Raw genomic sequence first — 72,089 nt, forward strand, 5'->3', positions numbered from 1 at the left:
GTCTATAGGATGAAAGTGAGCTCATACAGTCAGTCGCTTCAACACCTCAGCCAATAACTATGTCTAGGAGAGTTACAGTGTTTAACACTTAAAAATATAGGTACCTTGTGTATTATCTAACGAAGGGGAGCATAAAGTTGTTTAGGGCAGTAACTCTGTTGATGCCCCCCTCCAGCATGGTGTCACAACTAAACATAACGCCAGGCCAGATGACGCATTGATCTTTCTACCGACACAGATTTCAGCTATTGTAGTAATATTAACGTTTTTAGAATGACCCAAAATGCCAGCCTTCAGCTTATACAATACAAAATCCTCCATAGAACGCACCAATCCAGACAAACTATTTTCTAAAAAAAAAATTTTTTTTTTTTGTGACAAACTAAGACATGTCCAAACAACATGGGAGATTTTCTTAATGACTATCTACACGATCTCTGGCTCTGCAAAGTCCTGTCAACATGCCTAGAGCGCAAACTTCCAATCTGCCCCGTAAACCACCTGTTGATATTGAAACAAATGCATCCCACACAACAGACGCAGTAATCAAGAGATGTCGGATGGAAAGTTATCTTTAAGTGAAGTTATGCATGACTTTAAAGGTAATCCATCATGTTTTTTTTTCCTGAGTTGTCTGTCTGAGACACATAGACACACATCAATAAGCCACACATGACAAGGTTGACAATTAAAAGCATGTTTGTGTCTGCACCTGCCTGAGGGGGAATGAAAACACACTTATGATTACGGTACTCACACACACACAGACAAGTCTGACCGATGTCTGACATGCAACCTAATCACTTACTCATGCACACATGAATCACGGCGCTGACAACAGATTATAGGCCACATCTCAGCCACACACGCTGACTGCATGACTCCACTGACCCTTGACATCAAGTGAGGAAGGTTGTTGTCATATGATGTCGATCCATTTTTTTATTTTTATTTTTTTTGAGTTTGAGGTAATTTCCTGCTCCAGTCAGTGAAGAACCAATTGAATTAAACTGTCTGCCTTTAAATTACCCACTATAGAGTGGAAAGTATAGCGAAGTATTTCATTGCCAGGGAATAACAACAGGGACCAAAATTGAGTTTAAAAAACAAAAAGTAGTGCAAAACAATTTAAACTGAACTATTTCACATTCGGTCGATCACAAACTTTAATACAATACTGCAGGTTTATATGATATACGCCATCATTAGTGTGTTAAGAAAATACTTCCAGTCTGTTCAACATTTTTACAAATAAATATCTAAAAAGATGTGATTATATTCAGCCCTCCAAGGTAATGCGTTGACGTATCATCTTTAACAGTAACTACAGCGGTAGTGTTTTGGGGGGCAAACATCAGCACTGCCACACTGATGTCAGAAATCATGCGATTCCAGCAAAGGCTATACTTGTGAGCCAAAATCTCCTTTTGTTTGCAGTTCAAGTCAAAATAAGAGTATTTAGATCCGAGGGAGAGAGAAGCAAAGGAATAAGCCTGAAAGTGAAGAATCCGCTCCAAGCTGCATCAGTAAATAGGACAAACACAATCAGCATCACAGGAGCCACATCTGGGTCTGGTAGCTCCGGCCCTCGACTCTGATTGAGGGATCCACAAGGCTTGCTTGTTGCCCCACTGTTGTTTTGTTGTACGCCACATCAGAGGAAACATGGATTGTATGTTTAAACCAGTGTGTACATACAGGGGGCATGATCACCTGTCAAAATAAAGCTGATAAATACACATTCCAATGAAAATGTGTCACTGAGACGCATGGATGTGGGTCAAAAAGGGCCCGCCTACCATACGCTGCAGTTTAGTGTAATGTTTTGTTTGTTTTTCATGTGGTTTCCTAAATAATTTCAATCTAAACTGCTAAATAGTTGTTCAAATAAAAAATGGAAGGAGCATCACGTTTTGCCTTGTCAGTACCCAATCGAGCATCATCATTGGCCACAAATATATCTTGCAGCATCATACAAAGCACTAATAACTTATGCTACTATTTCCTGTTAAATCCAGACAGGCTAACAAGCAAAAAAATATGTAATACTCAGTAAAGAGAAAGAGGACGGCACATATGCTAAACATTTTACAGTTAAAAAAATCCAAGTGAACATATGATAGGATTTCTGGCTTGGATTTATGACTCATAGTGATGTCATAGCTTATATTCAGAACAGAGTTACAGCTCTAGAGAGTTGAGCATATGCTGGAAGAAGGAAGTCTCCCAAAGGCCCCAGAAAATGACGTTTTACATCTTGGAGGCAAACGTAACCATATCTATGTTTAACAGAGTATCATAAACATTTGTCAGATGAGTGAGTGGGAAAATTATGCTACTTTGTTAAACACACACAGGCAGGCATATTTGCATGAGGTAAGCTTGTGCTTCAAATTAAGTTTACAAATTATCTTCCTTTCCATCTTATTTCACTAAGAAAAATCATCAAGACAAAAACATGGAAATGATTGTTCCTGTCCTTCAATTTTCTGAATTGTTGGCAGTAGTAGGACTTGGGAGCTGCCTAATGAATGAAGGAAATTAACAATAACAAAACGCAAAAATGACACCAAACAAGGAGCACAGAAAGAGAAACGGGGTAAGAGACAGCAATGGAATCCAGAGGAGAATATACTGAGGGACCAGTGGAGAGTGACATTGAATGCAGATGAGCTAATCAGGATATATGTGGAACAACTGGTGCAGAAGGAGACTGAGGAAGAGAAACTAGAGACTAAAGCCACCCTGACATACAAAGAAACTATCTCAACAAGCATGGCAAATCTTACAGTTATGCTATCAAGTCCTGATTTAATAATAACAAGTCCTGATTTGCAGCTTAAAAAAACTACTCTTATTATTACTGTGTAGTTGGTAAGTACATTAGTAATTCAATTCAATTTTATTTATATAGCGCCAATTCATGAAACATGTCATCTCAAGGCACTCTACAAAGTCAAGTTCAATCATATTATACAGATTGGGTCAGATTATACAGACTGATTAAAAATTTCCTATATAAGGGAACCAGTTGATTGCTTCAAAGTCTTGACAAGCAGCATTCACTCCTGGAGAAGTGAAGCCACTGGGACAGTCGTCTGCATTGTCCATGGCTTTGCAGCAATCCCTCATACTGAGCAAGCATGAAGTGACAGCGGAAAGAAAACATTAAGCTTGTTGAATAGAAAGTAAGCAAGATTTACAGACCCATTCAATAAATTAGAATATTACTAAAAATTTAATATAGATAAAGTCTGTTTGTAATGGAGTAATGACACACAGAATTTTCCATCTGTAATTTCTGTTATTTACAATGATTATTCACATACAGCTAATGAAAACATGACATTTAAGATTAAAATATTAGCTCAGACCAATAACAACAATTTTGATACGAAAATGTGGGCTACGTTAAAAATATGTTCAATACCCGTATTGAACATGTTGAACAGTACTTTCAATCTGATAAACGAGTCACATCAGAAGGTACATTCTAATTCAATAACTAAGAATGTATATGCCACTTTTCACAAATAAAAATCACACACAGAGCTTAATCATTCACGTATTTTTCATATCAACTCTTTTTTTCTTTTTCTTTTTTATATTTATACACGTTTTACAACTAATTTGTCCAGTATGCAAAATACCAATGTTGTACAAATTGTGAAGACTGAACAGATATAATTTTTCATGATTAAAAATAATAATTAGGTTGCTGAAAGCCAATATCAAGTGACACACTGACATTTTATGTCTTAAAATAAAAAAATATATATATATATATATATTTTTTTTTTTTTTTTTTTTAAAGAATTTGTATGGATATTTTATAAAAAAAAATAGTTTATTAAAGCATTTTTCTTTATACAAATACAACCCTTCCTACACAGCAAAACAATCCATGTAAACAGCAAATGAAATGGAAAAAAAGATATTTACATAGAATTTACATAGTATTTTCACATAGTAGAATTTACATAGTAGAATAAATGCTACACAGTGATGATACATCCAATATATATTTTGTCCACTGGCATCGCTGCATTTTATCTGGTTTGTCATGGGTCCCATTGCAGTCAGAATGATGAGTAGCTGTAGGCCTTTGAGAAGATACCTTTATCTTTTCTGAGCATTCATGTCAACACGCACAGTTTTTCGGAAAATCTGGTCCCAGAATGTGTCAGTGAGACATGGCTCAATTTTTTGTCTGTACAGCTGCCTGGTGAAAAGAACTGAGTTTGACAGAGTGGCTGATATATTTGAAAATATCGTAGTAATCTCCCCCTGGGCCAAACATGACTCGGTTTGTTTGCTTTTTCCACATCAAAAAGCCCTTCATTCATCTGTGCTTACACACAAACTTAGGCAAACATTCTCATTCTTGGGCAGACTTCTGTCTTTCCCTTCGTTTTTGTACTTAGCTTCTTTTTTACTGAACCCAATAAGGACAGAGTCAACAAGGACGAAACAAGCCTGGAGGTCTTCAGACCACACACAGAGCGGTGCACGGATCTGTCTGCCGGCTCAGTTTCTTTGTCTACTTTCTTTTCCACCTTCCCACCTCATATCTCATTCTGCTTGTTTTAAATTGTCACTTGGCCAGAATCTGTTTTGTTTTTTCCTCATATTTTTCTAGTCCTGTCCCCAAATGTCACTCCCTCTCACAGTCCAGCGAGCTTGAAACAGAGTTGAAATTGTTTGGCCGCCATTGCTTATCTCTATCTCCACTCTATGGAAACACAGTCTGCTCCTCTGTTTGAAAACACGGACGTGAACTACAAAAAAGGGGAACGACTTAGTATGATATTTGTGTGTATAAGACCACCCAACAAGCAGACAAAGAAACTGGGACTCAAAGCTTTATTTTTCAACGCCTGCACTGTTCCCAGGACCTGAGAGCTGAATGATTAATCCCTCACTGTCACTAGTATGTGTATTTATGACAAAACTTGGGCCGGTTTTGGGTCCAACATCCAGGTGAAAGATCTGATATGCAAACAAAACTTGTCTCCATGCACAAAAAGACATTTTAAGTAGTGTCGGTTTGGGAGAGCTGTTTCACTGTTTCTGATTGACAGACCAAAGTACATGAGGCTCCTTGAAAAGGTCAAAGTCTGTACAAGGGCATAGGCCTTTGAATAAGATGTCACATGTTGGTACCTTTTTGAAATTCTATATCTTGTTGAAGGAAAATAGATAAACAGACTACAGAGTATTTATTATTTTTGATTTGATCTTCTGTATATTTTGTGTGAGATCATCAATATATGACTTGAAGACATGAGGAAACGTTTAAAAAAAATCTTCATGTATCCCATCCATCTGAAAAACTAAGACTGATTCGAGCCACCCTAAGGTGGAGGGACTTTATTCTTCTACCAATATCTCAAGACCAAAACCAAGAGTTGTAACAGAAATTGCTTTGTTCTTTCTTCAACACAACATGCAGGACCCAGTATTTATATTGCTATAGATTACTACCCCTTATGAAAGATATATCCAGAAATTTTAACTTCTCTACGTGAGTCAGAGACTGACTGGAGGGGCCAATTCACCCTTTTCCAGTTTGAAACCATGGCCTCAGACTTCGACTCACTTCACACTCACCTATCAACTTGTCCAGTGAACAGTGAATTTTAGCACACATTGGAAGAACTGTGGTACAGCTCCTCAATCGATGCTTTTAACACACATAAAGGCGTTGGATTGAGGTCAGCAGAGATTTGACAGATTATTGCGCTCCAACCTTTGATATGTGTATCAGAGGTTCTGATGTTTCTAAATAGAAAGGTTTGGAAATGATCACTGATTGTTGTGCCTTGGAGCTCTCTCCTTTGGTAACTCATCAGTAGAAGAAAAGTCCATTCCTTTTCCAGGAGTTATATTTCCAGAGCCATAGCTACATGTGGAGGTGAGTCCATCTAGTATTAGCTCCAGCTCCTGGCCTGCCGAGGAGGTCAGTTCCACATCCCAAAATGCAGCACACCTTGAAATGCATCATCTACTGTGGGCCAATATGCTATGGAAACCACGGAGTGTCAAAAATGTGACAATGTCAACATTTCCTCCGTGTATTTGGCAGCTACTCCTAATAGCTAATAGTTATGGTCATCGTGCAAAATGTTTTTTGGCAGTGTTGCAAAGTCTTCTTATTTTTTTCTAAAGTCGCTTGTACATTCCGTTAGTTGTGTTTTTTCTTTTGGGTTTGTTTCTGAATCTGCAGTCGCTTATTTGGGCTCTTAAAAGCGACTATAAACACAAGTAAAGAGACCCCCTCGCACTGCCACCCTACAGACCGCGTGAACTGGCCGTCTGATATCCCTTTGCCCCTCTGTATACACACGTACTCCCTGAGAGGGAGACAAACAAACTAAGCATCTCTGCCGGGAGGACAGAGAAGCTGCTCCACCTTTTAATAATAGCTACGCCAATGTAGACTCTCGATTTCTCCTGGTTATTACTTTTTTACTTGGTTACTTTCTCTTCCCTCTTGCTGGGCAAAGAGGATGGCCCTAAATTTCAGTAGAAAATGACATTTAGAATGATCTACGGTCGTCTTTGCTTGTTTTCTACTCCTCCGCCGACAGCACATCTTCATATAGGAGACGTGTGGGGAAATTGTGTGAGGCTGACAAGTTTGTCCCCTTTTGGCTGCTGAAATTGAAAATGGCAACACAATATGGTGCCTCCCAGTGGATGTACTGAAATCTATGTATTTATAAACTACTAATTATGAGAATGCTTTATTTGTTGATGTGATGTTATTAGACTTTGCCAGAATATGTATTTATAAAAGTAATACTTGATTTTCGCAAATTAAAAGCCAAATTAGTTACACACTGTCCCTTTAAAACATTGATAGGGACTGGACTGAAAATTAAAAGAGAAAAGCATTAAAAAGTAAAAGCTTTGTTCAGCAGTTTATAAAGATAAGAAAGTCTTAGTCCTTGGAAAGAAAATGTAAGATATTAAGAATTGCTCAAGACCTTTTGTATGACACAATATAAAGTGTCTGGTTACTGCATAAAAAAGCATGTCAGTATGATAAGATGTTGTCTTTTTATATAAGTGGAAAGAGTTTATCAAGGCTTCTTGGAGGACGTCTAAAGGCATGAATGGCCTTGACTGGGTTCTTCTGACATGCCAGTTGATGATATGGATAACGAAGCCTCTGTGTCGCGTTGGGTGGCACAAAGTGGAAGTTGAGGATTTACATGGTCTCCAGACCACACACAGACCAAACAGAAAGGGAGGGATGTGAGACAGAAAGAACAACAAAATAAATATATGAAAGTAACTCAAAAATGAAAATAGACCCATTTTGTCAAGTACTAAATAGATTTTAAAGTCAGGTAAGTCACTTTAAAATCTATTTAGTACTTGACAAAATTGGTCTATTTTCATTTTTGAGTTACTTTCATATATTTATTTTGTAATGTAATTCTAAGTCAGGTAAGTCACTTGGAATTACATGGAGAAGCTGCATTCAGTTCATATGCTCCACTTATCTGGAACGAACTTCCAGAAAACTGTAAAAGTGCTGAAAGCCTGAGTTCTTTTAAATCAAGATTAAAAACACATTTCTTTAGGATTGCCTTTGACTGCTCTAGTTAAACCATTAACTGAAACATCATTAGTTTAAGTTTTTAAAATGATTAACATTTGCTTTTAGTTTCCATTTTCCCATGTTTTATTTAGGTTACATTTTTATAAATTTTATTCCAATTTGCTTTTATTCTGTTTTTATTTTCCTATGTTTTAATCATGTAAAGCACTTTGCATTGTCTTTGTATTGAAATGTGCTATACAAATAAATTTGTCCCGACTGGCCTGACCTTTTGATGCTGTAATATTTGGATCCCTATTCTGGTATCTCATCCCATATATATATTGCTTGACAAAAATCCTGTTTATCACCACCACTTTTATAACTTTATAAGCAATTGAATGAATTATTTTCTGACCACAGAACTAATAAAAAAGTAATTAAAAAACAATTTGTGGTCATTGCGTTGTCCCATAAGTAGTAAAAGAGAAAATCAAAAAATATTTCTCCGGAACCTCTAACAGTGCAATAAACTGAAACTGTTTGCCTGATGTTATCAGTTCAAGAAGATTATTGAAGGGGTCTCTCTCTCTCTCTCTCTCTCTCTCTCTCTCTCTCTCTCTCTCTCTCTCTCTCTCTCTCTCTCTCTCTCCAGAGCCAGTAGCGGTCTCTGGCACCGGGGGAACCAGGCAACCAACTGGGGCAGGTGCACAGTCGGCTGCTGCTCTGCAAAAGCAATGTCTATTATCTATCATATCACTGTGTGAGGGATTAGCGTCACTTACAAGATGCTTCAGCCATGCAAACTGCACAGAGGCTGACCGGCTGTGGGCTTATGAGATGACGAAAGGCCATGGGGAGGAGCAGTTTACCTCTGGGAGCCAGGCAACGGGGCTGCGGGGATCCTCTCTACAGGGCAATGGTCTAACTAGAGTTAGAGTTAGTGGCTTAAGTCAGTCACACCAAGGGGTGGCCAGGGTGGCCAGGCCAGGCCAGGCCAGGGGGGGTTGCTTGGAGGGGTTTTCTGGACAGAGGCTGGGGAGTCTCCAACGACATTTTTAGATTCCCTGACTATCTTGTCTGCCATGTTACAAGTAAACACCACATTGAGAACCAGCACAACAAAGTACTAACAACTGGAGCTCTGCTGAATATTGGGAAGATTCTAGTAGGGAGTGATGTTTGCTTCAGTTCAGAAAGTGCAGTCTCTGCTCTACTGGTTTCCTAAGCCCAGTCTCTCCTGCATGGTTGCTGATGCGAAGCAGTGTGTTGTCATGCCAGGATGGCCAGAAATTGATGTCAAGCACAAGGTTGGTGTTCTCTGCACCATTCTTCTAATTCTCAGAACTTTGAACTGTGGTACAAGAACCACAACGATACAGTAGTCCTCCAGTGTCTACATGCGCTTTATCCACAAAGGCTGGTCCAAAAAGACCCATATCAGGACATGAACCCATGGAACCTTCTGATGAAAGGCAACAGGTCGAATCACTGTACCACAAGGAGAATATCAACATACAGTAATGTTCAATAAACTAGAATATTATTGAAAAGTTCATTTATTTCAGTAACCTCAAATCACTAAGTGAAACCCATTATGTGACTTAATTAGACAAATACTGATGCTGTCAAGCATTTATTTGTCTAATTAATGATGTGATTATTTGGCAGTGGTAAGTGTTTTTGCACTTACCACTGATGAAAACAAAACATGTGAAGTCAGAATATTGCATCAGACCATTAGAAAATGTTTTTTAAGACATGACTGTAAGCACAAAAAATTAATGCCTGATTAAAAGTTGGTATTTTCAAAAGATACCTTTACACTGACAAACAAGTCTCATTATATGCTTATTGTAATTTATTGAATATGACTGTATTGCCAGTATGTGGATCTAATAAGCAGCACCTGTTGTATCGGTTCTTGATGTATTTCTCTGCATTCTCTACCTTCAAAGAATGTTTTGTTTTGCTACCGCTGTGATTTTGGAGATTTAAAAGGCTGGTTTAAAAGGCCGAAGATTCAGTTTGTGGAGGAGGACAAGATCTTTTCCTAGTTGTTGGATATGCTACAAAACATGCAAGAAAAGCAGATCAGTCATAAGTAGAAAAAAAGGTTTGCTAAATTGTGTCAAGGAATCCTCTGTTTCTTTTCTGAACTATATCATGTAATTAAAAATTGCATATTAGGAACCATACCATCTCATAAGTCACTAAGTGTAATGAGCCCACAGAATCTGGAGACACGGTAATTCAGCTGACATAGAAATAAAAGTTTTAAAAGGTTTATTGAATGAATTGGTGTTGCTGGAACAGGAACTGACAAGAGCGCACACTGGGGAAAAAGCAGGGTTAGTGGCTGAGAACAACTCAGTGAAAATTTTACAACACTGGGTAAAAGCCACTAATCTTCTCCAATGCAAATCACGAAGGGAGCTTGAGGGACAGAGGCAGAAGGGGAATCCAATGTCTGGGCTTAGGTCATACACAGTAGAACAGTTGACTTAGCTGAGGTTTCCAGTAGGGCTGAGGTGAGAGGCAAATCCAGAATCCAAGCGATTGAATCGGTAATATAAGGCACACTCCAGGCAGAGGTTTCCAGACCGGGGCAGAGAAAAGTGACGAATCCTGGATCCAGGCTTTGGGTTGTTCATGAGAGACAGAATTATCCAGGCAGGGGCAGAGGCAGGCAGGCTAGCTCCAGAGACGGTTCTGGAAGTCGAGGCCTAGATGCAGAAGCCAACAGGAGAATCTGACAAGGGAAAAACAGGCAGGAGAAATCACAGGAACAAGACAGATCAATCACAGGAGGTCAATACGAGGAACTCTGGATGGTTTACTCACACTAATGGCTTTCAAGAATCTGGCAGTTACACACTGGGTGAGGTTGGAACATATAGTTCTCATCCCAGGTACGGCGACTCCATTTAATTGGAGCCACCACTGGTGTAAATGCTCAGACCTTGATTACCTGTGCAGAGCGGGTGCAGGAACAGATAGCAGGGAATTACATCATGAGACAGAAGTGTCACAGGCAGGAACAGACAGAATCATTACACTAAATTAGGATTATAAAATACTCCTTTTGGATAATTCTTCTCAATAAATTGTAGATGATGTTTACAGTAACTGCAAATTATTTTCTTGAGAAGGTAAAAAAAAATCCTCTGCTATGTGCTGTGAAATGGACGTTTGGTTGAATTTCAAAATCCTCCGCTTGGAAGGTTCTACGCAAATGCTGTAGTTGCACTGACAGGTTTTGACTGACAATATCAAGCAATATAGAAAAAAACTTCTATGAATTCTGACACAAATTTGCTAATAAATACAGCTTTATGAATCCCTTGAGGTATTTTTAGTGCTTTTCATGGTTATCCGCTGTATAGTTTTCCAGCAATAACCTATGTATGAAGAGAGGCCACAAAGCGCCACAAAGCAGAAAGAGATGTGTGGTAAATGGTCCGTAAGCATGGCTTGGCCTGGTCCTGAGAGCCCCTCTGGAACCAAAATGGTGAATGAGTTCATGCTACATGCATGGGCGCATGGCCTAGCTCTCAGCAGGACGGCTGCCCATTGAATAAAATCCCATATAATACTTAGACAAATATGCAAAGACATAAGGGTGTGACACACACAGTCATGAGAAAAAAATTAGGACACCACATTAGATACTGAGTTCTTGAAGAAGAAATCATCACGCATAAATGCCTAAATCTTTTTCTATTTTTTACATTTATCGTAGGAATTGGAAGTTATTTTCAGGTAATAATCAAAAATTAACAGTGTTTACAAATCAAACAAAATACATCAATATAAATGTGCTTCCTAACTGAGGTAAAAGTTAGGAAACCTTACCATGAAGTTTTTCCCTATTTGACTGAAATCATGGTTCTTGTCGCCATTTACCAGTCTTCAACTTCGGTCTGTGGCTCGCCTAATCCACATCCCTCTGCAGCTGTGGGATCTTTAGGTTTCTTGCATGTTCACCCCATCAAGTTTCCATACAGGATCTCAATGAACTAGAGATCTGGACTTTGACTTGGCCCAGGACTTTAATGAAAGTAGTCTGACAGGAAGGGTGCTGAGAGAAAGGCAAAGATCAAAGGATCGGAGTTGAACCCGGGACGGCCGCATGGAGGACTAAAGTTGCACAGGCTATCCTTGTGCCTCTAGAGTGTTCTGTAAGACCCTTGTACAGACAATAACTATGGACAACTGAGGAAGGTTTAAATGACTTATTAACAAAACAGGGAAATAAATGTTTCCTCTGGGTTTGGGAAAAGCATCCACCATAGCATGGCTGTTGAGATGGTGAAGATCAAGGAGGGATGTGAGTACATCTACAGGAAATGAGGTTGGAAGATTGTGATAAGTGGTGGGAGTTAGTAATAATCCTTTGCTTCCAGATGAAGGTGGTGATCGATGCAGACCATTGAAGAGTAGACAGGCGGGTAATTCTGGTGGGGGAGTATGAAGGCGTTTGTACAACTGGTCCATGTCATAATCTCGGCACTAGTGCTGATCTGATTATCATCTGACACACCTGTTCAGCTCCGCCCCATCTCTGATCAACTCTCATCAAATCCACCTGCAGCTCTCACTATATAACCAGCCCTCAGACCAGTCACTAGTGCCAGATTATTACAAGTCAACCGGTGAGTCTAATCCAGCATCCTGAATCCTGCCTGCCTGCCTGCCTGCCTGCCTGTTACCTGACCAGTTTCGGCCTCCTGCTTCTCAGAGTCTGCCTTTTCCCTGTCTGACCTGATTATCTGAGCTACGTTGATTCCTGACCTGTTTCCGTGCCCTGATTCTGCTCAAGGATTCTGATTTGGACTGTCTGTGGATTTCTGATCACCTGTGGACCTGCTCTTGGACTTCGGACTCTGGTTATTCCACCTGACCATCCTGCCTGACTATGCCATAATGGTTCTGACTCTTTGCCTACCTTTCGACCACCAAGCTCCTGCCAGTCCCATGAGTAAAACCCTGAGAGCTTCCCTGACCGAACTCCTAAAATAAACTGTTTTTTTTTATCTTTATCTGATTTGTTGTCTGGCTGAATTCTGGGTCCTCTGTTTCTGTTCATTACAGTCCAGGAGAGCAGAAGGAGGAATGGTGAGGATATTAATTTAGTTCAGTTTATTCATATACCACCAATTCACAACACGTCATTTCAAGGTACTTTACAAATTAACAAAGAATTTCAGCATACGTCCTTCCCAGAGCTCGGAAGAATAGAAAGTAGTGCACTAAGGTCCTGGAGAGCACCAGGGACTGTAGACGAGGATATCTGCCAAAGGAGGACACCCTGAAAGATAGTCAGAAAGCCACACCCTCTGATTTCACCTTCCATTATTTTCATTACATACTGTAGTAATTTTCACTCATTGTGTATTGTATACATGTATGCATTGTATGATTATCGACTTCTCTTTGGGATGTCGTATGTGATTTAGCATTTGCAGTGGGCTGAATGGAGAGAGCATTCTTTGTACAACCGAACCCTGAGCTCTTGAGATCTGAATGCAAAGAAGCAGTCTAGTGATCTGATTTTCACATAAACAAATGCAGAGTTTTCAGAAATCAAGAAAAGGATCTCCTAATCATAACAACTTTAACCTCTAAGCCTTATAGTTGTTATGAAGTTCTTCTCTTTAAATCATGTATTTGGTTTATGCCAATCGTGTATTCTGTTCTGATGTCCAGTTAATCCACTTTTAGACTCTTCTGTCCAAAGAACATTATAGCAGAAGTCCTGGTCTTTCTCTGGAGAAAACTGCAGTTTGGCTGTTTTTTGCAGTTTTTTTTTCTTAGCGAATAAAGGAAGTGTCTTTATTGCCCCCCCTCCCCTTATCCCTGCCCCTGTAACGTATAAGGGTTATAAATAGTTTTGCAAAGCACCAGATTTACTAGCAAACCAAATTCTGCCAATTACAACAGCAAGGCTCTTGCCTCCGTGTCTCCTTCTGCTGGATTGAGCTACAAGAGATACTATGTTGTACTCACTGAGCCCAGTTAGGAATTGGTGAGTGGAGGGGTGTGTAATTGCATGCTTAAATGCCTGAGAATTGAACATCCAGTTCTGCTGAGCTGGTGCTTTCTGTGTGGCCTCATTGTTGAGACGTGCAATCATGCAGTTCTTTGAGTCCCAGTGAGCGTTCACGTTGGGTTAGAGGTGGTTCTGAAGAGCAGAATTGGCAGTTCTTTGTCTTGTAGCCAGATATTTTATTGTAAGATAAAACACTTTGTGCGTGTCCTCCAAGCCTGGCAGAGGAACTGTGGTTAATGCCAGAGTAGAGTAAATCCACAGTGATCACAGGGTCTTCCTTCTTTTTGTCCTGACCCGTGGTTTAACATTCTTGTTGACAGCCAAATAATCAGCTGTTATAAAAGGGCCTATGGAGCCTCCGATGGCAAGACAGAAACTACAAAAAGAAAACAAGGATTGTACTGCATGCATTAAATAGTTGTACACAAACATGCACAGATGCCACAGTCAGTTATGCTTTCTGGTTGATGTGCTTGATTCGACCAAAGAGGACAAACAAAAGACCACTCTATGTGGCTGGAGTGTAATGAGAGGCAGTTTGATGGTAAATACAGAGCCTGCCGAGTTTTCCATTTCAGTGCAGGACAACAGAGACCAGCCATCAAATTCGGGTCATCTGAGACTTTTACGTACAAGTGGAGTTATGCGACGTTTGAAAAGTTTAGTCATTGGCATTTTGGAGAGATATGTTTGAGAGCAAGAGCAGCTCAAAAGGACTCCATATAATATTAGAAAAACTGTTCCCTGTGATTCTCCAAGTACTTTCTTTCTTTCAAATTTTAATGGGCTGGACTGAGTCATTCATGGCTGCATCGGATGGCTCATCAGGAGCATTAAAAAAAAAAAACAAACAAAAAAAAAAAACACAGCATCTCAACAAAAAATGCGCTGAATGAAAACTTTTTCAACAACTTTTTACTGTCCAATATTTATTAATATTTCAAAGACTAAACATGAGAAGGGTTAAAATAAAAATTAATCACCTGTTGAAAGTTTCCTCCGCATATAAAAGCTAAAATCCTCCATAGTATTTACTTACCTTTAATGAGGAAATGCATACTGTTTATGCTAATGTACAATCTAAAAATATGACAAAGCCATCCTAAGTAATTTTCCAGTGGCGCTTTCCCAACAGGACCTTTTGAAAATAGCAAGTGTCATAAATACTAGTTCTCCATGAAAAGCACATGTGTGATGTTGTCAAGGAGTGAGACTTTGGTGCAGACAACAAGAGATAGATTGAAAGTTTAATTGGTAAATGTATACCAATGTGAGATGATTATTCCATGTTAAAGGCTGCGGTGCAGGGTGGCACCAATAGGAGAGGTTAGAAGTGGCTAGTAACTGAGATAATTTAGATTGACTTTGTAATGAACTAAAACATTACTGGCAGGGAAAAATATGGTGTTCCAGGAGGAGGTAAGTTTAGGCACAGTAGTTGAGGTCTGCATAAGCCTGGTCAGTTGTAGTGTTTTTTTTGGGATTGTTTCTTTGTCTTGTCTAGGTTGGAGTGTGTACAAGCAGGTGAGTGAGCGATGGAAAATCTATGTTCCTGTTTTCAGGAACCTAGATTGTTCCAAGCTGTTGTTCCAAACATAAGCAGGGAGCAAAGAAGCAGACCACTGGAGTAGCCCAGGAACAGAAAATCAACAAGTGAATGTAGCTTACTGGAGGAGAGACAACAAAGATTTATGTCAGAAGCTCAAGATGAGTGTAACAATCTGGCATCTACCTCAGGAAACTTACTTCTTCTTAAACTCCACCTGTCTGGTCTTGGTGAGCTCCAGCTGGAGGACACACCTGTCTGTCACAACCTGCTCCAAAGAGAGGCGGTAAGCGAAACATACATACACCAACCTGCATACAGCTGCACACAGCTTTGCGGATATGACTGAAGGTAAGACTAAAGTTTGCCAGGAAGAATGTAGGCAGGCCAGGACCTCCTCAGAACAGATGATTTGGCTGTCATGAACCTAATCCAGCATTCCAGGACTCAAAAGCCAAACACACTGCGGAGCACAGAGTTATAAATGTTGTTCGGGGATCCTTTGCTGAAGCCTCACCAGACGAGCTCACCATCACAGAATCCACCATTAACTCTGCTGTGTTTCTGTTAGGTCCACAGATCTGTGTGGTGGTGCTGATGTTTTTCGTCTCTCGCTTCCTCCAGGGTGAGACCGGCAGGCTGCAGCACAGGTGCTCTTCATCTGCACTGATGAGTTGGAGCAGGAGACAGAGAGATAATCTGGCCAGCCAGATTGATAATGTGTAGCATTTGTTTTGCACATTATCAATCCGGGACTGCTTCCGTCGAATCCATTTGGAGAAAGGTGGGACGTTCAGCAGAACTTTCCTAGCTGATTGGGCGAAGAGACACCTAGTGCCCGCCTACCAAAGGTTAGTTTTAGCCAATCACAGAATCAAATGGAAACTGTAAGCAGCGGACGTCATGAGAAAGCACAAGAAGGTAAACTAGTCAAGGCAGTTCTTCCTGTTCTTCTTTCAAAGATGAAATTGTGGATTCCGACAAAACAGATGTGATAGCAGTCGCTACGCTTGGGTCCTCCTGTGCTGCCATGTTTATGTTGGTTCGGCTATTGCTTTCGTCACACCGGTATGTCCGACCATAAACAACAACATTGCAACGTGATTTTTTTAAGTTTGGATACAAATGGTTGAAGCTAGAGCGGTACAAGATGAATTCTTGTGCGTTTGTGAATGCACAAATACAGCGATAATTCATCTGGCAAGCAAAGTTAACAGAGAGGTGTCAGAGCGTTTGCTCGCTCTGAGCAATACTTTACCAGATCTTGTTCTGACAATCGTGCCTCTCACCCTTGCTTCTTTTCTTGACTCCATGTTCTCTGTTCCTTGGACCAGTTGAATTGGTTGACAGTTCCTTTAGCTCACTCCAGCTGCAGTCCAGTGTCTGCAGGAGGAACCAAGTAAGTTTTCCCGCCAGTGTTCCTCAGACTTATCATGCCATCTCAGAACCCCAGAAAGAACGCCTTAAAGGCATACTATGCAACATTTTTCAGTTAATTAATGTGTTCCATACCGTTTTGGATGATTATATGAGTCATTTCAGGTCGAACAAAGGTTTTCTCGGCCGCACTGGGGGTCTGTGGGGGAAATACCGCACTTGCAATGTGGTACCGCGCACGTGACGTCACCGTCTCAAGAGCAACGCCCCTTTTGCCGCTTAGGTAGGGCACACAGGAGAGAACGCACGGAGTACCCAGCTATTACAAGCGCAACAGAAACAGCGATATGACCGACTTTGCAGCCGTTAAACTTTCCCAAGACGATGTCCCAGGCACACGGTTTACTGGTCGCACTGTGGAAGAACACACCAACCTTCAGCTCAAACGATGGCTTGAGGTTCGAGGGTTTAAAAAGACCGGAAAACTGGCCGAGTTGATGAACGGTAAGCTTTGTTTTTTTCCTGCGCGGCGATCATGGCAGCGTCGGCCGTTTTTTTTTTTTGTTTGTTTGCAATCACCGTCCAGGAATCGGTATATGTTTAATGTTTGTCTTATTTGAAATGTTTTTGAGTAAGCTATCCTGGTAGCAGGGTATCATGTTAGCGCCTGCTACCATGATAGCCTATATGCTATCATGGTAGCAGGCGCTTCTTTATTAACATGTCGGCCACCAAAATACTCTTACCTTGACTTGATGTCGCTGGAATTGGGTCAGGATGTTCTTCGGTTGGGCCCTTTCCTCCGACAAAATGCTTGCTACATATGTAGGCCGACCGCACCGGTGTACCAAGCGCACACATTTCTCCTTGGCACTCTTGAATTTCGGGAAAGTAATGAAGAAAACATCCTTCATATACGGCCGATCAGCGCAACTCGAGTCGCTGTTGCACCTTCCATAGCAACAATGTTTAAAAACCATGGTCTTAGATTTGCTGCGACAGACTGGCGACCTGTCCAGGGTGTACCCCGCCTCTCGCCCAGTGAACGCTGGAGATAGGCACCAGCAACCCCCGCGACCCCATGAGGGAGAAGCGGTTTGGAAAATGGATGGATGGATGGGTCTTAGATTTGGAAAAAGCAGTCGTTTTAACGAGTAAAACCTAGGCTAACGCATGTCTCTTTTAAAGCAAAACAGCGGCGGGTTTCCGGAGTTTGCCCCACTGCGTACCACGTGATGTGACGTTATCGTGACGTTATGTTTCTAAAAATAGCTCGCTCGCGGTACCCCATTGCAAGAGCTCACGGCTCGCACCCACAGTAGTCTCGCTTTACGGCGAGAACTCCATGTGTTTTTGCCCTGCCATTCAGTATATGCACGCGCGAAAGCAACAACAAAGAACCGCGTGTTAACGTCAAATAAACATGCAAGCATATCGCGTTTTATTATTATTATTATTTTTTTTTTATTTATTTTTTTATGTTGGCGAGACGCCACCGTGGCGGCCGCGGCGAGGCGGCCGCGGCTTGGCGAGGCGGTGGTGGTATCGTCTCGCCAACATAAAAAAAAAAAAATGATAATAATAATAATAATAATATAATAATAATAAAACCAAGATAGCGCTGCGGGAAGCTTGATGTTCATACCTTCACTGTGTTAGTCATTGTTTGTACTGCCGTTTTTTCCACTTTTCGTTGCGTTCACCTGTCTGCTAAGCTCAAAACAACCGCGCCTGGGTTGACGGAGAAACCAGAACAGCTGAGCATCTTTATGACAGTGCACTTTTACTTTCGCCCTCTGGGGGGAGCCTCACTGGAAAATCAACCCCGGTTGCATAGTATACCTTTAATTCAGTTCAATTCAATTTTTATTTAAATAGCACCAATTCACAACATGTCATCTCAAGGCACTTTACAAAGTCAGATTCAATCAAATCATGTTTGGTCAAAAATTTATTTGGCTGAGATTAAAGTTAAACTTCAAAATTGGATTGTTTTTTAACTTTATTGTCTTAATGGAGAGCAGGAGAATAAATTCAGAAAATAATTATCTGCTCAAAACATACCTGTGCCATTAATACAACCGCTGGAGTTCCTCAACGATGAAATAAACAAAAAAATGGAGCAACAATTCGGCCACCGTTTTAATGACTTTACGGCTCTCTTCCTTAGGTTGCAAAGCGACAGAGGTTACGCTGAGGTAAAGATGGGAAAAGCTGATCATAGCCTTGGTTTCGTATGACTGCCATTTAACTGAAGGTACAGTGCAGTTTTTCACAACTTCCCCATATGTCATTAGGTTTATTTAAATAAAAAATTCTGCAGCCTTTTAAAACAGTGGAAACAGAAACCATATAAATTACCTGGGATTCCTTTTACCCAAGAAAAAAACAACAACAGGTATTTAAATCCCAGGACTTTCGGCAGAAAAGGGGCTCATGTAAAAAAAAAAACAATGCAGCCTAACAGGACCCTGAAAAATAATGATGGCCTAAAATATACCAGTAAATCCACCAAGGAGTTGCTGTAAGCTATGAAATGTAAAGTCTTGGGTCAGGTTAAAGCCCAGATCGTGATTTTGTTGATATGTTATGGGATAACTTGACCAAACTGGAAACCCCTTAAAGATCTCACAGCCAAATTTGAGGAGGGGTGAAACTTTCCTCATACCAATGTCAGAGACTGGAAGATGAATACAAGAGGAATATCAGAAATATTTCAGCATATGGGGCAGTACTACATTCCTTAACATATGCATATTTCACATGGGTTCCTAATATTTTCACCTATTTGTTTTATATTTTAATGATGTCAAATTAATTATTCTCTAAAGTAACATGTGTTTTCCCCTGTTTTACATAATTAATTTGGATTAATTTAACTTTTTTGTGAAAGTCTGGTTTCTTCCACAAAATCTGCATAACAAATGGTAACCTGTTTCATATGTGTGTCTTAAAATGTCTTAAAAGAGATCTGCAGTGCTTCTTTTTGTCAAATGATAAGTTTAACAGCTAACGCTTCCTTCTATGACAGAAAACTTAATCCATTAGGGCCCACTTGGCGGCGTCAGTCAATAAAGTAGAGGAGTTGTTTGTTAAAATGTACAGTATGTTTATAAGAACTTCTTATCTTACAGTCAAAGATTTATTACTCCCGTTTATTTAACGTCAGAGGTTGTGGATTTCTTTGTGAGAACATCTGCAGCAGCTGCCCTGTTAATTTTCCAGTGTTGAGAAAGCACAAACAAAAAGCAGTATTTTTGTATGGTAGTGTACCATGACATGAAGCGGACCTAAACGTACCTCATCTGCAGCGCCCCAGACAGGGTTTGGGGAAAGGGAAATTGAGGATGGAGAATTGAGACAGTGTTGTTTTGTGTTTCCAAGTCTATCCAGCTTGGAAAAAGGAATATAACTGAACCCAAAGTAACCCGTCCCATTTGACTTCTTAGGTCAACCTCTTGGTGATTTTCTGTCATAGTATTGGCAATTTGGCCCAATATGATAGTGGGGTCATATGCATAATGATACATTTTCACAGGACAGTCTTTTTCTTTGTGTATAAAGCTTTTTTTTTCTAAAAGTAGTGTGCAAAACAACTTGACATTCAACATCCCAACATGTAATGGTAGTCGCAGTATTTTTGTATGTCTTCGTCGTGTTGTGTTATTCAACACCTGAGGCAAACTTACAGCCGGGAGTTTAATCTTGACATTAGCAGAAACACGCCTTTTAACCCAACCCAAACCTAACGTACGAGGATATACTACGAGGCTGCGGTCTGCTCCAGAGGCCTGGACCACGCCCGACCCCCACTGCTGCACCTCGCCCCAGAGTGGAGGTGCCAGAGGCGGCCTGGGAGGAAACAGAAGAGGGGCAAGCGCGGAGGTATTCGAGCCAGGCCAGCAGGTAGCCCTCACAGACCGGCCATCCCAACAATGGTGCTGGCCAAGGTTTCGCTCATTCCCGGAGGACGAGAGAATCACAGAAGAGTGGCTGAAGTTCAATTGTGGGGACTTTACTAAAGACTCTTTCCTGTTATGGAATTCGAGTTGAGGTTTTTGAACAAACGGATAAAACATACTGTACATATCAATAACATACCCAACTTTTAGTTTTACTGAGGAGGGAAACTTGGACAGACAAAACAACAAGCTGATGTAATTTTTTTAATGAAATTCTTTGGAGATTTTACAAATGCAGCAATATCAACTACATGAAATGGTTTATGCAGTGATGTCATGGCATCTTTTAAGGGGACATATCATGCTTATTAACGCCTTCCTTTTCACATTTAAATAATTCAGTTGTGGTCTATATAAAAGCTTTGGTCTGAATTTCTTGTTATTCTAACTCCACGACCCCTGTTTTGCCCCTGATCTGAGGTGTCTCCAAGAGCAAAGTCGTTTTAGTGCAGTCTCTAAATGCAGATGAGGCACTTCACACCATGCCCCCCTCCAGGTCACAGAATGTTCCAGTTCATTTTTGTAGTATGCTGGGGTACAGTGTAATGAACTGTGTGGATTAATACACCCAACAACCAAACATTTTTCTTTAGCCACTTGTAGCTTTGGCATCCTTCAGTCTGGACTATAAAATTGTGGCGTAAAATAAAAATGGATAACTCACAAAATTGGTAAAGTAGAAGTCCATAACCTTGTTTAGCAGATCATTAGAAAATACTGTCACCTAAGTGTTCAAAAAGACATAATAGAGAACACAGAAAACTGTATGGAGAAGATATTCTGGCACAAGTGTTCCGTGTGGCTGAGGCTTTAGACAACATTCCATCCTTTGCTCTACCAAATTCTGGAGGTAGTCACTGATAAATCTTGCTCTTTAGAAGCAAACTTGGTCACAAAGTAATATAGCATTTGGTCTTCAAGAGTATCACACTGTTTCCACAAAGCTGTCACTTTATTAGTGCAGCTATAAGCATAAAGTCCTATGTTTTCTCCACAATTTGACCCAATCTTCCAACTGCTGCAGGCAGAATCAAAACTCAAAATAAGGTTTCTCCCCATTTTCAGGTTTCAGAGCACTTTAGGTGCCTGATTGTCCACACCTTAGGTACCAGATGACTACAAATGTTGCAGAATTTAAGGGGAAAAAACAAGCTTTTAAATTAGATGTATTGCCAAGAAAAAACACAGGCTGCATCCGAAAAGATGTAATCGGTAAGGACCCTTTGCCAAACCGGAAGGGACTCAGCGTTCACATGATTAGCACTGTCTGAACAGTGCAGTCAAGGAAGGAGGTAGGAAAAGGAGTCTGTATGCTTCCTATCATAGCATATCCTAGCATAGGAAGCTCGCGATATTCCCTCACTGGCGCTAAGGAGCCAAAAGGAAACCCACAATCCTTTGCGTGATTTGACGTATAAACACAGGCCACCTCAGGGAAATGAGTGAAAATGTCCAGAGAGAAGAAAGCGCACACTAGTACTTTTTCGAAAGGCTGTAGGCCTGGATTTGACTTGCATCATCCATTTGCATTTCTGTTGCACAAAGACGTATGAGTTAAAGGATGTCCAAAATTGACACAGCAACCCGAGGCTCCTTTCCTCCCGACAATAGAGTTCTTACTGTTTACCCCATGAAAGGTCAAAGAACAGGAGATAAGAACAGGAACAGGAGCTAGGGGGCTTGGGCCTATAATTAGAACACTCCGGACACAGCCGCAGTTTTATCTGATTGATGTGGAGCAATTTTGGGCCAATTTGTTTCCAACCAAACCTGCTGTAATAATCAGAACATTTTCTCGAGTAGTTAACTGTTCTCAGAAAAACGATATTTTGTATTATTTTATATATATATTTTTAATATTTATTTTATACAAGCTATATAAGTGATTGTATATATTTATGATTTGCTTTGTTTGCAATTAATTATGCTCAGTAGAGATATTTGACAAATCTAGCACATAAAAAAAAAAAAAAAAAATCAACATAGTGAATCAAACAGTGGGTACTTGGAACGGCCCAGCATGGTGCTTTGGTTACGTGACTTATGCAAATAATGTCATAGTATTATTTTATCATTTTATATTAGTAAAAAATTGAACACCGGAAATAGTAGAATCACGCTATTTCTTTTATATATTATCATGTATAAATATTTAAAAATATATATATATATATATATATATATATATATATATATATATATATATATATATATATATATATATATATATATATATATATATATATATATATATATATATATATATATATATTAATGTTGGAGAGCAAGTTCACCCCTGGTAACAAAATATAAAATAGTAGAATTAACAATTAATAGTAGTTTAAAATCATTTGAAAGGAATATACGTATAACTTTACGCAGATAAAAGCAACTATTTGCTTAACAAGGAGGAACAGGATTCGGAGCACTTTCACAAAATCTATACATCAATGGAAAAAAAAAGTTTAGGTATAATTGAGACTGGAAACGAAACATTTTTGGCAATAAATTAGAATTACCCACATTGTTCTTGCCATATATTTTTTTATGTTATTTGAAATGTGTCGAAAGTGCGCTGACGTTTGCAAAAATAAATAAACACTGGAAGCTGCAGTTGAGTGGCTCCTGCTCATGCCTCTTCTGTTGCCTTCTTTAATTTATCATGTAAATCTAAATAAGATGAGAACAAAATAATGGCAGCAGACTCAGATATAAGAAGACCCGTTTAACTGAGTTATCGTTTTTAGTTTAACTGTGACGTTTTTAGGTGCCGGTAATGTTTGCTAAGCTAACAGAGCTAGCTTCTTCGAGAGTAGTTTGGATGTATCCTGATGGCTTCAACTTCAGCTGCTGAGAAAGGTCTACAGGGTATTTATACTCTAATTTGTTTGTTGTTTAATTTTTTTCACGCGACCTTAACGCAGTTTTAAGTTTTTAAAGATTATCTTAAAGCCTATGTGTGAAAACTAATGACACATCGTTACTAAAAACTATAAATAATAAGAGAATACAGACTAAAGTTGGTAATGATTTTTTAATATATATAAAAACTTCTTGTATTTACAGACTCCAAATCTGTAATAAATGTGTGATACTCAGATTTAATTAGTTTCAAAATTATCCTTTTATATTTTAACATACAGAACAAAATTCACAGATTACAAAAATAATTCATGGTTGGATAATCAAGAACAGGGTAGAGATGAGAATATATATTCTTTTAGATATTGAGCTCAAGTGTATAGTATATAGTATAGTTGTCTAAGTCTAAGTCTCTAAGGACCTGAACACTGGGGAGGTAATGCACTCATTTTAATCAGGTGTTCTGGAGCAGGGACATATCTAAAACATGCAAGATCAAGGATGTCTGAGCACCAGGGTTGTGAACCACTGCTCTGCAGATCAAAAAGCAGTGATGATTCCTCTGAGATTAACTTCTAAGTTTACGTTTCATACGTTTTAAACTAAAGCTTCTATAAATAATTTCATATAGAGAAAAAAAAAACAAAGAATAATGACACAACTCGGCTACTGAACTAAAAGCCACCTCCAGTGGACTTAGGACTCTTTGTTGTTTCCCCACATTATCTGTGAGGATCTTTGACATTTCCACATTATCAAGACACATAAATGTGCATCTCGTTTGCCCATATTCTAATTGTGATGTCCATCCATTCATTCATCCATCCATCCATCCATCCATCCATCCATCCATTCATCTGTTTTTCTACCCATCCATTTAACCAACCACTCACTCACTCACTCACTCACTCAACCTCTCATTCATTCAGTGTATATTTGCCGGTTTGTTATTAAAGCCTAATTGCAGTATAAATAATTATTGTACAATTTCAGTAAACCTTTGTACTATCAACAACTCTGGAAATTACTGAAAATGTGCCGGAATCTTGTATTTAAACCCTAATTGATTTCAGTAATTAATTGAAAAAAGGGAAACTTTTTTATATTACATGCAGTAATATACATATTTCAAGCACTGAAATTATTTCTGTCGATTTCGATGATTATGGCTTACAGCTAATGAGAGCCCAAAATTTCTATTTCTCAGAAAACTGAAATTTAGAACATTGAATTAGACCAGGTGTTTGCACCTCTGGACCTCAAGTGCCACTGTCCTGGGACTTTGGATGCATCCCCGTTCCAACACCCCTGAATCAATAGGCTGAATAACCTCCTTGGCATGTCAGTAGGTTTTACAAAGGCCTGAAGATTACCCATTTTGTTTTACCCCTTGCGTGCGTTTCAATTCAAAAATGACATGTAGGGAAAACTGCTAAATTTACAGTTTTCAACCAAACAGCCTTTTACACCCAAAGTCAAATAAGATCATTGCTAAAGAATCTGGCTGTTCACGAAGTGCTGTCTGCAAGAATATTAATGGAAAGTTGAGTGGAAGGAAAAAGTGGGTGCACAAGCAACAGGGATAACCGCCTTGAGAGGATTGTGAAGCAAAATCCATTCCATTTTTTATCATATTTAACAGAAATACACATTTGAAATGAGTCACTGTGTGTAATTTCTCTGAATGAGTTTCGGTTTTTGAATTGAATTGCATCCAAATTTATTATCATGCCTGTGTATATACATTTATTCCCCAATGCAGAGTGGCAGGAAGGTGACTGTTGCCTGGCTCCGAGTTCCCGTGACAGCGTCCTGAGAGAGGCCACCGTACAGAGACTGACCTCCACCACACAGAGCAACGATACGGCATGGGTGATATTCAGGACGGATCCGGGAGAGCAGGAGCAGGAAGCCATATCTGTCACGAAACTTATGAGACCTGGCGTAAAGGAATTTATACAGGAGAAACCTGTGTTCCCTGGCAGCAACCCCGACCCGATCCTCTGCGTCCCTTTAGACCTGAGCTATGAAGACCGGGTCCCTTATACCATCAACAGATACTTAAGGGATTACCAGAGGGAAGGTATCAGGTTCATTTACAACAACTACATCAGCTCGACTGGTTGTATTCTAGGAGATGACATGGGCCTTGGAAAAACTGTGCAGGTACAAAACATAGGCTGCAGAGTTAGAATGTGAAATGATTGAATGAGGATTTGCCGTGTGGCTTTGTCGCTGTTAATCCCATCGTCTCTTTTTTTTTTTTAACTATAGGTTATAGGTTTTCTTGCTGCTGTGCTGCACAAAACCGGGACATGGCAGGACGTAGAGAACAGCAGGCCTCAGTTTCTGCAAACTCAGATGCCCGCCAATCAAAGTAATCCCAGTAAAGTGCGTATTGAAATATAGAACTGTATTGGGTCGTCTCTCAAAACGCATTCAGTCATGTGCCGCGGATTATAGTATTATTTTGTCATCAAGCTGATTAAAGTGTCGTCTGATCCCATCCAGGTGTTTCTGATTGTGGCCCCGCTGTCGGTGCTTTATAACTGGAAGGATGAACTGGACACGTGGGGTTACTTCCAGTGTGTGGTGGTCCACGGGCTGAGGAAGGAGGAGGAGCTTGCTCGCATCAAGAACGGCCGCATCGAGATCGCTCTCACCACCTACGAGACTCTCCGGCTCTGTCTGGATCAGTTTAACAAGTAATGGAAATTACAGTGCTATACCCCTTTTACTGCTAAATGACTGATTTAGATTTAAATGACTGATTTTGATGCTCAAACACACTACATTTGGCCGTTGATAAAGGATGCTGGACGTGCAAAAGTTGGTTAGGTGTTAACCAGCAGCCCTAAATAGCTGGAGCTCCTGCAAAGGTAAAACGGAGATGCTAGAACTGTGTCTTACAAGGACGTAATTTATACACTCAGAAACATAGTAACCTGAAAATAATATTTATTCATATTGTACTGTGCAAAAGTCTTGGGTCATCTTTTTTTTTGCCATTTTTTTTTTTATGTTTTGTCCCCAGGGAGCCAAACTTTCTTGTAAGCTTCAAAGTGGTCCTGAGCCACAGTTCTTTGGGTTTACTAGAGGAATATACAACAAAAAATATATCTATAACCCGTTTTGCCAAGCATTAGCATTAACATCTTCCATCATCATATATCCATCTAGATCGCTGTGAAAACTAAACATAGTTACAGTAGAAAACACATGTTTGTACATAAAACAAACATAGGCTTCATAATATTCCAGTCAAACACAAAACAACTCCTACTGGCTACGGCATCCCGTGAGGTAAAATCAAAAAATCAAAACCACAAGATACAAAACAAACACACCTATACGTAATTTACACAATTTAAATGCTTTGTAACTAGTTTGACACACAAAATAACACTCAACGGTCTATTACACAGTAGATACTATAGATCATCCATTGGGTTCTGTGTCAGGTCTTCGCTTTTTCTTAAGTACTGTGTGTCTGACTAATGTCTGAAAGAAATGCCTTTAAATTAGGTAAAAAGCAACCAAAGACCAAGAAAAAAACTATAATAGATCTAGAAATTGTAATGTTTTATTTGTTTATTTTAAGCGTTCAGCAGTGTGGTCAGTTCCTGTTGTTTTAAAAGTGCTTTATAAATAAAGTTGACTCAACGCAGTCATATTGCCATTCAGAGCCGTTGGCATTTGCGTCAGACAGACAGACATTACCGGCTAAAGATGTCAGGCAGAGTTTTCTCACCTTTAGAGTTGCTGGCATGGAAAAGTGAAAAGGTTGTTCACGATTTTCACAGCATTAAGTAGAGGTAGAGGTTGTATTCCACTTTAGTGTAAGGCAGTGTGTGGGGAAATCAGGCTCAGACAGAGACACAATAAATGAGAGCAATTCTGTGTTTATTTTATTTTTATGTTTTAAGTATCTTTATAAGCTGTAAACATAACTCAAATATATGGTCTACCATAGAAATGTAATATCTATGCCCTCTTCCACAGAATCGACTGGGCGGCAGTGGTTGTTGATGAGGCCCACAAGATAAAAAACCCAAACTCCCAGATCACACAGGCCATGAAGGAGCTGAGATGTAAAGTGAGAGCTGTATTGGTGCCTATTCTGAGAAAAACTTCAAGTATTTCATTTGCAACGGGTCTAGTTTCAGCATAAAAGACTAATGATAATTTGCTGATTTAGAAATATTAGGCAAGGGCCGGCTTATGCTAAATGTTTTCAGACTAAGAGACCACAGCCGTATTTGGCTGTGCGTTTCCAACTAAGCTGGTAATTTCTGCGATTCTTCTGCCATCAGAACAGAATCGGTCTCACTGGGACCATCTTGCAGAACAACCTGGAAGAGCTGTGGTGTGTCATGGATTGGTGGGTTAAAGGGATTTTACCATTATAGTGTGTGGTCATGTAATACAATCTTTTTTTGTTGTTTGGCCACATTTTAATTACTATTATTGTTACACATTTTGTTCTATTTAGGGCCATACCAGGGTGTCTCGGCAGCTTGGGGCATTTCAAGAACCAGTTCTCAGATCCCATCGAACAGGGGCAGAGGCACAGCGCAACCAAGCGCGCCCTGGCCACAGGGAGGAAGACCGTCAGAGCCCTGGTGAGGAAGATTGCTCCTTTTTTCCTGAGGCGGACTAAAGCCCTCATCAAGGAGCAGCTGCCGAAGAAGGACGACAGGGTAAGGGCGGAGGAGACCTTAAAGTTACTCAGACCTCATGAACGCCCGTATCAGTAAATGGTGTTGCGTTAACGGCAGCTCTCTGGTGGGTCTCCTCCCAGGTGGTGTACTGCTCTCTGACGGACTTTCAGCAGACGGTGTATGAGGCGGTGCTGGACACCGAGGATGTGACGCTGCTGCTGAGATCTTCGGAGAAATGCGATTGCCAAAGCGGGCGCACCCGAAGGAGCTGCTGCTATGGAGTTAGTTCTTTTTTTTTTATTTAACCAAACATAAAAGCTTAGAGTAATTATTATCTTTTCCCCCTATTCTTTTAATCGATTGCACGCTGTCTCGTAAGTAAGTAAAATGTTATTTCTAGGGCACCTTTCACACACGTCGACGTCACAAAGAGCTGCACAGGAGCGAAAACGATTTAAAAACACGAAACATGCTTAAGCGAATGGCTGTCTGAATAAAAATGTCTTTAGGTGTTTTTTTTTTTTAAAGAGACTGGGGATTCTGTGCAGCGAAGAAATAGCGGATTAATGAGTCTGCAGGTAAAACAGTTCTTAAACGCAGCTGCTAAACCACCGCCCAGTGTTCAGGCTGCAGGTGAGATGACATAACTGTGACCGCGTGTCACAGGTAGAGGCTGAAGAAATCGTAAAACGGCGTCTTAATCGAACCTGGACGCCAGCTCTGGATCCCCGCCTGCGCTTCCTGCGTCTGGGTTTAGCCAACAGGAAATCAGGAGGATGAGAAGGAGGAGGAAAACTCCCTCTGAAACTTTTGCAGCTGTCACAGCAGTCCATCGACTCTTTGGTTGAAATTAGTGTGCCTTGATCGTAGAGATGGGCAGCAGATAGGCCAACATTATACAAGTCTGTAAAAATAAGAAAATGCTGGTGAAGATTCTCAGTCATCCAGGTCATGGTCAGTCCAAAAAAAGTAAAAAACAAAGCAACTGGACTTGTTTTCCGTAGTTGAAGACGTTTTGCTTTTACAAGGCCTTTGTTAGGCAGCAGTATAAAGCTTGGTACTGCACATTACTCCAGACTTTTTGAATTGTGAAAGCTTCCTGAAGAGGAAGCGAAACGTCTTCAACTACGGAAAACAAGTCCAGTTGCCTTGTTTTTTACTTTTTTTGGAAGTTAAAAATAAGAAATATTAAAAGTATAAAAAAAAAAAAATGCAGATGGTAAAAAACACAGGAGAGGTACTGCAGAAAAGCTGCGTTTACTAATGTTCACTTATCTTGTCTTAGACGTCTATAACATCACAAACTTCCACAGAATTAGACTGCCTTTAAATCAATAATTTGAGTTGATCAATCATTTTAAATTAGGCAAATTTGATTTTAATTAAACCTCAAATATTCATTGTGTGGCTTAAATGAAGTTGTACCCAATTCATTAATGGCATTTATATCTCACAGAGAACCTCTGAGGGTGTTGATGTGAAGAAACTCTACTTCACCTACTTGGCCATACTGCGGAAGGTTGCCAACCACGCAGCACTCCTTAAACCTACTTCAGGCACCAGCAAGAACCAGGTAAACACCTTAAATCAGATTTGTTATTAATATTGATATTGATTACTGCAGCATCTATCTCCCGGACTGATTCCTTGTTTATTTATTTAGTATTTGGTTTCTAAAAAGCATTCATCGATATCTTATAGGAAAGGTATGTGAGCTCGGTTTGCGCAAAGGTTTTCCAGAGGTTCCCCGACTTTGTGCAGAGATGCAAAAATGAAGCCTTTGAAGCTCTGTCAGACCCGATGTACAGTGGGAAAATGAAGGTAGAGCACTAAAGTAAAAAAAAGCGTTGCCATGTTTCCGTGCTGCTGACGAACAAGTTGACATTTTCTTTTAGGTGTTGCAGAAGCTTCTGAAGAACTATCTGCAGAAGAGAGACAAAGTCCTCATCTTTTCTCTGTCAACCAAGGTGAAAACTGTTTTTGAGCGCATGTGTTGATTTATTTGGCCTCACCCAGTTAAACCTAAGACGTTTGTTATCAATACGTCATCATAAATACAGTGTTTTGCAAAAAATATTCACGTTTTGCCACGTTGCAACCACAAACTTTAAGGTATTCTCCATGATAAACTAACACAACGTACAGCATAATTGGGAAATGAAAGCTAAATGATAAATGATTTATATGTATATGTTTTGTTACATATAGAAATCTGAAAAGCCTCAGTATAAATCCAGTATAAACTCAGAGGCGTTTTAGCGTGCATCAGCGAACAAACAGCATCACGAAGACCAAGGAACACAGCAGACAGCTCTGGGAGACGTAGAGAAGTTTGAAGCAGAGTTATGTTATAAAACAATATTGGAATAAAGTTTGTTAGAGTTCTTAAAGACTGAGAGTTTAGACTGGGGCGGTTGACCTTCAAGCGGAACAATGACCCTAAAAACACAGCCGAGCCACAGAGGAAGGGTTTGGACCAAAGCACATTGACGTTGTAGAGTTGCCTCTGTCAAAGTCCAGACCCAAAAAAAAATAGGTCCAGGTTAGCAAATCTGTGAGATGATTTGAAAATTAAGGATTCAAGATGGTCTCCTTCTAATCTGGGCTTTTATAAAGAAGAAAAGGCAACAATCAGATGTGCAAAGATGGTGGAGGCGTAACCAAAAGATTTTCCCCTAGAACACTCCACACTTTTCAAAAAAAAAAAATTTAATTTTTTTTTTTTTTGCTTCCACATCATAATTATGTGTTACTTGTTGTTGGTCACATAAAATTCCTATACAACAGATTGTTTGTGGACATGGAAAAAAAAATATATTTATTTTTTTGTGAACCAAAATGCATCTTTGAGATCTTGTGTTGTTCCACAGCGTTGCATCTGCTGTGGGATCGCAACTGGTGTACAGTAATAAAAAGCCGGAATAATGTTTTTCTCATGACGTGTTAGGGATTTATAGACATACCTTCGGGGCTTCGGCGCCAATTAAATAGTTCTGGATAACTAGACTCGAGCCGACGGCTGCTGTCACCTGAAACCATCTAATAATATTTGTGGCCTCTGTGAGGTCATATTTTTATGACCCGTGTTTTGCTTTTTTGGGGGCGGAAAAAGAGTTCATAAAGGTTACAGTATTGGATTACCCCTATAGTTTATGTATAAATATACAGTCTGACCTCCTCATGCTATCTTTTGAATATTGCTTTACATAAGATTTATTTGTCTAGTGTCTTGGTTTTATCCCATGCAAACTCTTTAGCTTTTTAATGGGTTGCATTCACATGTGAAGTTATTTCTTTTTGTTCTTTTTAATCTTCTTATATTAACCCCTGAATACCCTTTCAGCTCTTGGATATCCTGGAGAGTTACTGCATGGCGGAGGGACTGGACTTTAGTCGATTGGATGGGACCACCAAATCCAGAGAGAGAGTCCAGATCGTGAAAGACTTCAACAGCTCGTCTCACATCAATCTCTGCCTGGTTTCTACCATGTTAGTTGAAATTAGTACAACAACTGATAAGAGTTTCAAAGGTGTTGTGATATAAGTCAAATTTAGTGTTCTTGTTTTATTTCTAACAATAAGTGGTAATTTTGAAGGAAGATCTTTATAAGAAAGCCAACCTGGGTGAGATAGCAAAGTGTGTCTTAGTTTATTATAATGAAGATGTTCAACTTTAAAGTTCCTTTTTCAACTGTGTTCTGGCTTGTAGCTCTCATTAGTTGTTTCGTTTTATGAGAAATATTTAAAAATCCTTAACCAAAAAAAAAAAGAAAGAAAGAAGCAAGCAAAATATATCAGCAGAGTGATGGGTAAAAAACTCTGGTATCAGTGCTTAACACAATGTTCATCCAACCCAAGAAAAAAGACAGCAATAGGATGGTCTCCAGCTTACTTTGAGTTCATAAAAGTTGAAAAAGATTTATGTTGCGATTGATCCACTGAGGAGGAGGAAGTCAGGGGAACTCTTGTCTAGAGTGGAAAAGCTTAGAGACTTAACAAACCGGCACCCTACAGAGGGATTTATAAATGCTCTGTGGGGAGCCTAGTCCTCGTTGTGATTCACAACACGTGCGAATAACCACCTTCGACAAATAATTGTCATTTAAAACAACATTTCTGTCAGCATTCAGTTTGGATGTAATTTCTGCCCTCGTTCTGAGCCAGCATTGTGACCCATTTTTCCTGATCGCTTTAGGTTAGGGAGCCTCAGGGTTTTGTTCACATAATCAGTGCTTGGATTACTAAAACATTGCTCTTAACTGATAAAACTTTATGCTAACAAACAGCAGCTGCTGTGGCATCTGAGCTCTGGTAGTTTGTCCCCCTGCTCGATTAATCAGTCGGAGCCGTGGTATGGACTGTTGTTCACTCATCCCTCAACTTTGGGTTGTCGCTCGCTTTATCTCTGATGTTCCGATTGTTTTTGACGGGTGAGGTGAAACCTGTCCTTCCTTACCTGTTTTACTCTCCCAGGGCTTCCCGCATGTCCTGCAATAGACGGTCTTTGTTGCAAAAGTGCTGTGAACATAATTCCTTTCTGTGTCGCCAGCAAGCGGACACATTCTTACACGTATAAAAGGTCCTTTAATCTGTTATAAGTGTACGGACATTGAGAATTGTTCGCTTCAGCACATACATTGATATCTTGTCTTCGTAAGTGCGCTGTCAATATAGGTAGAAGCTTTTTTTAGGGCATGTCAGGCTCTCAGAAAAGTGGGTTTTAACTTTGCTTATCTGCTTAAAAACAAAATTGGAAACACTAAGTGTGATGTATCTAGTTTCAGACCTTTAAGATTGTTATTATTTTCTTTTTAGGTTTTCTTGACCTAAAATAAATTTGCTCTCTCTCCTGATATTTCTTCCTTTAGGGCGGGTGGTCTCGGTCTGAACTTTGTAGGCGCTAACGTTGTTGTGCTGTTTGACCCCACCTGGAACCCAGCCAATGATCTCCAGGCCATTGACAGGTAGGTTCCGTCTAGGATTAACGCTTAAATATTATATCCTATTACAGGTTTTGCTTTCCTGACCTAGCAGACAATATCCTTTATAAGCATTTGTTTTATTCAGAATCTAAAAGCAAGTTATATATTATTATTTTTTTTAGAATCATTGCACCATATTTGATGCTACTGATGCGTGTTTGTCTCTGCAGGGCGTATCGTATCGGCCAGTGCAGAGATGTTACTGTTCTCAGGTTAATCTCCCTTGGGACTGTAGAGGAGGTTATCTACCTGAGACAAGTATACAAACAGGTACCAAAGAGTTGTAATGTGTTTTTTAAGCAATCAACCTCTGAAAGAGCTGAGATCTTGGGTAAATAGTGTATACAAACAGAATGCAATGTTTTCTTAAATGACTGAAGTTTAAAAATAGATTTTTTTTACGTTACATGGATATCCACTGTATCTATCTGATATTTAGTATTTTATATTGTTTAAAAAGGTAAATTTTCAAATACAATTTAAAAGAGTTGAAGGGTCTAAACACTGGTGATGTTCAAAGTTGTTAAACATTTTTGGATGTCTAAGAAAATGTGTTTTTATGTTGAAACTTTAAAGGGGACATATCATGCTTTTCAGTTCTTCCTTTTCACATTGAAATTGCTCAGTTGTGGTCTATCTAAAGTGGAACTGCAATGCTTTGCTCTGAATCGCTCATTAATTTACCGCCACGTTTCCCCTTCTGCTCCTGCTCTGAGGCGTGTCTGAGAGCAATCCGTTTTGGTGCTGTGTCTTTAAATCTTAAGGATGCACTTCATGCTGTGCCGCCTCCAGGTCACAGAGCATTCCACTCCACCACATTCAACCATTTTTGTAGCATCCTGGGGGACGGTTTCTTGAACATTGAAACATTTCGACTTATCCACTTGTTGCTTTGTATGGCAGACACAAAATTGCTTAGAGCACGCCTATTGGATCAAAATGTTCTCTTACTAACAGCATTATAAAGTTATGAGTTACCTCTTCACTTGACATGTTCCTCTGAAAGGTGATGCTGTTCTGCCGTGTTTTTATCCTTTGCAAATAGGCTCATACGAGGCGATGGGTGAGAAGGGGAAATGTATGCCGAGTGCTGGAGCGGATATAGATTAGATTTGATGATTAGATTCAACTTTATCGTCATTACACAGGTACAGGTACCAGGCAACGAAATGCAGTTTAGGTCTAACCAGAAGTGCAATAGTAGGTGGATATTACTGTGAATAGAGTTTTAAAGATATGTACAATAGCATAATATAAAGATGATTATTATAACAGAGTTTGCATGTACTATGAATATATGTACAGGTGGCTGTTACTATAGGCAGAATTGTGAGCATGATATACAGGTAGCTATTACTATAAAATGAATAATTAGAGTTTGGACAGCAGCTATTTTAAATTAAAGTGCAGTGGAAGGTACTGTAATTGCATATTACAGTTAAAGTACGGTATTGCAAATGTATATGTAAACAATTGTGAATAAACAGTCACTAGTGCAAATCAATATTCAGTCGAGGTGAGTAGTGCAAGATGCATGTAAACAGTTGTTACAATAGTAACAGTAAGGAGTGCAGGTGAACATTACAGTCTTGTAAATAACAGAATAACAAAAAGACAGGCGCTGCTTAATACACGTCTTGTTTTGGTCAGCAGACAGTTTTCAAGCTCCACTTAGTGGTAAAAAATCGCTTATTGCTCCTTTAAGTAATGATTAAAAATAATATGCGTTTGTTTTATGTGTGATTTGACTTAAAAAGAGCACAGTGGTGAGGCTGAATCTGTAAAAAAAGCAACGACAAAAAAAATCCCCAAAAAACAGGAAGGACTTCAGCAATCTGTGTGAACAGCAACACTTTAAGAGTACTAACCAATTTAGAGAGGGTGTAACTTGGGCTTTGCTCACAGCTTGGTTTGCTACCTTTCAGTATATAGCAAGTACTGTGGAAAAAGTCAGATCTTGTCAGACTCTTTTGGTCAAACATGCTTCTTGATCAGATTTAAAACGTGATGTGAATGCAACTCATCTAGGTTTCAAAACTGGTTTTAGAGTGGGATGGATTTGCTAATTATTGTTGCTGGGTTGATTTCAGTTAGATAAAATTTTCTTTGAATTCACTTTACAAAAGGATATTATTGTGATTTCAACTACATTCAGATGCCGGCTGCTTGTATTTTAATTTTACCAGTATTTATTCATCTATTTACTAAATAATACTAAGATATCATAATTTTGGTATCTTTTTAAGCCCGTCTTTACAGCATGATGTCAAATGCACATTAGTTTCTCTTTTTTCAACATTTAATATCCGTATGGCACTGTATGATTTTTTTTTTTTTTTTTTTTGTGTTTTTTCCCTCCAAACAGCAACTGCAGTGTTCCGTAGTTGGTAAAGAGAGCGCCCGGCGGTATTTTGAGGCAGTGCAGGGAAATTGCGTCTATAAAGGCGAACTGTTTGGGCTCAAAAATCTCTTCAGGCTGCAGACAGAAGGAACGTGTCTCACCCGCAGGATTTTAGAGGTAAAGCAGTCGACATGTCTTTTACTGTTTGAACGTTGGTGAGGTTGGTTTCTGGGGGTGGTTGCACCAGCCGTATAGTCACACTGTGTGTGTTTGTATGAATTTAGCCTTTGTTTTCGTTTTGGTCTTCCTTAGCTTGAAATGCACCAAACTTTCTTGGATATCTATAAAGTGCTGTACACAAACATTTCTTTCCAAAGGTCTGTCTGTGCTGGTTATCTTGGTAAATTATATTTTTATGCAGCTAGTGTTAATCCCAAATCTAGATTTAGGAGAAGAAACACCGAATACGAAGCAGTTTCAACTACACCAACTACACCGTGCTTTTTTTGGGGAAATAATGCCGCTTTAATAATTGTGAGGAGAGGATTCCTTAGTAAAGTGTGGTGACACTACTGCTTCATCTCTTGGGTCATAAAGTTTCTCAAACCAAGAACAGGCTTTTAAAACTGGTTCTAAGGATTAAAAGTGGAGGACTAAATTTTTTGGTCTGGATTACAGTTTAAGTTTGGCTCATTTAAAGCAAAAATAAAGTAGTAGTAGCTTAAGATTTTGTCACAAACACGGTCTGTAAATTAAAAGCCTCCTTGTTCACTTGGGATTTGCCTGGTGATGCATGTGTCATCCTGTCAGCGAGAGGGACGAGTGGAGGCCGGTGTCATAACAACGCGAATGCACAAAGAAGACGAGGAAGAGAACGAGACCAGCAGAAAAGAGGTGAGTAACTGTGTCATTCCCAGGCCTGTTCATCTTTTTCCTGTTTTCTTTCCCTGAAGGCCCACTCGCCCCCCTATTCCCATGTGAAAAAGGACATTCTTCAAACGGGAACATTCATCTACCAATCAAACCAAACCACAGTTTCTATCACAGCTGTAAAAAAAATACATAAATAAAAGAAATGCATCTAAGGGCTAGAGAGTACCTAAAGGTTCTGGAAAGGTTTGCAAATGGAGCGATATAGTTTCTTGTCTGGATAAGTATGGAAAAAAAGAAACTAAAATGTGGAAAAATGTTTGTATTTTCCATGCCTTATTCCCTATCATTTTAAATGTGGCCTCCGTGGATTCTTCCTTTTATCCAGTTGTGTATCCATCCATCCATCCATCCATCCATCCATCCATCCATCCATCCATCCATCCATCCATCCATCCATCCATCCATCCATCCATCCATCTAGCTTCCCATCTCGACCACCCTAAAGATATTTGCCATAAATTTATGGTGAACTTTTGTACCTAAAAAGTACCAAAACATCCAGGAAACTTGACTCTGGATTAGTGTGAAAATCTGGACCTTAGGAACATGGAGGAACCCTCTACTGCAGTCGTGTCCAATGTTTTTGCCACGAGTGCCCAAAGTTGAGCGAACCAAATTTCTTGTTCTTTTCTTTATTTTGTCTGTTCAATTATAAGACTTTATTAAACAATTGATTTTTATTGAAAATTGATCTTTAAATCTTTGTAGATCCAAAACACAAAGAGTGTCATTCATGATTGCATCATTATAAGACAGTTTGAGGTTGATTTCTCTGTTGCATTGTAGGGTAGCTCAGCAACAATAATGGGATATGTGGGGGGGGGTAAACATCTGGTACATCTGGTAAAAGATGTTTGTGCTTATATTTAAATTTTTTGGTTGGCTCTAACATTTGTTTTTATATATAATTTATTTGTCTGAAAATGTTGCACTAAGTAATATTAAAGTGTTCATCTACCGGTGCTTGGAAGCCATATTTGCTTCTTTCCAGAATTGTTTAGGGCTGCCGAAATTTATTCAAAGGGCTGCAAATGGCCACCGGGCTGCACTTTGGACACCTCTGCTGTACGGCGTTCTTTAAGGCTCACAGAATCTGTGCTCCGATGGTGAAGGGGTAGTGAGCACGACGCATGTAAAGAGGCCTTAGTCCTCGACGCAGCTGATCCGGGTTTGATTCCGGCCTGAGGTCCTTTCCCGCATTTCTTCCCCCCTCTCTCAAGCCCTCTTTCCAGTCAGCCTACTTTGTAAAAATGAGCCACTAGTGCTACAAAAAAAACTATATTTTAAAAAAAAAGCTCTCAGGATGGATTTATTTAGTACTCTAGTGAGTGAAGTACCGTAGGGTGGCTTGGGCTCTCACGACTTACCAATCAACTCTTTGACTTCTTGTCACTGAAGTCTCAAATGTTTCTGATTGTGTTTGAAGCGGCTGGATTTAATCAGTCCTTTTGACCTCATCGTGCCGTTTCTTTACATGCCTCTTGTGTCGTTTTCTTCCCCCTGCGTCATCGTGTGGGGCTCGTGTCACATTGATGTTTACTTTGATTTGTTATTGGAAAACATCTGTTGTAAATTCACTTGGTAAATCTCACTGGGGCTGGTTCATTTCAAGATGACGCAAAATGAAGAGATTTTACACTTTGGTCACATTTTGTATTGCTAAATATTAATGAATTGCTTTAAATTGACATTTTCCCGTATGTGCTTTTCTTAAACTGAATTTTTACCGTTTCAGGAACGTGGAGATTTGCCGACGGAGGGCAAACTACCAAAAGACGGAGCGCCCGAGGAGAACATTTATGTCTCGAAAATCCCAAAGGACGTGCTAGATTTCAGCAGCGGGAGTGAGAGCGATGAGGAGCTGCAGGGGCTAAAGAGAAAGGCTTCAAACTCGAGCGCAGGCCACGGCAACAGGAGCGGGAAAGCCGCTCCTGGACCCGTTCAGATGAGTCTCCTCCAGCACGGCTTCTCCAGACTCCTTGAACGAGTGAAGGACAGACGAGAGCTGAGGGAAGGGGACTGCAGTTCCTCTGCCGAAGGTAGTCCCTTTGAGGAGGATGCAGGAGATCAAAAGATAGAGGAAGGCTCCGCAGACATCTGCACAACTTCCTGTAAAGGAAACGGTGCTGCTTGCCTCCCAGAATCTGAAACGAAAGCAGAGGACAAATCCGTCGGCTCAGACAGAAAAGACAGAGACGATGGAAACAACATTATGTCGTTAAAAGGGGGAGATTACGCTGTGAGACGGCGACAGGGCCTGAAAGGTCGGATGAACAAACAAATCGCCGTGGATGACGAGAGCGACGGAGATTTCTCACCGGAAAACAAGAGGGCTAAAAAACTCAAAACTCCAGTTGCCAAAGTGGACCTCTTTGAGACGTGCTCAGAAGAATCTGAGGATTTAGACCTAGAGGCAGAAGCAGGTCCCAAAAGTCGCGCTTCAAACTTGTGCGACAAAGAAGGAAATGGAGGCAGAGGAAAGCCGGGCCACAACAGGAGAAGGCAAAGTGCCAATGCAAGGGATAAGGCAAGAGCCAAGCACACCGAACAGATAGAAGCTTTTACGTCTTCAGAGGACGAACACACGGCTCCTGAAACCGACGCAACGGAGAGGCGAGCAGGAAGGCCGGGCGCTGTTTCATTTACAAGTCTGAGAAGTCCAACAACTCCAGCGTCTGAGAAAAAGAAGCAAACCATTGACAGTGTGCTCGGTTAGAGTGGTTTTTCTTTAACTGTAAGTATGAATGATGAGTGTTCATAATTCTGATATTAATCCTCTCCATTTTTGTGTGCAGGGGGTGTGCAGGAGGTGGCGTATATGCACTCTAACCAGCGGGTGGTGGGTGGAAGCAAAGCGGAAGAGCTCATCAGCAGAGCTGCTGTCCGGGACGTGTTCGAACGCAAAATGTACTCGCAGCTTCCGGCCAACAACCTGCTAGGTACGCAGGAGGTAGGTAGAAATGGACCCCAGGTCCAGAGACCTTTCAGACACAAAGTTAAGACTGTTTGTCTGCCACGACTGGATTTCTGATGGCAACCCTCATCGGCCATTTTTACACGTCGACAAGCATTCTGTTTTTACGGAAAAACGTGGGAAATCATGTGAGAACGTCAACTTTTACAACCTAAACAAAGACATGACCATGCAGCTATGTCAGTCTCTTCATCTGTCAGGTTTTGGGGGAATGACCTGAAGAAATGGACTTTAGTTGCATGTCCAATATTATCTGCCTTGTCAACTCAAATGCTACAGACAAGGATAGATCGAAAAAATTTAGTTTGATTCTGGATTGCGAACAGCTCATTATTTGTGAATTGGACGACTTTCTGTTGTTGGTCGATATTGCTTTACAATCAGACGTGTCCCCATCTTCACCTTGATTCCCCAATGTTGGGATTGAATGGAAAATAACTAATTGATTGTAGGTGTAATCTATCTAGCTATTATAGGTTAATTTGTCCCTTTTTCCTCAGTTGAAATGCAAAGTTTTGTTTATCCTTTTGTTTGAAGAGTGCAACTAAAGTTAAAACCCTTTTTTTTCAGTAAAAAATAAAAATATTTTAATTCTGTCCAGCTTATTTGTTTAATACAGCAAATTTCATCTCGCATCACTTTGCAAAATAAAAACATCCAATTTACAGTCATATTCAATAAATTGGAATATTATTGATTCATTTCAGTCACTCGATTCACTAAGGGAAGCACGTTATGTAGATTAACACAGACTGATCATGTTTCAAAGCCTTTATTTCTGTTAATCATGATTTCATTAGCCTTCAGATAACAAATCATAATCTAAGATTAGATTATCGCATCAGACCAATAAAATAAAGCAAGGTTTTTCATCCAGAAATGGGGGTTTAATGAAAAGTATGTTTAATACAGGCTTAACTGTTGTTTCTTCAAAAGTATACAGTCCATCCAGTCATATAGGCACACTCATAGTCTGTTATGTGTATTCATGTCTAGTAATTAAATAATTAGTTTGTTTTTTTATGCAAAATTGGTAAAAGGTTCTCCAGCAGAACGCGGCTCTGTGACAGACAGAGCAGAACACACAGAATAAAAAACGCCATTAAACGAGTCTCTGTTTGACGGTTCCAGAGCCTCCCAGCGAGTTCACCAGACAGCCAGCCTAACCTCGGCGCCGGTCTGCTGCAGAGGCCCAAAGTGGATCATCCAGTGACCTTCTCGAGCAAGAGCGTCCACCACATCGACAGTACCGTAGTCATTGTTGGAAATACTCCCGCAGCCATATGCAGGTATTTAAAACGCAGTTGCAGTTATCATACAGGGAAAAAAAAGGACGAAGTAATGAAGACAAGCAAGAAGGATGTGTGGATAAAAGAAGATTTATGAAATAATATCAGCCATAAATGACGGTTGCAATCATTTCAAAGGGAGATGAAAAGAATGAGAGCAAAAACAGAAACAAGTCTAGAGAAGAGGTGTGAAGAAGCAGAATAATGAGGAGGAAATTAAAAGGAGAGGAGTTCCTGGCAGGGAAGGGAAGAGGGCCAAAAACCCACCATAGAAACTCTGTTGAATGGCCCCACCTGGACCATAATAACTGTGTGTATATATACAGAAAAAAGGCCACCTCTGAGGTTTCCCCTCTTCTTCTTTCCCAGCGTCATGCCAAAGATTACCCAGCTATGATCAGGCCCAACACTGAAGGAGTTTCCCCCCTTCGCAACCGCAGCCCTCCTGAGACTGACCAAAAAATGATCGCCTTCGGTCTTCCAAACCCGCACATTCTAGCAAGCATTTATGCACACACACCCACGCCCACGCGGCCCCGCTCCGCTGCATCGCTTCCCCTCCCAAGCCCTCGTATACAGACACACAGACACCTTTATGGCTCCAGCCTCCCTCCCCAAGGGCGTCAAGGCTGTGTCTCTGCCCAGATGCTCACCAGGGAGCGAAAACACACACACACACTGCCTTGCGTTGATATCGCCTCAATTAACCTTGCAGTTTAATGATTTGAATCCATATGCACCTTGGGTTTTACTGCCTTTTGCTTTTATTTATTGTATTTCCCAATGAGAAGCCACAAATGCGTATAAGCCTGAGACCGGTCACTATAAAGGAGTTCCGTCCCAGAGTCCGGTTAGAGCAGCAAGTTTTTTTTAACGACTGCCCAGGAGCTCGGTAAAAGCAGCTATAAGCCCAATGCTGTCTGGATATTAGCCTGAATCTTAGCAGTACTTTTGATCTTAGGTTCGACCTTGCAGACCTGCAGACTATATGAGGGATAGGTATGACGACTAACCTGACCCTAGCCAGATGAATTTCGCTCCGCCTAGCTCCATTCATCCGTCTGGGACAGATTCATAGGAATGGCGTTTCAGAAGGCTGGGCCTTATCAAAAATCCTTGCATATGATTGGATAAGCCACTTGTCTGTCATCTTTATCGACGTGCTCTTTCAACCACTCACAACAAAGCTAACCCGTGACGCTGATGATAGTGACGCAGGAAAAAAAAATAAAATAAAAATAATGTGTTTGTGGCTCTAGTGGCACGCGTTTTATTGACAGTGAGCTGACAGGAAGAGGAGGGAAGACAGGCGGCAAAGCGCCACGGGTCGGAGTCGATCCCGGGCCGACCGTGTCGAGGACTAAAGGCCTCCTAACATGGTTTGCGCTAACCGCTAACCGACACGCCCCGGAAAACAAAACTTGCCAAATCCGGTCGGGAGAAGGGTGAAAACATGGTTTCCACCAACAAAAGCCTTCAGAGCCGTTCTCTGATGTTCTTTTAATGAAACAATATCAGGTAGATTGGACAACACGGAAGAAATAGCAGCATCAATGTTAACGCTTGCTTCCTCGATGCAAGCCGCCATTGCTGTCTGAATCAAAACAGTCTCACGTCACGGTCGCTTCTCCACTACGTCACATCTATGAAACTCCAGGCCTGCGTCCTGATTGGCTGGACAATAAAATTGGTTGAAGAAATCACTCTCTATGGGAGAGGTCCCAGATGGATGTGATTGAAGCTAGGCGGAGCTAAGCGGGGCGAAATCCCTCAGGCTAGGGTCAGGTTATATAACGACTGCAAAAAACCTGAAATATGGGGTGTGCAGATGTCTTCGGTCAGTATTTGACTGCAACTACAGCTGCACATTGGCTTAAACAAAATTGGCTTAAACATTTCCATCTTTGTCTCCATTTTTTTTTTTTTGTAAAGGCAGCAGCTGGAGGACATGGCCCAACATTTCAAGTTTGCTTCAGTCCACCAGTTTGCCACCGAGGTCCTGAGAGGAAAGTCGTCTCAAAGACTCGGCTGGCTCCGTCAGTTCTACGCGTCGCTGAACCGCTCTGATGTGGCTGAGACGGTCAGAGAAAAGTTCCCCGACCCCGCGGGGCAGCCCTCCTCCCCTGCAACGGCTACCTCCCTATCAGCCACAAAAACGTCTGACAAAACCCAAGGAATGAAATCTTCAAGAGCCAGAGGAACAAGGAAACGCAGTCAGCCTCGAAGAACTAACCCCAAATCCCCACAAAGAAATGCTTCGCCGCCACAGATTGGATCTGGCATCCTAAAAAACGATGTTCTTGAACCAGCAAAAAAGCCGAACATGCAGGAGAAGAATCTGGCAGGTCGTCTACGGGATGTTCAAAGGTTCGTGTCGGAGGAGCAGGAAGAGGCGGTCTGCAGAGCCGGCGGACATTCGGGGAAACAGACGAGTAGTGTTTCTACTTCTGGAGCCTGCAGAGCTGGTGGTGGTCTTGCGTCGGATCGGGCCAGCAGCCTTGGTCTGGGGTCCGGGGAGGCTGCCGCTGGTTTGCTGAACCACACAGACAGAGACGGCCCTTCTTCGTCTGACCTCAGGCGTTGCAGCTCCGCCACGGTATCCAAACCCACAGCTCAAGATGGGGAACAAGAGCAGAGATCCTCGCCGAAGACGACTGAAGCGCTGCGAGACGGCTCCGGGCCTCCTCCTCCTACCGCGTGCAACAGCTCCTTCCTCAAAGATCTTATAGGAGACGTGTCGATTCTTGATGATTTGCTTAAACCTAAAGGCAAGAACGTGCGACAGAAAAACACCCCAGAAACACTTCCTGTACCTTCGGTGACGCTAAACCAGACCCTCCTCGCGTCTTCCTCACAAAATCTACCTTCTGCTTCCACCTCGACAACACAAACCCCCGCGCTGGTGCAGACGTCAAAGAGCGCCCGCAAAGACATCTGGGACATCCTGAGCGAGGGCAACGAGGAGCGCATCAACAGGTTGACGGACCCGGAGGAGGTCCAGAAAGTCTGCATCAACGCCGGCTTTGCAGCCAGAGGGTTTTCTGGACCGAAGGAGAGCAGAAATCTCTGGAAAACGAATGACAGATTTCTGTGGAAGAAATGAGACGTTAAAGCCTTTTAGTATGACTTTTCATTTTTATTGTTTTTAGCAGGTGTCAACTGGCAATGTTGATCGTTGCCCAAATAAGCAGGGTTTTTTTTTTACGACTCTGATTCAGAATGTGTGCATATTTCGTAGCGTTGACCACACAATTTGTTTCTGGATCCAGGGTGGTTGCATCTGATTGGTGGGGTGCGTCATAAAAAATATTTTAACTGGGTTTGGTTTGCATGCACTAATACTGAGACTGTATCCATAAGGATTTTGCTGTTGCAAAGCTGGACTTTAGTGTTTTATAAAATAAAACTAAATGTGAACCAGTTTCCTGGATTTTTTTGTTTGTTGTCTGGTCCAAAAGCTGGTTCAAATGTCAGGCTTACCTTCCCAGGACGCTCTGCAGAGGAACTGGTTATGAACCATTCATTTGATTCATGACAATGACCCTTGACGGTTGACGCTGATCACCACTGTGCATCGATGTGATGGGGGTGGGGTCTTTATCGAGCCAAAATATTTTCAAACAGCCCAATTTGTCTTTCTTGCAAGCACAGAAAAGCATAGGGGGCTTCTTTCAGCCAGCTTAGCAGCATCTACAGATGAGGTAGAACCGATAATAGAGCTGGACGATTTTGCCAAAAATCGAAATTGCAATATATTTCAAACATAATTGCGATTTTTTTTTTTTTTTTTTTTTTTTTTTTTTTTTTTTTTTTTTTTACTTTTCTCTGAATTAACAGCAAGCAACAAAAATGGCCTGTAGATAAAGATGTTTGTAAACAAGGACTATTTAAAACAAGAAATGTAACTTTTTATTAATCAGAATATTGTTATTCAAGAGAATAATTTGTTGAGTTGGACATCAATCCTTTGAGCAGTACTTAATGCTATTCTGTTTGAGCAGTACTTAATGCTATTCATGAAAGTTTCTGGTAAAAAGTAAGATTGTTTAAACTCTAAAAGAAATACTAAAATTAGATGATCTCACTGCTGCAACCCTCGTCCCTTCCATGTGGAGCAAACCCACTTTAAACATATTACCGACGCCTAAAGGACGCATCTTATGCGGTAATTGTTATATAGCCAAAAATAGCAGACCAAGTCCTTGCATGTGTGCGGCCCTCAGTCGTTTCAGACTGCCCTGATTCCTGCCCAAATATCTGTTATTTGTCAGTCTCACTCCACCCCTCGCAGCCCTCCTCTCCATAATGAAAGTATACTTCTAGTGTGCTGCGGACGGCCCGATTCCCCTGCAGTCCTCTGCTCTGTAATCCAAGTTGTCAGCGGTGCCTCAAAAAGGCCCCTAAAGTGTGGCAGCTTCTGTTCTGTTGACGAAATAACATTAAGCAGTTAAAGTTAGAAGTTAGAAAGGATCCTGTTCACTCTCCGTGTGAATTTTTTATTTATTTTTTTTACTTTAGTCAACTAGTTCAAACTCCTGCTTGAAGCACTCCAGTAACGCCAAAAGCAAAAAGCGGCCAATTTGTGCGCTTTCGTGAGCGATCCGTCACCCTGGGCTGTGTTTGACCCCTTTCAGCTGTGGTGCTGAGGCGAACAGATGCCCCCCCCCCCACAAAAAAACTGGGTTTAGCAGAAATGATGTGAAAGTGCTGATAGTCATCGGTAAACAAGAGAAAAGGCTGCGTGTCTCAACGGGTTGTGCAGGTTGTTAAAAGGTGCGTGCGCGCTACTGGGTGGTAGATCATGCCGAGGCTGCACCACGCCGTGCGCTGGAGGAAAGAAACAAAAACACTTTTTTTCTTTTCCAGAGTCCCACACCGCTTCCTCTTGTTTGTTTGCTTCTCGCTTTGGTTCATCTCAGGATTTGTAGATCTTTGAGGGTTTTTTTTGTTTTTTTTTTGTAAGTCGCAGCCTGGTTCAACTGCAGTATATTTTTTTCTGATAACTTTATCAGATTGCTGTCGGCAGTTTATGCCATAAGCAAGCAACGCTTCTGGTGTATCTGATCGTTAAAGCCATCTGTAGGATCTGAACTAAGATGTTTTGCCATGGAGCGTCTAGAGTTTTGTGTTTTTTTTTTTTTTCCCCATTGCAAGGATACTGTTAATACGGCCCCCCCAAAAAAAGGTTTTCCCACACGCAGAGCCTCTGTTTTTTGTTTAGAGAATGGAGAGAAACCTCTTCATAATGTTTCTGTCTGAAGGCTTTCTGCCCGGTATTTTGTTGCATGACGGAACATTAAATGGAGGTTAATTCTCGATTTTACAGGTAAAGGAGAGTTTCTGTGCATCGATCCTTCTTGACCCGGGTCGTCAGTCATCTTTGGTTCAGGTTTCAAACATTTGCTGCCCAACCAATAAGACCTGATCTTTGATTAAGGATTCATTTGTTTTTTTTAAATCCCAAGAGTATATATTTGTAATACTATCAAAGATACACAAGACAATCAATCTTCAGGTTATAACTTAGTAAATGTGCTGAAACAGTTTTTTTTCCCCTATCTATGTATTTATGTGTTTGTGGGGGACTTTAAGGTCACTTCTTGTCTTTTGTAAGACCTTTCCAAGACCCCCGCCAATAAAAGATAAATAGTTATCAGGTGTTTCTGGGAGGGAAGTTTAAATGCACTCATCATAGCCATTGAACTGAGCTTTTAATTATGAATTTTAACATCAGAGCGAGGAGAATGCTCACCAGGAAAAAGCCCCTTCTCCAACAGTGACACTTTAAAGCTTAATTAAAACTGGGAGCTGCCTGCACTGACAGGGTCAAATCTTTCTTGTATCAGGTTTTATGATCAGACGAGGCAAAGATTAAGCTTTTATGAAGGCATGGCGGTGGAAACGTGGTGAGGGGGAAACCTCAGCATCACTTTAAGTACATGGAACCACCTTTGTTGACGATTTTATTTGAACACAATTTGTTTGGTGATTTGTAATGACTTTGATGAGGCCCACAGGTCCGTCAGTACATTTGGATCCAAGTGTTGCGGAAGTTTTCTCCTCACCAAATCTTTGACCCTCTTCATGCGCCTTTGGAGGTTGGTGAAGTTGTGCCAGAAACTTTTGGATCGCAGTATTAACTCTGTGTGCAGGGTCTGTTTAGCTTCCAGCGGTACTGCTGCATTACAGTAATGAAGGAGAGTTGCTTCCAGGTTCTTTGATTTTACCCGCAAATCAGCTAGATGGTTGAAACTTGGACACAGTTTCCCAAAAACAATGATCCTCGGCAACAAGTCAAAACTGGTCGGGGATCCCAGGAAGCAGGTCAGCGTTAAGTTTGTAGAGTGGTCCGAGCCTTAGCCATGCTCACAGTTTAATTGTTGCGGTTAAGAACTATGTCATTTGAAGGAAAACAGCTGATTTGACTGAATTCAACCGTTTCTTAATCGATCGTCTAACTGGAAATGTGCCCGAACCTGGTTGACAGTGAAAAAAAAAAAGCAGCTTGTATCTATTTGTTGGAGCCCATATGTATCATTTCTACCACGTTGAAAAAACTAAAAAAAAACTAAAATAAATGGATTCAAGCATATGTACCAAATTCTCCTTTTTAAATTTAGTTCAATCTACCAACCTATTGTATTATTGTTAGCAAACCTGCATATTTTGCTCAGGCCATCAGAAATAATGCACGTGTTTTACTACGAGAATTATGGGTAAAAACTTCGGGGCGTCTCGTGAAGCCAGCAGTTGCAGCGGTTTCAGGCGGAGGAGGCCTCTAAATGTAAAAAGAATAAAATTAAAATAAAACTCCTTTCCCCCATCATTAGGAAATTACACACAATATGGCCCTCATTCCTATCCAGTTACCCAGGCAACTGTTAGCTGTAATTTGGGTTAATTCGCCGGCTCCTGGGTCCTTCCGTTCCCCATTGTGCCCCGTCGTAAAAAGAGATATAACGCAGATGCATTCCCGAGTGTCTGATGCGCTGACTCACACAGTAAGGGAGGCTAATCCTCATTTTCGTTTGGCTCGCATGTCGCCGCTGCAAATTGGAAATCCCAATCAGTTGCATTGAAATGTTTGCGCAACATCTGTATGGAGCTCTCGCCATTTAAATGCCAGCCGTTTAAAACTGTTTTAGAGGTAAAAAAAAAAAAAAAAGAAAAGAAGTCTGCTCAAAAAGACTTTTCATTTCGGTGAGGGAGCAGAGGGAGCCATGCTCTTCGGCTTCCACCAGACAAAAGGAGTGGAAAACTGTGTTTTACCGTGGGGTAAATATTGAGAGAGTAGAGATATAAACGAAGTGAAGGACTGCCTGCGCCTCTGTTGCCCTGCCAAAAGGCCTGTGCGTCACTTGATCCATTGTTTAGTGTAGAGAGGTCTCTGCGAGCAGGCGGGCCGCCTCCCTGCTCCAGCTGCGGCTGCCGTGCTGTTTACGTTTGCTGGGCCCTTCGCCTTGAAGTGAGGCTATCCGTTCAAAGCCCAGCCATGTGTGAGCGTTTGACCATTGGAAGAAACAAAAAAAAAAAAGAAATCACCGGTCTGTTCCTTTCCAATCATTACTTTTACTGTTTCTCACCCTCAAGCTATATTTATCTGTCCCCTTTTTAATCTCTTGATTTGTTTGCTTTCCGTGGCAGCAAATCGTTGACGGCCCAAGGGTTGGGACGGTTCTCCTGTTACATAGAAACCTTGGTCCCGGATGGAGGGGACGCCATGTTTAATACTTTTGCAGCTCTTTGTGACACGCTTGTGCAATTCCCAGTTATACAGGGTCATGGCAACGGCAAGCGGGCTTAAATCGGAGGCAACCGGACTTCCGCTCAGTTCTTTCTGGAAACGTTTCGTCACTTATCCAGGAGTCTTTGTCCATTCCGGAGGCTCGCACTTGAGCGACCTGCAGTCGGAGCGCTGCTGTTTTTAAACACATGGAGTCTCATCCTCTTATAGGCGTGTTCCAAGTCAGATGCAAATCAGCTTGGGGCAAGATTCAGCAGTCCACTTGCACCTCAGGAGCAGAGGACACACCTTTGATGACATGGATGTCCAGATTTTGGACAGAGAGAACAGATGGTTTAAAAGGGGAGAAAAAGAAGCCAAAACTGAACAGAGGTGGATAACTGAGCTATTAACTCCCCTGTGTGTACATCTCAGTCTTAAAACCCCGTCCAAATAGATTACATAAACAGTCTCATCATGATTCAGGGTAGGGTAGGCAAGAATAAGCTTTGCTTCGGCCTATTCCTTTTTTGGTGGGTTTGTCTATTGTTTTTTTTTTCTTTTTTTTTCTTTTGCTGTTACTTGTGTTTAATGTGGACAATTTACCAAAATAAATAAAGTGATTGATTGATTGATTGATTGATTCAGGTGACCAAGTACTCGACTCACACCAAGCAATATCCTATAACGACCCAGGACAGTGACAGGTGGGTCATTGATTACGGGTCTGGGAAGATGGGCCTCCGTGTCCTTAAAAACAGCAGCGCTCCAACTACAGGTTGCTCAAGTGCGAGCCACCAGAATTGACAAAGACTCTGGGATGAAATGTTGAAACACTTTCAGAAGAATACCGAGCGGAAGTCAATTTGCCTCCGATTTCAGCTTGTTTGCTGCTCTTTGTAAGACGATTGAACCTTAAGTGAGTGGGAACAGCATTTAGACAAGTTATTTCATTAGAGAATGTCTGGAAAATTCTGTAAAAGTTTAGCTTTGACACAAGAAAAAAAAAAAAAACAGAAAGTTTGTTGTTCATTAGAATTTATGTTATACGTTGACAGGCAATTAAGCAAAAACGAAAAGGCCAAACATCAGACATCTTTAAATCTACCAAGTCATGAACATCCAATAAAATTGACCGCCCAGGAGAATAGAGCATTTAATAGAAGAGCCAAGGATAACCCTGAAGGCGTTTCTCAAACCTGGCCTTCAGTAAGAAGCCCATCACTGAATGAAAGTCAGAAGTGTGCAGTTTCAGTCCCGTTTGCAGTTTGCCACGAGCCTGGAAGGACACAGCAAAGATGTGGAAAAGGTGTTTTGTATCAGATGAAACCAAAATGGACATGCAAAGCACTGCATGTGGTGGAAAACTGAAACACACCACCCCTGGAGTGGTACTTCGTGTTTGCAGGAAAATGCTGTGGGGAGGTCTTTCTTTAGTAGCAACAGAATCTACTTAAGCATTAGACTCAAAAATAATGTTTAAAAATGCATTTCATAAAATTGAGCCAGAGGTACTTTGTAAAGAATGGGTCAGAGATTCTCTTTAGATTTAAACTTTGAGTAAAATCTTTATGCTTTACAGTTATGCAATGTGTGTGTGTATGTGTGTGTGTGTGTGTGGGGGGGGGGGGGTATCACATAGAATCCCCATTAAATTCCTGATTAAATTTTGAAGGATGCAACTGTGCATCAAAGTCTCAGAGCTTTGTATGAGTAGTTGGTGTTTCAACCCTCAGTAATCCAATTACTGTAGCACTAATATGTTTACGATCAGCAGTGTCCATTATTGGCAGATACAACCTTACCACTGTTGGACCGGGGATCAGGCATAAAGGTGAACGGGTTCCGATCTCCGCCTAAAATATCCCGGTCAACCCGGATAATTTCGTGTGCGGCGGCTTTTTTTTCTGCGTCAAAGCGACTCTGTGTGTTTCCGAGGGTTAGTGGTCCTGACCTCGCCTCTTGGGTGGGCTTTACAGACCATGTGCTGACCTTGGACCATTGCTGGTCGCTTCTGTTTGCTGAAACAACACACAAGCGGTGTCAACGTAGGAGACGGGAGTCGCACACAGAGCATCGTCGCAAGAAATCCTTCACTCCCTTCTTTAGAGCAAGTCAAACCTCGCAAAGGCCTACTCACCGGATACAATAAAAGGGTCTTTAGAGACTTCATTGAACATATAAGCCATGCTTACCCTCTCAAATGGAAGCCATCGCGTCCTTTTACCCAGACTAAAATACATTTCCTATCTGCCACGGGGTTTCGGACGTGTTAAACTTCCTCTCATCTAATAATTTCATCCCCACTGATAGTAAAAACCCACAAACAAGGGAGGTATCTCGATCGGCTATAACCTTTTCCCTCATAGACAGTAGTAATATTGGTAATTAATCTCCCTCTTTGATGTTTGCAACGCTTTGAAACGAGACATCAAAGGGTCGCCATTATGTTGCTGGCACCCGATGAGTGAAGACCACCTAAGATGTGGAAACCCCCTGCTCTTGAGCAACCAGTGTAAACAACTTTTGATTTCAGCAATGGGTGACACAGGCAGGCCTCGGCGGCAGCTTTTATTGACTGATTAAAAGATTAAACTCCTCCAGGAAATTCCTAAGGTAGACCTGGCTATTAATTTGAAGTGACAGATTTAATTTTAACGATAGGTGCAATCTTGTTGCAATACTTATTTTTCCCCCCTGAAGCATTAAAGTCGTATACGTTTTTGTTTTTGTAGTCGCTACAATGAAACTGCCAGTAGATCAAGTTCAGGGTCGCTGATACTCTTTATTTTACTGTCTTTGCATATTCTGCCCTCTTGTGGCGATTTGAAATATTACAAGAAGGACACGAGAAGTTGTCACATGAGACCTTAGAGACCCACTGTAAGCTTTGAGATTAGAAATTGAGCATCCAAAAACATATTGTCAGACACCTCTGACAACATTTTAAGAAACTCTTTGAATAAAAGCTCTCTGACAGATAACACCACAAATAAATAGTTATCGAATGCTAAGATACGATAAATAATCTAGGATAAATTTTATTATTATTACTACAAAATTGAGAATGATGTGAATAAATGTGACTGAATCTCAGACAGCAGTGTTAAAAAGCAATATAACCCTCAGCTAAGACCAGGGATACTACTGAGCAGATTATTCATCAAACAGAAACATGCAATTTAGAGGAGTTTGGGCAAAACATGAAGGGAAAAAAAATCGACTGGAAAGTAAGGAGTATAACAAGGCCTTGATGAAAGTAAAATCCACATAATGACATTGCGAACAGAATGATAAAATCAGAACCAGAACAAAGCAAACAGGACATGAGAGCGAAGACATGCGTACTGGTCAGCTTCACCTTCAGAAAGTACTGAAAGTATAGAAAGTATAGTTGTCTGTAGAGACTGCTGCGGGATGAAAATGTCAGCTCTAGCGTTTTCATAAACATCACGTTAAAGGCTTGAGGGTCAATTTAAACATGAGAAACTTTCAGTCAAGTTATGCAAAATAAAGCCTCCGATGAGCTTCTCACTTGTAAATTAGTTTTTGGAATAGATAGATGGGTATAGACATTTTACAACAATATGGCTTCATATTTTGCATTTTTTTTTTTTGTCATACCTGGTCATGTCTGAGGTCTTGGGTCTGTTAAAGCTCCGCAGATATCCACCCAACAAAGTGATACCACAAAGAACAACGTCTTCAATAAGTGGCCTTTGATTTTTGATCACAGACATTGGGTTGAAATAACTAAAATTCAGCCGGCAGCTGATTGGGTGGGGGGAGATGAGAGAACAGAATCCAGGAGTACTGATCCAGGAGTACCTTCTATATAAAAAAAATGTTAAAAGTTAATGACGATACTTTGGCTTCATATAGGAAAGAAACACAGCTGGAGGCAGATAAGCTCTGGGCCAGTTTTCAAGTTTGTAGGATGAAAGAGAGCACATAGTCAAAGTATAGGTCGATAGCTTTGTCCAGGAGTGAGACAGAGCCTGGTGTATCATCTATGTAAGGAGAAATTCAGTTGTTGGCAGCAATAGATCAGCAGAGGTCCCCACAACAGAAAATAGGCGTCTTAACATGTTTATGTGCTGGAATAACTTGTGGTCAAACTTCATGGGAAAGAGCTTCTTGGTGACCCGACTCTCCAGGCATCGGTGTATTTCAGCAATTACCTTCTTCTTACCATTCATCCATAAAGGCCAAATATCAGAATCAGCTTTAATCACCAAGTTGGTTGAAATTCAACCTTGGTTTGCTTTGCTCTCAATAAAAACATTCTTGTACAAATATACAAAACAAGAAAATTAAAATATATATATATATATTTTACTTGGTTCTACTAAAACAGAATACTTGGTTGGATAGGTGCCACTAAGCATGGTTTTGATCTGGGCGCTGTTGACTGTTCATTGTTCATCGGATCAACAGCCAGAGGCAAGAAAGTCTCTGTGGTGACTGGTTTGAGAAAAAAAGGTCTTCTGGACCGCCAACCTGGAGGTAGAAGTTTAAACGGTTTGTGCGCAGGATGTGTGGGGTCTGCAGAGATATTGGCTGCCCTTTTTTAGACCTCTACAAGTTCTGGGTGGAGGGAAGGTCAGCCCTGATGATCCTCTCTGCAGACCTAATTGTTGCATTATAGACCCGTCCCGTTTTGTGACTGACAAACAGGATGGAGTGAACAAATAACTCTCAAACCCAAGATGCTCTGTTAAATCATCTCTTTTCATCAACTTCAGTTTCAGGAGCTATTTACTTATTTGGGGTTTTCTGAAGTGGTAAATGGAGCAAAAATACCAACAAAGTGCTGGTGAAGAGAGAAAAAACAACCTTAGGAGGCCTTAGGTTCCAACTCTCAAAAACTTACAATACAGCTATAGAATTAATTCCGGCCAATCATCACCTCAATTCTCACCCTCATATGGGTGATCAAAACATCGCTCCTTTAACCCAAGACAATAACAACCCTAACAACTCCTCGTTACAGAGGAGTGGACCAGTTTCGGTTCAATCTGCTGGCTTAATGGCTTTAACGACCGCCCATTACTAAGGGGTGGACCTGTTTCGGTTGAATTTATATATTATCTAAGCCATTACAAGGCCTTTGTTTGGGCAGTAGTATAAAGCTTGGTACTGCACATTACTCCAGACTTTTTGAATTGAGAAAGCTTCCTGGAGAGGAGGTGAAACGTCTTCAACTACGGAAAACAAGTCCAGTTGCTTTGTTTTTTACTTTTTTTTTGGAATACCAGCAAAGTGGTCTATCACACTAAAATACGTTGAAGTTTGTTTGTTGACACTTAAAGAACATGGAAGATTTTAACATTTTAATGGGGCATGAATACTTTTTCGGGCCACGGCATACCGACCATCAGCGCTCATTTACTGGACACAACACAAACGCAAACAGAAATAAAATAGGCACCTTAGAGTCCCTCAGCACATCTGCAAGTAAAAGTCGACATTTAAAGGTGTTTAATCACACAGCGAGACATGTCTCAAAGCTGCAGCGAAGCCCCGATGTGTTTTGCCGTGTTTTACTGAAGAATGTTGTATTCAGAAGTTACGTTCGCACAAACTTTTAATCTCCACTGCCCAGTCGTCGCTTTTATCGCTCCGTCCGACTGATGGACGGTTGCGCCTTAAGATCGTCTCGTTGAAGGTCACGCAGGACAAATAAAGGCGGTCCTCCTTTGAGTAGGTGACATTCAGTTTCAGCCTGAAACAGTCAGAGCAGCCGTCGAGGATCTAAGCTCGGGGTCACTCTGACCATCTCCTTCTCTTCTCCCAGCCCCTGCGCTATCTCTGATGGGGGAGGATCGTACATCTTGCCTGTCTAAACATGCTGTCCTCCTATGATTTTTTGCCTTTTCTAGGTCAGACGTCCTTCGCAGCACAAACGCCCGTGCGAACCTGTCCGTGCAGACAAATGAGGGGACATCTCAGCATTTTAGATCACTGCACATGATTTGCAGAAGCAGCAGGCCGTCAAAGTCGGGTCTTCCTGTTGTCTGTTGCCAACCTGGTCCAAACTCCGCCTTTATATGATGCGTTGTGCAGTTTTTTGGGTTTTTTTTTGGGTTAACACATTTAGGTGAGCAGTAAGACACCAGACTCATAAAGTATTCATGTTCTTTATGATTTCTGTTAACAGGATGTCAGTCAGTGTACAATCACATGAAAAAAAAAAGTTATGACACACAGGCACAGTCCTTTTCTTTTTCAACACATTTGGACGTATAGATAATATCAGATTTAACAATACTGAGCTATTACTGGAAAAAAATAAAAAATAAAACCAAAGATAATACCTTTCAGATTTTCTGTACGATGTAAGTCTTTTTTTATCCACTTGTATTCCTGCTTAAAATGGCTAAAACTGGACAAGATTAGAACGTTGTTACCCCCCGTTGTGAAGACTGTTTTGAATCTTTAAACTTCAGGCATGACGATCCGTCTGAGGTCTCCAGAAAGAACGCCGTAGCAGCTTCTAGGTGTGGCAAGGCATCACACAGTCTAAAACTGAATTATTTGGACACCGGAACAGAGGACGTGTTTGGCTTTCGCAAAATACACCAGGAGGAGAACTCAAAGATTGTCAAACAAGGAGGTAGAGGTGTCGTTGTTTGGTGATGCTTTGCTACAGCTGGATCTGGCATAGAGTCCACCATGAATTACACTGTGTATCAGAGGGTTTTTGTTAAGGGGGGGGGGAAAAGTAAGACCAGCCGTGAAAATAAAATGAAATAAGCAAATTAAGTAAATCTACCAAGGACTGGCTGAGAATTTAGAAGTAGAGAGTTCTGGACCGAGTCAAAGCCCACATCTTTACCTCAACGAGATGCTTTGGGGAGACTTAAAATAGGCTAAACGTGCAAGAAATGTGAGGAGCGGGACAACCGGGTCCAAGACTGGTAGACGGATACAGGAAGCATCTCTCTGAAACTATTTCAGCTAAAGAGGGTGAGACTTATCAGAGGGTAGGATGTCCTAAATTATTTATCCGCTAGAAAACACGTTTTCCAGCTATATACATTTTAGGCAAATTGTTTTTGTTTAAGTTCAACTAAATGAAAAGAACATTTTCGAGAAGAAAAAACTTAGATCAGAGATAAATATGTTCACATTTCATGATAAAAAAACATAAGATATAAGGGAGAGTTCTTGTTTTTTCATTGACTGTTAAGTTGACAATATTGTCAATACAAATGGGACTTAATTCTTCCCAGATTTCTCCAAATAAACAAGTGAAGAGCTGTGTTGTATTTTATTATTATTTTTGTTTCTGAACATTTAATATCTCTGGTATATCAACCTGGCATCTATTTACTTGAATTGCAACATAGCAGATAAAACACATGAAAAAAAAAAAAACGGGTGCAAAACAGAAACTATGAGGAAATGTTGTTTTCAACTATTTGTACAATAAAACTGTATAGCTGCGCATTAGTGTGGTTAGTTTCAGTTATTGAGGATTTTTGGCTCAACCGGTTGGAAAAACAATAAATCATAGGTATTGCGAAATTCTAACCATAATTATATACACATTTAAAATGAACCAAAAGCCTAACAATCAAACCTTTCATAGCTCACCTCTATCAGTTGCATAATCAAAACTGCAATCACAATCTTCACATTCTCCTATTTCTTCATACCATTTTTAGAGGTCGGAAACGGATTCCTTTTGACCCGTTTTCTTTTTAACGTAGTTCTGTAAGCCCTGCAGCACAAACTCGGCATGGAGGATCTTCAGGGGAATCGACTGCAGCAACCAGGCCTAGATGAACAGCATAAACACACAAGTTAGGACCTCCTCTGTCTGCCGGCATGCAGTGCCTTCTACAAACTTTGACACTTTTTTTTTTTTACAGAAATGTATCCTTTAACACAAAATTCCGTATATTTTCTTGTGTTTTTATCTGATTAAAAGATACAAAGTAACAGGTAACTAGGAAGTGGAAAGATTCATGGCTTTAAAATTTTTTGATCATTTCAAAACTTCAAAAGAAGTACTTTTTGCTGCACTTTAAATTTAAAATCTTTATGTGTGTGTTTCTGCCAACTTTGCATATCTACAGATTGAAGTTTTGGCCCATTCTTCTTTGCAGTGTAGCTATAGCTGAGCCAGAACATCTTGCCAGAGACCCAGCCGGGCCGTTCTAACAGATAAATAAATCATTCGATCACAGCTCTGGCTGATTGTGTTAGGGTTGCTGCCCCGCTGAAAGGTGAACCTCTGCACAAGTTACATTTCATTTATTCCGATGCACGTTCTCATTATGTCTGACCTGCTTGTCTGTCACTACTGAAGAAAACCAAATCCACAACACGATGCTGCCGCTGCATGTTCCACGGTGGGTTTAATGTGTACAAATCAAGCTACAGCTTTCCATACAACTTTTGATTTTGGTCTGATCTGACCAGAGCAACATCTTCTAAATCAGGTATCTGCAACCTTTACAATCCAAAGAGACATTCATTTAGTTATTTATTTATTTATTTTAGTTTTTGCCCTCAGTCCAGCTAAATAAAACTTTTTCAGAGACACGCATGTTATGTGACCTTTTGAAAAAAAGAAAGACAACTTCTAATTTTTGATAAAAGTCTACTGGAGGAAATTTGTCGTCATTATTAAACAACTACAATTATCTTAATTATTATTTTTAGGGTTTAAAATCAAGAAAAACTTAAGCAAATTGCGTAAAGAGGAGGGGAACATTTTCCTCAATGGAATATGAATATCTGTGGAAAATTATGTAACAAAAGCAGATTGTTTCCAACCTAATGTATATGAAAATATATTTAAAATATATTACAGGTTAGTTTCATTCTGTTGTGGAAATTCAAAGCAATCATTCTATGAAACTGAAAAACTGCAAAAGTCTAAAACATTTTATTATGTAAATGTTTAAAAGCGCAAGTTAGTTATTTATTATACTGAGCCAAAGTTATTAGGAGCCATTGTGGAGGGTCCAAAGAGCCACTAGCAGATCTGGAGCCACAGGTTGCCGAGCACTGTTCTAAATACTTGCTGCATCGCCTACATGGCTTTTGGAAAATTTTAAACAGGGCCTCCTATTTCAACAATGGCTTTTTTCGTGCCACTCCACCATAAAGGCTGGGGCCGTTTCCCAATATGCGTACTTGAGCGTTCTCGTGTGCTCGTGACACGTCATCAGCCTCAGCTCCAGCACCAAGACCACCAGATGGAGAAAGGACCAAATCCCCGGATGTTGTTCTCGCCCCGCCCTCTTTATCGAGCCTGCATCAGGGCAAACTTGTGCATTCTTCAGACTGACCGCTTTCCCAGAATGCACTGCCACCGCAGCTTTTTTTTTTTAGATATTAAAAATATTATTATATTGAAAAAAAAATTCAATGAAATATGGTGTAGTGTATAAATAGTTTTGTATGTTAAAAAAGGCTAAAGAACGTATCATTTATTTAACAAAATATTACCTCTCACATTTAATAAAGAATACATTATTCATACAATATTTTCATTTTATGATCAATATAAGTAATAATTTATCATCATCTAAAGACTACTAGTAACAGGAGGTGAAATGCAGGTCCAGACGAGCCGTGTGTGGTGATGTCACGAATACGCTTCTGTTACACAGAGATACGCTCTGCGTGATCCCGTTCTCCCCAAGTATGTACTTCCTGTCTTGCCAAGAACTGACTTAACGAGAACACGAGTCTGTACTCGCGTTCTTGTGAATTGAGAAACGTGCCACTAACCGTTATCGTCAGATTTTCCCATCTAACCTCTGCAGTTCCACCTGCGTTACTGTGGTTGGCTCCTTTTAGTAACTCTCTCCTTTCTCAGCTTTTAACTTTACATGAACGGCACTTGTGCCACACTCTTTCCATTTTGGATGTTGGATGAAACAGTGTTTCAGTAAGGTGTGCAGAGCTTGGAATGCTGCTTTATAACCTACTTCTGCTTTAAACGTCTGCTCAACCTTCTGCCGGACCTGTCTGCAGTGTCCCTTGGTCTTCATGATGCTTTTTGTTCACTAATGCTCTCTAACATACATCCAAGGCCTTCACAGAACAGCTGGAATCAAACTGAGAAATAAATTAGACCTTTGTCGACCAAATTTGGTAATAAGTTGTCTTCTGAAGGTAATTGGTTGCACCAAATCTTAACCAGGAGTGTCAGTGCAAAGGAGGCTGGTAACAACTTAATTACACTTTTACATATAAAACAATTTAATGATAATATATCACTATTCTTCCACTTTGCAACTACGGCCAACTTTATTTTGGCCTAATGCATAAACTCCTAATGACTTACATTGAAGTCTGTGTTTGAATGCAACATAAAGGGGAAAGTTCAAAGCGTTTGAATGTTGAAAGTAATTTGGCATCAGGAGGTATTTGTGGAAGTTGGTGTTACCAGGAGCGTGTGACAGAGGCTGCCGTGGATCTTGTCTCCGGCTCTGAGGTACTGCAGGGATTTTTGCACAAACTCTTCTGGCAGCAGAGTCACGGTGTTCGTTTGTTGGAAACCCGCCATCCGGGTGGAGACCCCAAACGGAGCCACTGCCTGAGAACAAATAAAACATTCAGAATGGGTTTTAGGAATCTCTTATAGCTTTGTAGCAAACAATCTCTCCCCATTGGGTGATCCAAAGTCTTTCAGCTAAAGCCTGGGAGAGAACCGTAGTACCTGTATGAGAATCCCTCTGCCTTTGTACTCGGCTTGGAGACCTTGAGAAAATCTTTCCACAAAGATCTGCAGAAGCCAGAATTCATGCGAGAATTATGAATTGTGATCCTATTAGAGGAACTGTAAAGTATTTTAGGAGGAGCAAATCACCTTTGATGCGGCATAAAGGGTGTATAGTGGAAAGGGAAATGAAGCAATGCCTGAAGCAACGTTGATAATTACCCCCTTTCTCCTAAGAGCCAAAAAAAAAAAATAATACAAAATTAACCACAGCAAACATATTTGTGGATAACTACACTATATTGAACAGTATGTCATAATATAACACTATTAAACATTACATCTAATGAAGAAAACATGGGTAGGAGACCTGTTCTCCATGCCTGGGAGGATTATTTTGCACATCTGAAGACAAATGAAAACAAGTTCAGATATGAAAACAAGTTCAGATTTGAGTAAAACGGGAGGAAGATAAGCATCTGAGGTCCATATCAGTGAAATAGCAGTAAAAATTATTTATCTTTTGAATTTCACAGTTGGGTTGGAATTTGTGGCCGAAACATGAAACAACAAAAACTCACTTACCTTGCACAAAGTTTTAACATTGCAGTTTATCAGCTTTGTTATTGTCTGAAAACACACATAAACACTGGAGTCAGTGAGTTTGTCTTTAATGAATTCTGACTTTACTTTGACTGTCAGAGCATTGAATGATGAAACTATCGTGTTACATTTTATTTTCAAAAGAATTTGACTTCATATTTAAGGTTCTTTTGCTTTTTTTATTTATTAGTTGTTTTTTTTAGAAACTGCTGTGCTGCTGGGTGTGAGAAAAATCTCAAAAGTTAGAGGAGCAGCTGAATGCATCGCCATTTTGTCTGGTTTATCAGGCAAAATTAGTTTAAGCTATGCATCTCCATATTGTGTTTTTAAAATATTTTTAGAAGAAGGACATTTTTTATGAGAATGAAAACTCTAACTAAACTTAAATAAAGTGATTGGATCATAAAGTTTAAAGTACAACACTTTTCTCTAAGATAAAAACCTTGGATTTCCCTTCCCACCTTATGTGGTTAAGAACATTTTCTTAACGTTTGTTTGCAGTTATTCTTCATACTAATTATCCACTCAGCTCAGTGAACTAGAAGTCACAGGTGTATTCTTTTTATTGCATATCATAATAATATTCTAGCATTTAGCAAATATAAACAATAATAATTGAGCTAAAACAGGAAATGTTTGGTCTGATTTATGGTAAGAGAAAGAGAAAAAAACTGTTATCTCTTTTCATACAGTGTTATAAAGATCTATTTTAAAAGTGTGCATACGCTAAGAAAACAAAAAATGGTGTACACAAAAAAACAAATCTGATTTATAAAACCATGCACACGCACACCAGCACAAAGTTTTCCTTTAAAGATCACAGCTGCACCTGAACGTAGACGTACCTGGTTCCGCCTCAGGTTCTACTCTCTACACGCCCAAATTCAACAATAAATAGTCAATGCAAAGCACCTCCTGAATGTTAATGTGTATTTAAATGAGACAGCTTATGTTTTTTTTATAGTGAAATAGCAACCATGGAGAAAAAGCAAAGAAACTGTGAACAAAAAACATATTTATTAAATCTGTAAAATCATAGGTAAAAGCTGAGCACAGATGTTGCCCACATTAAAATTGTTAAAAAGTCAACTTCAGTGCAGTTTCAAACTTCGGGTGACAGGCTCCGTGTTGAAACTCCTCTGAGGCTGTGTGTTCTGATCGCCACCTCAGGTGGGTGGGGGTAGTAGCCACTGTCCGCTGTAGGTTACAGAATCCAATGCTCAGAGTCTAAAGCGGCATATCGGCCAGTCGTCATCATTAGCCAGGAAATCTTTGATTCCTGAAATCACGTTCCCTCTAAATTCTCCATTTGCAAGGTCTTCAGGCAGTGCCATTGCATCATCTGAGCAGCTTTACACACGAGTGTGTTTGATCATTTACAGCAATTAAAGTAATTGCCTCACATCTTGTCACAGTGATCTGTTAATCTGTGCTACACGTCACCCTGGAGATCATTGGGGAGAGGAATGTGATGGTAGAAAACCATCACACCAAAAAATGTTGGGCAGACTTTTATTCCAGATTTAAATTGGTTTATGGGCATATTTTTTGCATTTTGACTATACTTGTGTATTGTTATGTGTCACCGGTGCAAGCAAGAATAACAGTGGGGATTTGACTGGATCTATGATTAAAGTCTGATATGGAGTGAAATTGAACATCTGAGAGGAATCATGATGCAGTTTGGCTGCAGTTCATCACTTTACCATCTGAATTCCTCCCGTCTCCAAAATCAGCGTACGCATGGGTCAGAGTTACCATGAGGACCGCACATTTTCCTGCTTCCACATTTTTCTGTTTCCGCATTTTTTTCTTTCTTTAGTATAGATCCCAACTTTTGCGTAGAAAGTGATGTACACAGCAACAGGGACGAACCACAGCCTTGAGAGGATTGTGAAGCAAAGCCAGTTCAAGAGTTTATGGGGGATTCACAAGGTGTGGACTGTGACTAGGGGTCACTTCAGAATCAGTGACCCAGAGTCTGGAAGAAGAGTGAAGACGCAGGTTATTTAAGGTTTTGTACAAAGTTTCCAATCAGTGATGATTTTGGGAGCCATGTCATCATCTGCTGGCGTTGGTCCACTGTGGTTTAGATTAGCAGTATGGGAAGCCCTTCGTGTTAGCTTTAAGGAGATGCTGATTTAATCTTTTTCAATGGGACTTTACAGCTGCCCACAGTGGTAAAATTACCAGCCCCTGCTTTAATGATAGCAGCATCTCTGTTTGATAGCAAGTCCCCCTAAACTTAACAGATACCCTGTAGTATAACCACGAGGCAGACGAGACACTCCAGAAGCAACAACGTAGAGGAGCTTGAAGGCCGTTTATTAGAGCAGCATGGGCCGTGGGAAAAGCTCATCTATAGCTTTATTTTTCTCTTGTACAGCTGGATTCATTCATGCCAGAAAGAAAGAGAACCCTCTTCAAATGCTGCATTTACATCTGCACATGCATGTGAAGGTCAGGAGGATGACCTCGTGGTCAAATTTGTGAAGAGCCACTGACCTTGTCCAGTCCCTCAGATTCGAGAAACTTACAGGGGATGAAGCTGGGGAGCACCCCAACGTTGTTAACTGCGTTAGAGGGGAGCAAAGAAAACGTTGTTGAGAAGACAGAAATATTAATTTCATGTATTAATTGTTTTACTTCTCATTCATCAACCCTTGCTTTGATAATCAAACATATGAAGCATGAATGTCTGACCTAAAACCCCAACATTGAGGTGTTTCATCTCTTCCTCTATTTCCCTGAAGGCCTCCTCCTCACTGAAGTCTGCGACAATCACCTTCACCCTCTGTCCCGTGGTTGCACCTGTGGATACAGGAAATGCTGGCATTACCCTGAACTACAGGCACCTTCACAAATGATAAAATGGGATTAGTTGTGGATGCTTTACAGCCGTGAAACAAGCAAACGTTATACCTATTTCCTTTGCCACCTCCTCCAGCGTTGCTTTAGTTCGACTCATGATAACAACATCCATCCCTCGCTCGGCAAGCTGGGAGTGTGACGGTGAATCAGGGAAACAGGCATCAGATAAACGGTAAACATCCTTTAGCTGTGATTTCAAATACGAAAAAAAATGTTTATCACATTGTTTAAAAAGTCACTTACTGCAAATGCATAAGCTCTTCCTATACCTTCTGAGGCACCAGTCACCACTGAAAGAGAAGGAACAGAATCAGGCATTCATGTTCAATCAGCGGGCCCTGGCAGTTGCAGTTCGCATTTTCAACACTGGGGGCGCTGTCGTCACCCGCAGCAGCAGACATCCTGCTGCGCTGTCAGACGGATCTCAGGAGCGCCTTGTGCATGTATTTGTTTACACTCCGGCCCACTTTGTTCTTACACACTGTGCTAAAACAGCATGTTCCTCAACTGATTAAAAAATAAAAAAAACTGAGAACAGACAGAAACTGCTTGTTTCCAAGTGCTCACATCACCACTGCGCTTTGGCTCTGAACCATGATAAAAATATTGAAACCTACTTCACTTCTGTAAAATGGGGTTAGAATAGTCTTTGCAGTTGTTGCCATGAGGACTTTTTCACATGTTATTGTTACTGGAAACTAATACCTTTTGCACACACACACATATATACACATACATACATACATACATACATACATACATACATACATACATACATACATACACAAACTAAAACTAATAAATCAATTAAATGTAACCATGAAATTAACAGTGTAATTCTTAACATATTCATTCATCTCCAATTAATTACGAATAATCCAATTGACTAAATATAGATATACAGGCTTTGAAATTGAATATCTATCTAGCTCTGTCTGCACTCTGACCATTTCTAGGTTTATTATGGTTGTTAAGCTCTTGCTATTTTCAGGTCAGGCTATTTTCTTGGACTCATTTGATTTCAGAGACACTCTCCTCCTTCTCTTAGTATTTAAACGTCTTGGTTTCATGGCTCAGTGCTTGTTTCGTCTGTTCCCTTCTGTTTTTTTTTCTGTTACCCTGATTCCACGTCCTACCCTCTTATTAAATCCTTTAATATCACTATGCATACGCACCATGACATTTTTAGGGGGTACAGCTAAGAGATTACAGTTTTTTATATCGTAATGTTGCATCAGTTCTTTGAGGCCTGCAGATATTTGTTTCTGCCACAGCATTTCATTCAAGAGGGGTAATGGACTTTGACTCAGTTTGTTTTTTTCCTGGCTGTGTTGCAAACTGGCAAATGATTTTAGGTCGTTTTAAAATATAGAGAAACTGCAAGGGCCCATTGTGCTTCCTGAAGCAAGGTATGTGTGTTTTTTGCAAACGTGCTTGGTATAGTGGAAAGGTATGAGAATTAAATATTGCAGTTTAATTCCTTTGTTTTTGTGATGGCAGTAATGCACCTTTGGAAGGTGAAGCTAAAGATGTCTATCTTCCAGTAAAGCTGTTAGATTTATGGTTTTATCTATATATTAAAATACACAGTGAAGACAAGCTTTGATTTTGTTTTGACTTTGCTTTGATATCCTTCTGAAAGCTCCCTGAAACCTCTCAAATGGGAAAAAAAAATTGTTTTCAACCTAGGTTTGATGCAACACTCTCTTCCCATGTAATGTTTTGCACCGGCAATTTTTCTCTGATCATGGTTAAAATGCTGGTTGACAGACAGCTTAGATTATGTTTTTTTTTTCTCTTCACCGTTTCTCTACAGCATGTTACTGTCAGCTCCACAAACCTTAAAGTGAGATGTTACCGTCAATAAATGTCTGTTTCCTTAACAACTGAGCTGTACCATCACAGATTAGCAGAAAAAAATAAAGAAAACCTGTTATCAGAACTGACAATAAACCCAACACACAGATGTTAGGTGGTTTCGGCAGATGAGTTGACGTGTGTGTAACATGCAGTGGGTAAGCAGGCACCTCCAAATGCAAAAAAAAATAAAAAATAAAAAAGACTGAGCAGGAATGAGATCCAGTAAAAGCTAAACTAAATGTAAAAATGACAAATGATGTCAGGATACACAGAGGTTGTCTGTTTACACTGACAGATCAAGAGACACTAGCGTCTGTGTTTCCCAGCCGTGGTCCTCAAGTACTCCTGTCCTGCACGGTTTAGACGTCTCCTTGCTGCCACACACCTGACTTAAATGAATGGATGTTTAAGAGGCCTCTGCAGCGCTCGATGGCATGCAGAGGAGGTTATGCAATCAATCATTTGAATCAGGTGAGGTGGAACAGAATCTAGTTACACCAGATCTTTCTAGGGTGGCATAACAATGAGGATGACGGATACATATCCACATAGAAAATTATATTTTTTAAATGTTTTTTTAATATGTATTGTTTTTATCAATTCACTTCACCAAAACGGATTATTTTGTGCAGATCCATCAAATAAAATAAGTTTAAAAATTGTTTAAATTATAGGTTGGAATGGAACAAAACAGGCAAAAAACGGCAAGGGGAGGGAGAGTTAAATTTTGCAAGGCACTGTACTTTAGGGGGGCTTGTTTTTAGGAGCTGTAATTGGGCCCCTTAGTTCAAGTTAAAGGAATACAAAATGATTCAGCAAACCAAGATATTTAACACAATTTTATGCTCTCAACTGTGTGGGAACAGTTTAGTTATGGCACCTGCCTATTCCAACATGGCTGCATTAGTCATTAATGCACAAGCAAGGTCCAAAAAGACAAGAAAAAGCAAGTCTACTGTGGAAGGAAGACCTTTACAGACTGCACAGAACCATCAAGCCCACAGAACACCTTGGGGAGGATTTAGAGCCGAGACTGTGAGCCAAGCCTTCTTGTCCAACAGCAATGTATGACCTCACAAATGTGCTTCTGAAGGAATGACCCTAAATGCTCATAAACACACTCTTAACATTGTGGGAAGTCTTCCAAGAAGAATTGCAGCTGTTAAAGCTGCAAAGAGTAGGCCAACATCATATTAAACTCTATGGGCATAAAAATTAAAATAAATAAATAAACGGGATTGCGCTTAACTTCTTCTCTGTGTGAAGACAGACACACAAAGACTTATGAAATTAAATGTATTGTTAGGTACAACTAGATCTAAATATATATTTTTTTCAAAGTATATTTAAGTTCTACTTATATAAAATTGGATACAACACACTGACAATTTACACATTAACAAGTGACAATTTATTGAATTGAAGTGTTGCATGGACAGTAATCAGAAGCTTAATCAGGAGTGTGACGCATAGCTCATGCAAATGAGCTTCTTTGTCATTACTGCAACGAGCACATTTTCTAAATGAACTAGTAGGAGAAAGAGCAATACAGAAAGGAAGAAATACTAGAATTTTTTTTTTGTTACCCACAGTGAGGCAGTTATACAGTAAATTGTTTTAAAAGCGTGCCATGAACATGTGTAGTACTAAAATAAAAATAAAAGGAAGGAAAAGGGATTTAAAAATAATAGGCCTTAGGTCAATGTTTTTCTATTGTCTAGTTCCCAGTAATTACTTCAGAATGCTGTCACCATGAGGAATTTTCCCACGGTTCTCACATGTTGATTAACAATAGATGATTATGGTCCGTTGACAGACTTGCTGCGGGGCAATTCATCCTTGGGTACAGTTTGTTGCCAGAGTTTCCACTTCACAAGTCTTCAAATTTTGCATTATTGTGAAGTTGAAAGAAAAGGATGCATCGTTTTACAAATTAAAATCTGAAAGGTGAGGCGTGCATCTCTATCCTGCCCCTGTGCTCTGGTATCACTAAGCAAAATGCTGTGCCAGAAATGATTCTGGCCGCAAGCTATGTAGATGAACACTGTAAACATGTGGAAGAGAAATCACTGGTCAGATGAGACCACTGTGGCACTTTTCTGGCCTCTCTGGCTTGTCCCTCTGGTGTACTCAATACTGATCCTATCCATCCTCGTCACTCCGAAAGAGAACCTCAACATCTAATCTTTGCTATCTCCAGCTCTGCCTCCTGTCTCTTCCTCAGGTGTACTGTCTCTAAATTATACATCGCTGGTCTCGCCACTGTCTTGTACACCTTTTATTTAATTTCATCACACAACACACCTGACACTTTCTTCACTTCTTTTCCACACTCACCATTGCTCTCGACATTAGATCCCCAGTACCCCCCAGTACTTACAATCCTCACACTGGTATTCACACTCGTATTCTGTCTTGCTACGTCTAACCTTGAGAGAGAAGCAGGGCAAACCTGCATCTCTCTAGATTTTCCTCCACCTGTTCCCTTCTCATACTGCAGATCACAATGTAATCTACCAAGATCTTAGTCCATGGAGATTGCTGTCTAATCACATCTGTTCCGCTTCCACTTGAATTCCTCTGTGACACCACCAGCACACCTCACCACTGTCTTACAGCTCTCATACCCCTAGATTCCACATCCTCCGTTCTTGTACGGGTCCATTGTGCTCCAGACTGCCCCCATGAGTGCTTAAATCCAGGAAAAGCGACGCCTACATCCATGGTTACTCTCTCTAGCTATGCTCCAAAGTTTCTTGGAGCCCGAGGAGAGCAAGTCTGATCATCATTACGAGCAGAATGCAAATCTATTTTAGAAGATTACCATGTGTCAAATTAAATGTTGAAATGACAATTCAGCTTCCTTAATTGGTCATTAATTGACTAAGCCCAGACTGGCAGTCTGGGCTTAGCCCCTCCCCGCCCTAAAACACCACCATCAGCGCGGCGCAACGTTGGAGCAACATGGTGAACAGCACCCCAAGCAGATGAAAATGATGTCTTGCTAACAACATAAAGTTAAGAGTTACCTCTTCACCAGAAATGTTCCTCTGAGAGGTGAAGCTGTTTTGCTGTGTTTTTATCCTTTAAAGATTGGTGCATAGGAGGCGACGGCTGAGGAGGGAAAGGAGGGGCCAGAGGCGCAGCTTGTCATAGATGTTGTTTTGGTCTACAGACAGTGCTCAGTGCTGGTGAAATATTGCTTATTGACCCTTTAACTTTGACAAACCGGATGTTGTTGGCATTCATTTTCATGTTTGCTATGATTGGAATTGTGGAGGTTGACCTGCTGGAGCCCAAAGGACCTGAATGGAACAGAAAACTGGAGTTGTTCTGTAATTTGACGTTGAGCGGTGCAGAGCGGGTCTGACCTTCAGTCTAGCTTCTACTACTCTTTCCTATACCTTCATTGCATGACTTATCAACCTTATTCCTCTGTAGTAGCCACAACTCTGCACATCTATTTGGCTCTTGAAAACTGGTACCAGCAGACCTCTACACCATTCTTCAGCCATTTTCTTGCTTTCTAAGATCTCATTGAATAGCCTAGTCAAAACCTCTACTCTTGTCTGTCCTATACACTTCCATACCCAATACGTCCACAGGTATGTCATCAGGACCAACTGGCTTTCCAATCTTCATCCTTCTCAATACCGTTCTAACTTCATCACTATCAATCTTTGTTACTCCCTGACCCACAATGATTACTTCTGTCACAACTCAATTTTTAAAGGTCTCAGTGAAAAGCAAAGTTTAGTTGAGTGATATTAATGGAAGACAAAACTGAAAGTCCAGATAAACCAAATGAGGATGAAGGCACAGGCAACAGGGGAAGCATGGAGCAACAATAAAATTTGAGGAACATGCACAAACATGGAGCAGGCAACGGACGGAAGGGCGAGGAAGAGAGAAACCGGTGGGTGTACTGAGGCAGGGGACAGAAATCCGGTGATCAGGGGGAATGGGTTGAAGCTGAGAGAGAGAGCGATCAGGAGAGGTGGAGCAGCTGGTAGTGACAGAGAACGAGCAGACGCGGAAAGAAACCCGGGTATGTATCTGATAATAATAATCTAAAAGTGCAAAGAACACATACTATCAACAATGAACACAGAAGAGAACTAAATAAGGCAAGACCCAACAAGATGATAATAAAAATGAAACTGAACGAAAATCAAAACACAACATCAGTGAATCATGACGGCGCCTTCTGCTCTTCTCTCTCTTTCCTCATTTATTAACTCTTATTTGCTCTCCACCTACCCCCCCCCCTACCCCCCTGCTCTGTTTTCAGGAAATATGGCATTTCATTTCACTGTTATGCTGATGATTGCCAGGTCTATTTTCCCTTGGCACAACACAACACTGCCAAGAAACTCACACACTGCCTTGAGGACATTAAAGCACGGCTTTCTCCGAACTTCCTTAGTTTGAATGAGAACAAAACAGAAGTTATCTTGTTTGGACCAAGTTGCTGTCCCTCCCCAAACGTAGATCTTGGCTCACTGTCATTTTATCTCAGGGACTATGTCATCAATCTGGGGGGTAAAGTTTGACTCTGGTTTTGAGAAACTGATCAGTTTTTTTTCCAACTTTGTCATATAAAAAAGGTGAAATCAATCCTAGCAAGCCCTAACTTGGAGAAACAAGTCCATGTTTTTATCACAGTTCGTCTTGACTACTGTAGTGCACTGTATTAGCCAGACCTCTTTTGCCGGTCTGCAGCTTATGCAGAACTCTGCTGCTCGCTTAATAACTCAGACCCGTAGGCACGAGCATATTTCTTCCATCCTAGCATCCCTTCACTGACTCCCTGTGCACTACAGAATTAATTTTAAGCTTTTGTTTTTTTTGTTCTTAAATGTTTGAACAACCTTGCTCCACCATATTTAAGTGAGCTGATTCAGCCTTACTGCCCCCCCCCCCTTAGAGCAGCTGATCAGCTGCTGTTGACAGTTCCTAAAACTAGGCTGAAGCTCAGAGGTGACAGAGCATTTGCCGTTCCTGCTCCTAATTTATGGAATAACTTACAATTGAGTATCAGACATGCCTCCTCTTTTCCAGTTTTTAAATCGCTTTTAAAAACTCACTTTTATTTCCTGACTTTTAATACACTGTAATTTTGTTGTGTATGACATTTTAAAACACTTTTTTAGCTTTTGATGTTGTGTGTGTATGTTTTTAACTTGTTTTTTAACCTTTGTGCTCCAGAAATAAAGCTGATTGATTGATTGATTGATTGATTGATTGATTGATTGATTGATTGATTGATTGATTGATTGATACTCTTTCCATCTTCCCTTCCCACTTTCAGTACATTTGCATCTCAATCCTTTTTTAAAACATCCTACCCATCTTGATTTATACAGGTTGGCCTCACCAACCTCGCCAACCTGCATAAATCCTTTTTTCCCACCTTACTGTGCACTCCATCATTCAAGTCACTGCCCTGTGTGCTTCGTAGCTGCGGGCCCTAAGTTATGGAATGGCTTCTACAAATTGGGCAGGCAGCTTCACTTTCTTCTTTTAAATCCTTTTTTTTTTATCCTTTTTGGAGAAAGATTTATTTTTTTTTCTTTGGCGTTCGGCACAGCATGTGTTTTTTTTTTCTTTTCCATGAGTTGCTGTCTAATATTGTCTAAAGTCTGTTTTACTGTATTTACTATTTCACCAAGTGAATCGCAAATCTCTACAAAACACGTTTGCAAGACATGCATGTGAGTTAACATGAAAATCCAGATTAAATACATTCAATTTATTTATTTTTAGATAAGTGCATCTATTTAAATAGGAATGCAAACTTATGCAAATGTGGCTTTAAGTGGTCAAGATGGGGCTGAATGCAGAGTTATGTGCAGCCTAGTACATACTGTCCTCTGGGTTTTCTGCTGTGCTGTGCTGGAATGGAATGAGATCGTTCCTTAGAAAGAAAAATCAGCCCACAATTCTGTCTTTCACAAGACTTTCTCCTGCACTGTGGGAAGCTGCATAAACTCTCCAGAAGCTGCCAAAGTAAATCAGCCCATATGGTTCAGCTGCTCTGGGGTCAGCAGGACGATTACAATGGAAACTAAAGTATGAAGGGTTAAGTTAAGGGGGCTTAGTTAGAAATTGCTGTTGAGCTCAGGTGAAAGTGACATATGAACTTTTTGTTTCATAATTGTTGCATCAGCTGTGGAGTGCGAAAGAGCTTGTTTTATAATCATAAATTCTCCTGGCAATAACCCCTGAATGTGCTTTGCATATTGTTTTCAAAATCTTCCTCTTATTCCAGTTAAAATCTCACTTTTCTTGTGATTCTTTAACAAGTGAACTCTGACTGATGTTGCATTCCACTTGCAGTCGGAAATCCCGGCTTCCGATCTGCAAAATAAACTGTAACGGTTTAGTCACCGTAGTCTGACTTTTCCCCTCGGGAAAGTCACAGAATGTTTTTAAGGCCCATTGTTTATTTTTCAAGACATAGTTTTAAGAGTGTGTCTAATACAATGTTACATGTAGCGGCTGCAACTCTGAACCAAACAAATTAAAAAGTGGGGTTTGCATGTGGAAAGCACACCTTTAAAGGAGGTTTATAAGAGGTACTATGACAAAACAACAGCTTTCCTGGTCATCGCCAAATTGGAGACCTAACTTTGTGTATTTTTATTTATATTTTGGAATCCCGACTTCTCCGACTGTGCAAACTAAAACATTTTTACTCAGGTTTACCCATTCCCAGCTCCCATTTTCATTTACCAAGGCAAATGGAATACAACGTAAATCATCTCTAAGAAGATGATACTGTTTGTCAGCACTAAGTGTTCTCTGGGTATGTATATATTGTTTTGAAAGTCAGGACATGCATTTCAAGTTAGACATTGTGCAAGTGCAGTCCTGCGTTACAGTGAGAAGTCTAAACACGCCTGAGCCGCTTGAGCTCCTTTCTGCAATAATTCTGCACACAAATATTATCGATCCTTAGGCAAAATGAATCAACACAGAGCTGTGTTTGTTGAGCATCTTGCACCTCACTTTTGCTACAGCTCTCTTTTACCCTATGCAACTGCATTCATAGAGATAAATATAGTTGTCCAAATGGGGTGAAAACTTTCTCACCTGCCCATTCTCCCATAGAGGTGAAGAACGTTTTTGACAGAGGAAAACACCATTGAGGAAAAAGCATTCTACTGAAGAGCACCAGCTTCCCTCCGTAGTAGACCAGAACGGCTGCACCAAGCAAGGTGAGTATCAGCTCCAGGAAATCCATGTCTTTCTGATGCAGGCACTCAGGAATTAAGCCTTCCAGCGTCTGCGTCTTTTGTCAGTGGATTTGTTTAGCTGAGTAAAAAAGACTGACAGAAGGAAGGGTAAACTCTGCCAGAAGACACTCCCACTTTAACAAACTGTTCACACACATGCACAGAGGCACATTGTGACACAGTTTAATTTGCAAATCTATCTATCTATCTATCTATCTATCTATCTATCTATCTATCTATCTATCTATCTATCTATCTATCTATCTATCTATCTATCTATCTATCTATCTATCTATCTGTCTGTCTGTCTGTCTGTGTGTGTGTGTGTGTGTGTGTGTTAGTGTTTTACTCTCAGTGAGCGGCTCTGAAACAGACAGAGACTTGTCTCGGAGCCACTCCAGCTGGTTCCTGATTGTTTTCTTTGGTACACCCATATGTTACACTATCATCTGTCAGCCCTGTTTTTATTCACCAGAGGCTTTTCTTTGGCGACTTACGTAAGGCCTTTGCCTTGCTTTCTATTGCAGAGTAGCTGGAATCATTGCTGAGATTGTTTTAGTAATCCAGTCACAAGCATGATTG

At 40.5% G+C, this 72,089-nt stretch overlaps 2 protein-coding genes across 4 annotated transcripts; one reads left to right on the forward strand and one right to left on the reverse strand.

Annotated features, from left to right (window-relative positions):
• The first annotated feature begins 23,087 nt into the window (after nt 1-23,087).
• ercc6l2 (excision repair cross-complementation group 6-like 2) lies at nt 23,088-43,950 on the forward strand. Of its 3 annotated transcripts, none has more exons than XM_012870057.3 (20): nt 23,088-23,345; nt 25,111-25,514; nt 25,623-25,739; nt 25,860-26,053; nt 27,351-27,444; nt 27,662-27,729; nt 27,841-28,048; nt 28,150-28,290; nt 29,466-29,582; nt 29,711-29,830; nt 29,905-29,976; nt 31,353-31,498; nt 32,878-32,973; nt 33,162-33,261; nt 35,357-35,509; nt 36,143-36,226; nt 38,001-38,976; nt 39,061-39,215; nt 40,371-40,528; nt 42,461-43,950. In XM_012870057.3, the coding sequence occupies exons 1-20, from the start codon at nt 23,318-23,320 to the stop codon at nt 43,629-43,631; spliced, it is 4,602 nt and encodes a 1,533-aa protein (XP_012725511.2). In that variant the 5' UTR covers nt 23,088-23,317; the 3' UTR covers nt 43,632-43,950. The 3 variants fall into 3 exon arrangements, with proteins under 3 accessions (XP_012725511.2, XP_021175904.2, XP_035999771.1); XM_021320229.2 differs by having other exon boundaries at nt 23,088-23,354; nt 42,465-42,649; XM_036143878.1 differs by lacking the exon at nt 42,461-43,950 and having other exon boundaries at nt 23,088-23,354; nt 39,061-39,204; nt 40,371-40,514.
• A 10,426-nt stretch (nt 43,951-54,376) lies between these two features.
• hsd17b3 (hydroxysteroid (17-beta) dehydrogenase 3) lies at nt 54,377-71,648 on the reverse strand. The gene is made up of 11 exons (XM_036143879.1): nt 71,365-71,648; nt 62,653-62,699; nt 62,461-62,536; nt 62,242-62,349; nt 62,044-62,111; nt 59,521-59,565; nt 59,306-59,340; nt 59,086-59,167; nt 58,936-59,001; nt 58,663-58,812; nt 54,377-56,034 (listed from the first exon to the last, which is right to left on the reverse strand). The coding sequence occupies exons 1-11, from the start codon at nt 71,513-71,515 to the stop codon at nt 55,918-55,920; spliced, it is 945 nt and encodes a 314-aa protein (XP_035999772.1). The 5' UTR covers nt 71,516-71,648; the 3' UTR covers nt 54,377-55,917.
• Nucleotides 71,649-72,089: the final 441 nt, after the last annotated feature.

Source organism: Fundulus heteroclitus, chromosome 12 (genome assembly GCF_011125445.2).
Source record: "Fundulus heteroclitus isolate FHET01 chromosome 12, MU-UCD_Fhet_4.1, whole genome shotgun sequence".
Taxonomy (NCBI): domain Eukaryota; kingdom Metazoa; phylum Chordata; class Actinopteri; order Cyprinodontiformes; family Fundulidae; genus Fundulus; species Fundulus heteroclitus.

Coding starts and splice junctions, on each gene's coding strand:
- ercc6l2 (XM_012870057.3), top strand. CDS start 23,318: ATGGCTTCAACTTCAGCTGCTGAGAAAG. Junction 29,977..31,352: donor TCTTTTCTCTGTCAACCAAG/GTGAAAACTGTT, acceptor ATACCCTTTCAG/CTCTTGGATATCCTGGAGAG. Junction 35,510..36,142: donor TCACCCGCAGGATTTTAGAG/GTAAAGCAGTCG, acceptor TCATCCTGTCAG/CGAGAGGGACGAGTGGAGGC.
- hsd17b3 (XM_036143879.1), bottom strand. CDS start 71,515: ATGGATTTCCTGGAGCTGATACTCACCTTGCTTGGTGCAGCCGTTCTG. Junction 58,813..58,935: donor GCAGAGGGATTCTCATACAG/GTACTACGGTTC, acceptor ATTTGTTCTCAG/GCAGTGGCTCCGTTTGGGGT. Junction 56,035..58,662: donor GCCTCTGTCACACGCTCCTG/GTAACACCAACT, acceptor CTGTTCATCTAG/GCCTGGTTGCTGCAGTCGAT.